This window comes from Apium graveolens, chromosome 7, assembly GCF_009905375.1.
Source record: "Apium graveolens cultivar Ventura chromosome 7, ASM990537v1, whole genome shotgun sequence".
NCBI lineage: Eukaryota > Viridiplantae > Streptophyta > Magnoliopsida > Apiales > Apiaceae > Apium > Apium graveolens.
In genome coordinates, this window is record NC_133653.1 from 15,667,557 (window position 1) to 15,739,645 (window position 72,089).

The 72,089-nt window shown below is 34.4% G+C and overlaps 4 protein-coding genes across 6 annotated transcripts; 3 read left to right on the forward strand and 1 right to left on the reverse strand.

Annotated features, from left to right (window-relative positions):
• The first annotated feature begins 31,267 nt into the window (after positions 1 to 31,267).
• Positions 31,268 to 35,565, forward strand: LOC141672239 (membrane-bound transcription factor site-2 protease homolog). Of its 2 annotated transcripts, XM_074478797.1 has the most exons (10): positions 31,269 to 31,520; positions 31,636 to 31,701; positions 31,924 to 31,990; positions 32,093 to 32,191; positions 32,315 to 32,406; positions 32,673 to 32,820; positions 32,939 to 33,019; positions 33,130 to 33,582; positions 33,729 to 34,052; positions 35,244 to 35,565. In XM_074478797.1, the coding sequence occupies exons 1-10, from the start codon at positions 31,420 to 31,422 to the stop codon at positions 35,403 to 35,405; spliced, it is 1,593 nt and encodes a 530-aa protein (XP_074334898.1). In that variant the 5' UTR covers positions 31,269 to 31,419; the 3' UTR covers positions 35,406 to 35,565. The 2 variants fall into 2 exon arrangements, with proteins under 2 accessions (XP_074334899.1, XP_074334898.1); XM_074478798.1 differs by lacking the exon at positions 31,636 to 31,701 and having other exon boundaries at positions 31,268 to 31,520.
• Positions 35,566 to 37,524: 1,959 nt separating this feature from the next.
• Positions 37,525 to 41,040, forward strand: LOC141672392 (pentatricopeptide repeat-containing protein At1g73710). The gene has a single exon (XM_074478981.1). It carries the CDS (start codon positions 37,662 to 37,664, stop codon positions 40,722 to 40,724), a length of 3,063 nt encoding a protein of 1,020 aa, XP_074335082.1. The 5' UTR covers positions 37,525 to 37,661; the 3' UTR covers positions 40,725 to 41,040.
• A 15,975-nt stretch (positions 41,041 to 57,015) lies between these two features.
• LOC141671871 (uncharacterized) lies at positions 57,016 to 60,982 on the forward strand. 2 transcript variants are annotated; one of them, XM_074478292.1, is made up of 6 exons: positions 57,016 to 57,305; positions 57,836 to 58,058; positions 58,171 to 58,651; positions 59,347 to 59,899; positions 60,061 to 60,141; positions 60,553 to 60,982. In XM_074478292.1, the coding sequence occupies exons 1-6, from the start codon at positions 57,153 to 57,155 to the stop codon at positions 60,604 to 60,606; spliced, it is 1,545 nt and encodes a 514-aa protein (XP_074334393.1). In that variant the 5' UTR covers positions 57,016 to 57,152; the 3' UTR covers positions 60,607 to 60,982. The 2 variants fall into 2 exon arrangements, with proteins under 2 accessions (XP_074334393.1, XP_074334394.1); XM_074478293.1 differs by having other exon boundaries at positions 58,198 to 58,651.
• A 1,502-nt stretch (positions 60,983 to 62,484) lies between these two features.
• Positions 62,485 to 63,197, reverse strand: LOC141671872 (dau c 1 isoallergen Dau c 1.0301-like). Its single transcript, XM_074478294.1, has 2 exons — positions 63,017 to 63,197; positions 62,485 to 62,768 (listed from the first exon to the last, which is right to left on the reverse strand). The coding sequence occupies exons 1-2, from the start codon at positions 63,195 to 63,197 to the stop codon at positions 62,485 to 62,487; spliced, it is 465 nt and encodes a 154-aa protein (XP_074334395.1).
• Positions 63,198 to 72,089: the final 8,892 nt, after the last annotated feature.

The following is a 72,089-nucleotide window of genomic DNA, read 5'->3' on the forward strand; positions in this document are numbered from 1 at the left end:
CGGGTGAAAAAAATCTTCTTATGGGACGTAGGGCAACAACACGTTCCCGAGCCAATGCTGCATCGAAAATGCCAACAATTGAGGAAGCAAGCCAGAAAGAGACATGTCCACCTGCACAAGATACAAACTTTGCAGTACTTAACATTGAGTTTCCACAATCAGATGATGGAAATGGTTCAATGGCTGCATTTTTTGCTATGCGAAAACGCCAATGGGAAAAAGTTGAACAGGAAAAAGCTATTATAGCTGCTGTAAATGCAAGTAATAACAGAGTTGTCGAGGAAAATGCCTTGCAAGATATTGAAGAAGGTGGTGAAGTAGGTCAGCACTTCATGCATAGATAAGTTTAATACAACTGCGTGTACTCTGATTTTTCCCTTAACCATATGTTTCACATATTTTCTTACTTGATTTATTTATTTTGAAATGCCAATAGATATTTCTACCTACCTACAGGAATATCATGACTTTATGTTTAGTGATATTTTATGTACTTTTTAATCAGTTGTAGCTCCTAAAAGGCTCGGAGGAAAAACAAGAATGGATAAAGTTCATACGAGAAGTTATGATAAGAGAATTGTCATTCAAGTGAACGAGTTTTTTCAGCCTATTGCAGATAGTGATGGTGTATTATCATAACTAAGTAACTCCTTAAGAACACTTGCAAAGCTGTGTGTGTCTCTTACGTATGATACTTGACGTCATGTTCCTGAAAACTTGAAAAAAACTTTATGGAATTATGTAAAGGTTTATGCCCTTTATGACCAATAATCTACTTGGATATCTGCTAAAAATATTTTTGGTGACACACTAGACTTAAACTGAATTCTGTATTAATATTGAACTCATTATTTTTTAAGGCTCGGTATATTATTCCTGATGAATGTGAAAAGTTGGTGGAGGATTCAATTCAGGCTGCTTGGAAGGGGTATAAGTGTCGAACCAAGGCAAAACATTATACAGCCTACACAAATGATGAACACAGACTACAGAATAGGCCGGATGACATTCCATTGGAGAGGTTCAAAATGCTCTTAGAGTACTGGAATGATGATTCGGTTCAGGTATACAACTTATAATTTTAAGCATTGATAATCATCTCGGTATATTTATTTTCATGCCTTTTGCAGGCGAGAGCTAAGAAAAATGCGGCGAGTCGTAAATCATATGTCGACACTCACACTGGTTGTCCGAAAAGCTTTGCACAAGTTCGAAACAAAATGGTATGTAATTTATTTATTTGATTTTCTTACTTGATTGTAGAAAATTTCCCTTAACCATATGTTTCGCATATTTTCTTACTTGATTTATTTATTTTGAAATACCAATATCATGACTTCATGCTTCACATATTAATTTCCTACTATGGTTTATTTATGACTAAGATGCTGATCATCAGGGAAAATTACAAATTAATAGAGCACATATATATGTCAATTAATCTGACCGCACTATATTCATTGTTTATTGATAAATTTGTTTGATAATTTTCACGAAATTATAATTATCATTTTGCAAGTAGAATGAAATATTATTTCAAAAGTAAAATAAGATTTTAATTGGTTTGATAAAAAGTAATGTACTAACGGTCTATTTTGTTTATTTCAGTAGCTAATCATGTTTGATTAATATTGAAAATATGATATAAATCACTTGATTTTCTTACCAATATGTTTTTCTTACTTGGATTATTTTCTTACCAATAAATAAATCATGTTTGATTTATTTATCTGATTTTGTAGATAGTACTCACTATTTTTACATGAATAATGATCCTTATAATGTGCATCTTTGTTAGTCCCTTAACAATACAACAAGAATTACAGAAGGGGGGTTGAATGGAATTCTTGAAACTTTTTCACATATAAAATTGTTTTAACTTAAATATATATGAGTAAAGTTCTATGGAGTCCACCTTTTAATTGGAGTCCTCGGAGTCCATATTTGTTCTGCAAATAAAATATCTTCTAAAACGTGTTATCTTGCAAAACATGTTTCACAAATATCATTATTTCAATAAAATCATGCAAATCTCATATATTTACAAGTGCAATATGTATGTTCTGCAACATGAAAATTTATGTTCTGCAAACTAAGCATGTTTTGTAGAATAATATATTTTGAAACGTTCTACTTGTAAAATCTACGTCATCTGCAAGATTTTCAATAAAATTGTGATATTTGTAGAATATCATTCGAAAAATAATACATTTTGCAGCAATTTAAGCTATATTTTACTTGCAGAACATATGTGGACTCCAAGGACTCCAATGAAACACGGGACTCCATAGAACCTAACCCTACCCATATAGATATATATCAGTGTGAATTGATTTACAGAGTGCGGAATAATAACTTGAAATGAAGCAAAATACAAGTAATTAAAAACACAAGTCTTTAAAAACTTTCTGGTGGATTTGAATGTATCCACCAGAGATATATAATATATCAAGAGAACTCTGTGTAGCAATTAGTATACAGCTGCTTACAAATTGTCAACAACTAAGATAGTAGAGAAATGCTAAGAATACAGCTTACAAATGTTCCTCTCTTGGTTGCTTAGTTAGTTGTTCTATTTGTTATTTCTTGGTTTATATATCACCAAGATTACAAAGCAATAAGACAAGATAATAAAGCAAAAACTATCAAGTCTAATACTATGCTACTTCATTACTCTATTCCAGCATCTTTGAATATCTTCATAATAGCATGGAAATGGCAATGCTTCTTTGTTCTCTAAAACCCAGTTGAATAGGCTTCCACATTCCATTTGCATACACTCGACCCATGTGACTGTGTTGTCACTGTCAACAGATGCTTGAATTCTTTATCTGTCGGGTTCATGATCATCCGTCGAGTTCATGATCATCCGTCGGGTTGTCTTGTTGATCATCCGTCGAATGGCATTGTTGTTTATCCGTCGGGTAGCAATCTGGCACTTGACTTCATTTCATTTGTGCAGAATTACAAGACATCATCTATGTACAATTAATCACCTATTCTGCATATCTAGTTAAAGTCAACATGACTTGAGTACTACTTACAGAATCTAAACAATGTGTATGCAGAAATGTGCTACAGACTTATTGTTACATAAGTTACTCACTCGATGGATAATACATCATCATCCGTCGGGACTATATTGAGTCATCCGTCGGGACTATAATCCTTATCCGTCGAGTACTATATTTTTCACTAAGTAAAATCTACCAAGGTGTTTTGTTCATGAAATTATCAAGTACACAACATATACACAACAATCTCCCCCAATTTATGTCTACTGGAATTGTAGCCATAAATTAAGAGAAACTTGATGATAACAAAACACCCTAAAAAATACAACTTTGAAAGTAAGTAGATAAAACTGTAAAGTGCTTCATTTAACAAAATGTACAAAGTTTAGCTCACAGTCATTTTCAAGGTGCTCCTCTAGCCTGAGCAGATTTATCTAGTTCCTTGAAGGTCTGGATCTCTTTCCAAGCTTTCTGTTGTTTTCTTCTATCTGATTTTGGAGCTGTCTGTGGAATTTCGGTTCATCAGATTCTGAGAGATTTAACTTTTCTTGCATATCCAAGAGAGTCTCATAGCTAGAAATGCTCAATTGGTCTTCTAATCTGAAAAATCTTCTAACTCCTTTGTCATCCATGAACTCCATCAGCCAGTAGGGCCTTAGATGCACGCTTCTCCCTGTATAAGGAATAATTAGAGTCTTTGGGAGTGCATCTTTAGCTCTAATACTCCTCAGTTCTTCAATCTTCTTTAGAACCAGTCTTCTTGCAGTTACATTGAACCCAAAGTTCTTCTTGAAAGATGAATACACCTTTATCAGTACAACTTGGCTTTCTTGAAGGATCCTGTGAAGTGGCCATTGGATCTCCTTTCCTCCCTTGTACTTGAAAACTAACCTTTCAGGTAGATTTCTGTATGCATCAATCCCTCTCACTTCTTCTAGTTCATCTAGATAGAGATTTAGGTCAGAGATTTCCTTGATGTCACACAAGTATATGTAATCTCCCTTGTTGACTTTAGATTGAGCTTTGACTAAAGATTTGGATTTGAGAGGTGACAACTTCACTTTCTTGACTTTTTACTCTTTGGCTTCTTAAGGATTGACAGATTAAGGTTAGGAATTGGTTGGCTCTCCCAGTCTATTATTTCATCCTTAGGCACAATAGGTTCACCATGAATGTTCCTGTAAGGATCCACCACCTTGATTTCTTCAAATGCCACAGAGGGTTTTGATGCTTGAGTTGTAGTTGGAGTGGATTTCTTGGGAAACTGATCCTCCAATTCCTTACCAACAAAGTTCAATTTCCTTCTGGTTCTTTTGGCCAATTTCTTGTATCTTTGAGATTTCTTTTATTGCGGTTTAACTTGCTTCTTTGGATCTTAAGATTCAGTGATTTCAGATGGCTGAGCAGGAATTTATTGTGTTGGTTTCACAGCTTGTAGCTTGGCCAAGATAGCAGCTTGCTTTTTCTTTTGTTTAGCCTTTTTAGCATCTAGAATAGCTTGTTTCTTTTCCTGCTTCAATCTTGCCTTTTCTTCTCTCTTTGCTTGAGCAAATTGAGGATGTCCAGCCACCACACAAATTTCTTTCCCATTCCTGAAAACTTTAGCAATTCTCCTTTTTAAAGCTGAATCAGCTGGATCCTTATAGAAGGCAATTGATCTTGACAGAAGTTTCTTCTCATCAGGCTTAGATGTCTCATATACTGTATCCAAAGGGTTATTCAATGATGATTTTGGATAGTTCACCCCTGGCTTCGGAATTATTTCAGCCTTTGGAGATTTGATGCAGGATGGTTGTCCTATTTCCAGATAGTTCATGCTCATTTCATTCACAGAGATCTGCTTGACTTGAGAGTGATGAATGGCTGATTGTACTGGCTTCTTTACTAGCCCAAACTTCTTTTATATGTCCTCATCAATTTTCTCCCAGTTGATTGGCTTCAACTGCTCCTTTTCAGCTGCTCTTAAATTTGCTGCATCTTCATTGATCAGATCAATACTGTCTATTACTGGTGGCTTGATGAAAGCAATTGTAGGCACAATTACTTTACTAACTTGAATTTGAAGCTTCTCCCCCTCACTTGGTCCTTTCTCCCCCTTTTTGTTATCATCAAGTTGAGTAGAGGAGGAGGTTTGTGCAGCCACCAGTTTCTAAGGAATCTATCTTTGTGGCAAGATCAGAATTTTTCCTGAGTTGTCTCTTGATGTCAAGCATTGTAGCTTCTGGAAGCTTAGAGTCCATCTTGTCAGAAAAAGCCTTTTTCATCTCATCAATATCACCCTTGATGGTGTTGACATCTCTAGCATGTTGGAAGCCTTGAATCTGTTGTAGTTGCAGAGAAGCAAGATGTGCTTGAAGGAGCTTCTTGGTGTTGACATTTGTAGTGGTTTGAAGAGCAGAATTTGTCTGATTTATGAGTTGGGTCAGGGTTGTCTTGAAGTAGTGTTCATCACAATGTTTTGAAAATGCCCATGATGGCATGCCTGATCTTGAACCGGAACCTACTTCTCCCCTATGTCCAATGGCTCTTCTTCACTATCTCCACCTTCATTTCTAAAGAAATCTGCTGAACCACCAGTCTCATAATCAACATCACCAGTTGTAGAGGGCAAAGCTGTGATGGCATCCTTAGCTCTTAGCATTGACTGAGTGGTATGCACCAAATTGAGCATCCTTTCTGCATTGTCATTGCCATGTTCAGCTAGAAGTTGATAAGCTGGAACAGGATGAGTAAATGCCTTAGCATCAAGGGAGGTGGAATTTATAACAACTTGAGGTTGCTGAGATAGTCCCTCCCTGTCTGCATCCTGGATATTCATTAACTCACTAGCAATGACATTCATCCTTATAGCTCCTGTACCTGCATTTCTATCTTGTTCTCTCTTTTGTTGCATCAGGGTCTCACCCTGGCTTCCCACCCTCACACCCTCACCTTCACCATCTAAGGTGGGACTCTTCTCACTCTCTTTTTCCAATCCTAAAGAAATAGATTGCATATTTTCACTATTTTTCTCTCCTTTTTCCTGGGAGCAACCCAGACTCTCACTCATAACACTCTCTTCCCTCAATCCTAAGAGTGACTGTAAAACCACTAAGTCTTCTGCACTAGAGATAATAGATAAATTTGAAGTTGTGTAGAGACACCCGCCGAATGAAGAATATCCATCGGGTTAGCGGTTTGACTATACGACGGATAACTGTTGTTAAGCTTATCCGTCAGGATACAATCACTACTCGACAGATGAGCAATATCCATCGAGAGAGTAGAAATGAATGAGCTTGGAATTGAAACTATTGTGGACTCTATGCTGATTGATGAGATTTTGGGCACAGATATTTCAACAGTTCCTGAAAGAATTGGCAAGTGAGCCAACAAATCATCCAAAAGATGATGCTCACTTGCAATAGATTTTGGCTTCCCCAACAAAGTTAAAGAAGGGGAATCAGGAATTGATGTGTTGATCATGTCCACATCCAGAGAGTTTGTGGGAGAATTTCGTGTTTGAGGTGCTTTTATAACTAATGATTTTGCTTGTGACTCCACATTTATTGGAGCCACATCAAGCTGAATTTGTGAAGGTGCAGTGACTGTGTCTTTAGCACCAATTTGCACAGTGTGTGAACCCTGTGCATCCCCAAGGGTTTTGGATTTCTTCTTTCTGGCATAAGTTTGGGGTGAGCTAGTGTCCCTTACCCTTTTGGCCTGTGCTCTTGGCTGAGAGCTTTGTTCAATAGCCACATCCTTTTGGGAGGATGCAACTAGAAATGAGTTTTATCCTTATTAATCACTGCAGTTTGTTGGGAAACTGCAGTGTGGCTAGGCTGGGAACCACTCAACTCTCCATCCTTATTCTTAGGGTTTTTTTTGTTCACCCTGTCCCTCACCTACCTTACCCACCTTCACACTCCCCTCTTTGGTTTTGGTAGATTTTACAACTGGCATCTTTTGAGAGATACTAGAGGGGGCTTTCTTTGATTTGGATTTTGAAATTTTTGATGATTTATTAGCTTGGGTAGGCAACTGTTGGTCATTGACACACTTGCCATTGCTACACTAGAATTCAAAGAAACTTGTGAGGTTGGAATAGTAGGGATAGATGAACTTACCTCACTTACCTGAGGTGCTTCCATTACAGGGAAATAGAAGAGTGGCACTTCTCTATGATGATTTGACCTGTTCAAATCTGCAATAATTCTTCTCTCTTGAACCCAACAATCTAATTTGTTGTTTGGGTTCTCAAGTACAATTTCCTCAGAGAGGTGGTTAGCTAACATCATGAAAAATCTAGTATAATAAACACTTTTACCCCTCTTATTTAACTCTTCTAATTTAAATCCCAACTCAAACAAAACAAGATCACTAAAATTAAAGTATTTATCTGTAACTATCATGTAAAGCATGTTGAGTATTGAAATATTGACAGAATCAAAATTACTGATTTTACCAGAAAAGACCTTGGTCACTACATCACACATGAAACTCCATTCCTTCCTAAGACCCAATCTTCTAATGTCACTTAACTTAGAAGTAGAGAGAGCATATTTCATGGAATTAAGCATATTAACTATATTAGTGTTTGTGTGTGGTGAGGTCACAGTATTATCAGGAATCTTGAAACATGCTTTGATAACATCACTATTAATACAGAATTCCTTACCTTTAATGGTGAGTGTGATGGTCCTATCTGTCGAGTTGTATAAAGCAGTAGACCACATCTCTTCTACAACCTCACAGAAGATGGTGGGTGATTCTAGCATTGCATAGCTGAGTTTGCAGTTCTTCACAAAATCCATCATTTTGTGGTAGTCACTTGAATGTTGAATCCCCTTGTTTACTAGAGCTGTGAAGTTGTTCTTCTCATAGATGTATCCAGATTGTGACATGATCTTGACTACTAGTGCCATTGTTAGAGAGTGGAAATTGCAGAGATAGAGATGCTAATTGCTTTTGAGAAAGAGAGAATTTAGAGCAGATAATTTGAGAATGATAAAAGAAAAGCAATGGAAATGAAATAAGCTTTTATACTATCTCAAAAATAACTGTAAAAAATAATAAAGTAAAATAAAGTAACCAATGAAAATTGCCTAAAATAGCCGTTTAAAAATAAACTGCAAGAATTCCATCAATTATCCGTCGTGATATGCTTACAAACTGTAAGTATACTCGATGGATAATGTTCAGGAAATTAACGGCTAAGATTAAGACAATTCGACGGATGAGGATAAACTGTTATCCGTCGAGTTATAAAATATTCCAGAAAAATAATTGATTTTTATTTACAAGCAATGTTCCGATGGATGATCAAACTCGATGGATAAAGATCATCCGTCGAGATGTAAATTTTGACTTAGCCAAAATTCCATCTTAGACTGAAAAATCCATTAAATTTCTAGCTACATAGCAACCTGCAAATTATCTGAAAAGATTTAAGAATAATTAAGCATACCTAACTCACTTACCAACCTTGAAAAGGTGGATTCATCCAGTGGCTTGGTAAAAATATCTGCAAGCTGCTTTTCACTTGGAACAAAATGTAGTTCCACAGTACCATTCATTACATGTTTCCTTATGAAGTGGTACTTGATGTCTATGTGCTTTGTCCTTGAATGTTGTATAGGATTTTCAGTGATGGCAATTGCACTTGTGTTATTACAGAAAATAGGAATCCTCTCAACTTACAGACCATAGTCTAGCAATTGATTTTTCATCCACAAAATTTGTGCACAGCAACTGCCAGCAACAATATATTCAGCTTCAGCTGTAGAGGTAGAAACTGAATTTTGCTTTTTACTGAACCAGGACACAAGCTTATTTCCTAGAAATTGACAGGTTCCTGTTGTACTTTTTCTATCAATTCTATAACCTGCATAATCTGCATCTGAATAACCAGTTAGATCAAAACCAGAATCTCTAGGGTACCAAATGCCAGGTTTTGGTGTTCCCTTGAGATATCTGAAAATTCTCTTAATAGCTACTAAGTGAGATTCTCTAGGATCAGCCTGAAATCTAGCACACAAACATGTAGCAAACATTATATCTGGCCTACTATCTGTTAATTACAGAAGTGAGCTAACCATGCCCCTATAACTTGAAATATCCACAGACTTTTCAATAGTGTTGAATTCAAGCTTAGTTGCAGTGGCCATGGAAGTTTTTACAGATGTGCAATCCATTAGATCAAACTTCTTTAAAAGATCATAAATGTATTTAGTTTGACTAATGAATATTCCATCACTAACTTGCTTAACTTGCAAACCAAGAAAGTAAGTTAGTTCTCCCATCATACTCATTTCATACTTACTCTGCATCAATTTGGCAAACTTTTTGCAAAGTTTTTCATCTGTAGAGCCAAAAATAATGCCATCTACATAAATTTGAACAAGTATACTAGAGTCATTAACATTTCTAAAGAATAAAGTTTTATCTACAATACCTCTTGTGAAGTGATTTTCCAAAAAGAACTTTGATAAAGTGTGTAAGGTCCCGTCTGAGGGCTATTTTAAGCTAGAAGGGGGGTTGAATAGCTTAATTACCAATTTAAAAATTGTTGTGGAATTTTAAAAATATTTTATCCCTTTTTAAAACTTTACCGAGTGGTTATGCAGTTTATATGTGCGGAAGATAAAGTGCAAGGAAAGAAAATACCACACGGTGATTTTATCCTGGTTCGCGATGGCGCAACCTCTAATAGATTCGCTCACCCCTACTCCAGTCCCCGAGCTCCTCTCCCGGACTCGGGATTTTCCCTTATAATAAAATCGCTCCTTTAATAGGCGGAGAAGCTTTTACACCCTTTACAAGTATTTATCTTGGTGCGTAACACAAGGGTCACCATCTCAAAATAAATGTATTACCTACACAACTTATCTTAGACAATAACTCCCCGCTATTTCTTCAATGTTGTTGTAGAGCCTTTGTGTGGACTTGGCTTCCTTAGCTTTTGCCGGTCTTGGATCTTAGTGATCCGGTCTTGGGTCTTTCCTCTTCTTCACGGTGCGAAGACTACTAACTCCCCGTTAGTACGTCTAGGACTTGGGTCTTAGAACAAGAATCACCTCACTTCACTTCACCTCACTATAAAACTAACAAGACAATCCACGAAACAAAACAATTAGGAAAAGATTTGTTTTGAACTAGTATGTTACTGTACTAGCCCACAAGTAGTATAATATCCAAATAAGAATATTAAAACTAATTAGTTATACTTGACTTAAAATACAACAAGATGGTCAAGTATATTTATAATTACTCCTTTATAGATTTAATAAGGTTGTGGAGTAATATGAGAAGTCCCTTTTTATATTAAGCACTTATGGCTTATGACTTCTTTAGTATTCTTCTTCTTTCGATTAAGTATTTATGGATCGAAGAATACTTTAATTACAACCTCGGAGTTGTAATTTTACCTTTAAGTATATTAACTTAAGGTTTTAAGGTATACTTGTATATTGACGATTATACGGTCAAAGTATACTCTTTTAACTTCAAGCACGTTTATAAGATTTATGAGTCTTAGCCAAGATCCAATTAAATAAGTACAAGTAATTGGCTTAAGATTGTGCTTTCGAAGTTTGGACGAGTAATTACGAGTATTTTATAGATATCGTAGTATAACCCCACGGAACACTAAAGATGTTAGAAGGGGCTTATACGATCTGACTCGTAATTGTTTATATACACGATATATGTTAGCCAAGATCCAATTAAATAGCATAAATTAATTGGCTAACTCGTGGATTTGATTAACAAGCTATAATCCCCCGGAACACTAAAGGTGATAGAAGGGATTACACTTTTACTTCGTAATATTTTATATGTACGTTATTAGTTAGAAAAGATCCAGTTAAAGAGCGTTAAGTAATTGTCTAACTCGTACGATCCATTTTAAGATTTGACAAATTACGAAGTATTTATATGAGACAAGTAATAATCCCCCGGAACACTAGAGATGATAGAAGGGATTACACTTTTACTTCGTAATTATTTTATGAGCACGAATGAATGTTAGCCAAGATCCAATTAAAGTGCAAGAAATAATTGGCTATCTCGTACTTGTGTCAAATATAATCTCCCCTTGGAGATAAAGTACTTTTCTTTTTAGATCTTCTCGTTGGAATGATTTTTTACGAAGATCAAGTACTTATTCGAATTCCGAGTTCGAATCTAAGTTCTCCCTGAGAACTTCCTTTATAAGAGAGCTTGTATTAGAGCTTAAGATGAAGTAGAGAAGTTAAGTACAAAGCTTAAATACAAAGAACTCAAATAAGAAGCTAAAACTAACCACTTTTGACAAACGGTCGGAAAAATTCGCCGGAAAAATTCGCCGGAGGTTCGGCCGGATTTTGGCTATTGGCCGAACTTGGGCAGCCCTTCGGGTGGCCGGAAAGTGGTAGTAGATGAGCTCACTTGGTGGGATAAAGCTTGGTTGGGTGAAGCTAAGCTTGGGTTTCAAAAACCTTGTATATATGTAAGTATATAGAAGAGAGAGAAAGTTTTTGAGAAGAAGTGTGTGTATAGAATTTGAAAGATATGAAGAGAGGCACTTCTTGAAAAAATCCCAGCAAGTATTTGGCTCTTTATCTTGAAGAAAAAGGGTTGGGGTGGGGGTTTATTTATAGGAGAAGTTGGGTGGAATGAATGGTGAAGATTTGAGAAGGAATGGATGGTGGATGGAGTGTATCACATGGATTGATGACATGGAAAGTATGTTGTGTTTCTTTGCAAGTGGGAAGGAAGCACAAGCTAGTACTCATTCAAATCTCAGCTGATATATATATATATATTAAATATATATTTTCCTTTTCTTTTAATCATTACTTAATTATTTTAATTAAGGATTAAGCGCCATTAATTATGACCACCCCAAAAACTCTTAAATAAATACCATAAAAATATGATAATTACTTAAATAATATAAAATGATGTCCTGCAAGTTTTGGTCAACTTTAGTCAATGGTAGCTAGGTCAAACTTGGTCAACTGTGGGACCAAGTGCCTCGATTTTTGTACCCGGACAAAAAATCTCTGAAAGCTACGAAATTTTTACCATACTTAAAAAATACCATTTAAATGATCCATGCCAAATTTCAAGTCATTATAGCATGTGGAAGTATTTTATCTAAAATTGGAACTGTTCTGTCAGCCTTTTTTTCCGAGTAAAAATACCATTGGTCTTGAATTAAAGGAGATGGATCTTTTGACCAAAGTTTTGACTTGTATAAATACTTAAAATATATTTCCTAATATATGTGATATATTTTGGTGATAGGAAATGTGTTTGACTATTTTTTGAATAATTTTCTCCGAGAAATGCAGATTTTAAGAAACGGGAGAAAAATACTGTAAGTATACATAATTGAGTTGCAGAACTGGATATTAATATTCCAATCATGAATATTAATAATCTTTGAATAAAAACTCTTTTGATTATATGTAGAGATATATTTTGGAGTGAAGAGTTTAAATATTTTTGATATAGCACGAGACTTCTAAAGAATATTTCTGATATATTCTTTATTCGAGCTTGTTGCCCATATTCCTGTTGCAACACAGATCTAAGAAATATCATATTTTGATATTTCTTCTTTGATCATATTGCCTTAGAGATATATTCCATAAAGATATAGTTTTGATAATTTATAAGAATGGAATATCTCTTTTATCTGTTTAAAAGACATGATTTTGCTAGTTTGACTTTTTGACTTTGATTTGAATCAATTAAATTTATGTCCTAATGGAGAGGATCTACGTGTTCTTAATTTTATGTTTAATCATAAATACCAAAATAAATAATATATCGAAGATATCCTTTCAATCTTCCCCTTTTTGGTATTTGCCAAACAAACATAAAATTATCAGTATGTGCTTCCCCTTAGTGTATGCATGAATTTTTGAAAAATATTTTGCAAATAAAGCATTTAATTACTTAGAGATTGAGTCTCTTTCTTGAGATCCTGCAAAATACTTTGTTAGATATATCATACAGTAATAGAACACAGATAGATCATTTGTATAAAAAAATAGCAAGTATAAAAGATTAGAATTTTAGGGGTCCAAATTTCTATTTGTTGAAATATATCACACATTCTCTTCCCCTTATGTTTGGTAGTTACCAAAAAGAGTGGATATATAGTTATGAGGAAGCATGACAATTTGATCATAAATCTAGTCAAGTGCATGTAGTTTGAGCATATAAGGAAGAATTCTATATTGCATGCATGGTATTTTTAATCTATGCATGTATGTAGGAAAACAGTTGATATAGTTTGTACAAATTAGAATAACTGTGTTTAAGCATGCATGATTTGATTTTAAAAGATATGAAGTGAATGGTAAAACCACTTTTAAATTTGATTTACCACATATATATTTTTGGAACAGTTTTTATAGAAGGTGTGAATTTAGCCATCTAATTGAACTTATATTTGAAAAGTCAGTTTAAGATTGTAGCAAATTCTTTATTCTTTCGACAACTTGTACTAAGCCGTTTTTATTTTGTTGTACTCTGAAGTATATCTGAATTAGTACAAACAACAGTCCAAAGGTTTTATATTCTGGAGAGCATAATTCAACCATAAATTACAAAGACTGTACAAACCGTGTTCTTGGTACAAAGTCTAACACTAATACAATCTATTTTGCCCTTTAGATAATTCTAAGTTTTACAAATTCTAACACTAATACAATCTATCTAATCTAGGTCTGAGTAACAGACTACATAGTGTGGAAATCTAAATACATACTAGGGAAGAATCAAATGTCTAAATTGACCAAAAACAATAATACTTAGAAATCCATATTACTAAAACTTTTACACAGCCAATTACCACAAAGGTGCAGTTGGAATGGATGGAGACTGGAACATAATATTGCAACCTAGTGTGTGTATGTGAAATAAAATGAGAGGCTGTGAAAAGTATATATCTGTTTTTACCTTATGGATTATGTCAGATTGCTTGGGAATGCAGGTGGTGTTTCTTGTGACTATTTTGAAGCTTTTGATGGATGCACAAAACTTAATTTAGCCATTCTTTTCTTCTTGAGTTCATTCTGGGACATGTGACTGTTCCTACAGGTTAATTAACCTTTAGCAACAATCTAGCTTTGTTCCTGACTACTATGTCATTTTCATCCATCTTATTTCTGAATACCCATTTGGTGTCAATTGGATTATTTCCTTTAGGCTTGGGCACCAGCTTTCATACCTTATTCCTCTCAAATTGGTTTAGCTCCTCCTACATAGCTAAAATCCAATCAGGATCCAACAAAGCTTCTTCTACCTTCTTTGGTTCTTCCTTTGACAGAAAGCTGATGTGCAGACATTCTTCTTGAGTTGCTCTCCTTGTTAGAAACTCCCCCTGAGTTAATGGATCTTTAATTTGAGAAAGGGGAGCTTTCTGTAAGTGATCTATCCTGACTCCCAGCTCTGTTTGATAACCTGTTACACTTAAGTCTCTCACTAAAGAAAATGCTAAAATCAAAGAAAACAATTTGTTTTTAAGTGAGAGGAATAATGTGCTAGAGTCTCAGTTCATTGAATTTGAAAAATTAAGAATTGAGTGCAAAATTGCTAAGGATGAATTAACTGAGTCCTTGAAGAAAAAAGAGATCTTGAAGAAGCAGCTTGAACGTGAACAAGAGGTGATTAAGGTATGGAAAACATCTAGAGATGTTCATGCTCAAATCACCAAAGTTCAAGGGATTGAGTCCTTTTGTGATGCAGCCTGGAAGAAGAACAATGAGAAGCTGGAATCCAATTTGGTGGAAGGATTGCTAACAGATACAGACTCGACGGATGATGAGGGTCATCCGTCGGATAGCAAAAAGGGTTATCCGTCGAGTGACATAAATCCTCATCCGTCGACTGTGAGCAAATGATATAATTCTGTAGACATGTCATTTATAGCATCATTACACTCAACTTTAGATAAATGTGCAAGGTTAGTGGTGATTACCTGATTACTTGAAGAACTTGTCTCTGTTTCATCAGACTTGGCCATTAGGGCTAGATTGACATTGTAAGGCATATGTCATAGCCTATTTGTATATTCGAGGATTTAACTCAACTCAAATAATAATGTAATAAGTAAATAGTGGATCTACCGTCAAAAAGATCTCGCAAAGTAACATCTGTCAAAGGATTCAGAAACAAGGTTCATCTACAGACTTGAGGAATTAATTCACTGGAAGAAGTTCAAGAAATTGATCAAGCCTCAGTGATACAAATCAAGGTTGTGGATTTAATCAAGTGACAGAGATCTCGTCAGGGTATCAATTAATTACAGGGATTTAATCTGAATAAAATCAAGTATCAAAGTCAAGACATGAAGAAACGTCACGGAAGTTAGTCACTCATGAACCAGACAGTACATCGAGTGTCAACATTGAAGTGGTGGAATTGATTCATAATTTTCAGTGATTTTCAGAAAATTTGTAGAAGAATGGTTGCTGCTCAAGATTAGTATTAATTCTCTATTAATTAATTAAGTCATATAATTTAATTAAGAAAATAAATTATATCTGCAAAGATTAATTTATTGATTAATTGAATTAATTGGTTAATTAATTCTGAATTAGTATTATGCATTTTTCAGAAATGATTTTTAATTAATATTCAAGATTAAATCAGCAAGACAAATTTTTGAACTGGTATGACAATTGGATTGTCATACCGAAAGTCTTTCCAAGCCAGTTTCTATAGTCTCACCGAAAGTTACACTGGGGGGAGGATTGTCTTGCTAGTTCATTCTGATAGTCTTGCTAGTTCATTCTGATACTCTTGCTAGTTCATTTGATTGTCATACCGAAAGTCTTGCTGAGCTAACAGGATTGTCTTGCCAGTTCATTTCAGTTCTGTTGAATGAATTAAAAAGAAGAAAAGCAGCAGAAATCAAAATACACAACACAAGTCAACAAACAAGAACTCGGCAGAAAAGAGAAGCAAAATATTTCATCCTTCATCTGCAAACTTCAAGATCATAATTTCTAGTTTGTAAAGTTAAATTCAATCAACTAGAAATCATTCTCTTGTTCTTGTGTAACTATCTAGCAGATCAAAATCCCTAGAACTTAATCTCAAATTGCGTTTAGCATTTGAATCTTTTTATTGCAAAAATAGAAAAAGTTCATGTCGAATTTATTCTAGATTTGTGATAATTAATTTGAGATTAATTCCTTGTAATCGATACAGTTGTTGTAACACCTTTTAAGTTTAATAATATTCTTATTTAACTTGAATTTTGTTTCACATTTTTATTGCGCATTTAATTCGATTATTCGGTATGGTTTGTATTCAACCCCCCTTCTACATACACATTGGGACCTAACAATTGGTATCAGAGCCTTCTGATTAACGAACAAATCGAGATCCTAGACTTTTATGATTTTTCAACTCCTTGAATTTTTATTTATTCAAAAATTCATAATGACTTCACAAAAAGTTGGAACCGTTAAAATTCCACTATTTGATAAAGAAAATTATATCATGTGGAAGAAGAAGATGCTCTTGTTTTTACAAGTTACAAATCCCAAATATCTGAACTTGTTAAAGAAGGGTCCAACAACTCCAATAGTTATTGAACCAGAGTTGATAGTAGATGATGTTGTGATTACCAAAGCTAGAACCTATCCAAAAGAGCCTGAGGATTTTTCTCCTGCTGAAAAAGAAGCCTCCTTGGATGCCAGCCTTTAATTAATATTAATTGATTCCCTTGATCCCTTAATGAACAGACATGTGATGAACTGTAAAAATTCCAAACACATGTGGGAAACTATTGAGGTGATTAATGAAGGCACGGAGGAAGTTAGGGAGAACAAGTTGGAGATCCTAACCTCTGAGTATGAACATTTTAAATCCAATCCAGGAGAAGGAATTACTGAAGTATTTGAGAGGTACAATGCGTTGATCAACAACCTGAACATAAATGGAAAATATTATTCAATCAGGGAGGTCAACAAAAAGTTCCTTTTAACACTGCCAACTCATCTTGAACATAAAATCACTGCCATTAGAGAAGCTAGAGATCTGAGTGAGATTTCTTTGGATAGACTCTATGGTGTGTTAAAAACCTATGAGTTGGAGCAGATTCATCAAAAGGAAGTCTACGAGAAAGATAGAATGGTCAGCACATCTACTGCTCTTGTAGCTAAAGGTCAACAACAACAACAATCTCAACAGTTAGAGAGAATGGTACAGTTTTCCAAGGCTGAGGAAAATGTGTTAGTAGCAGAATATGATCCTCCTACTACAAATCAATCCAGTGATCATTTTTATTCCTTGGAAGAGCTGGAGCAATTGGAAGATGAGTCAATGGCCCAAATTGTCAAGAGATTCTCCAATGTCAGATTCAAGAGAAATCCCAAGTTCAAGTACAAGTCCAACTACAACAGATTTCAGACAGGTGGATCTTCATCCTCTAACACCAGCAGTGGTGGATACAAAACAGGGATGGTTGATCGGAGCACCATTAGATGTTATAACTGCAATGAGTTGGGACACTTTGCCACAAAATGTAGGAAGCCAAAGCAAGTAAGGAAGAACTCTTATGATTCAAATCAGAAGAGTAACTCTGAAAGGGCTTATCTGGAAAAGGGAAGAAGCTGGGATGATACTGATAGTGAAGATGAAGAAGAAGGGAATCTTGATCTTATGGCTATTGATGGAAAAGCTTCATCGTCAAGAAAAGAGGTAAAATATACTGATGCTGAATTAGTTTATCATCTAAGAGGTAACTTAGATTGTGTTCGTTGTGATAATGAACTGTTAAGTTTACAGATCAAAGACCTTGAGAAAGAGGTCAATGAATTAAGACTTGTGCACATTAATCAAGACAAGTTAAAAGAACAAGTATCTTTTCTATAGAATAGAGTTGACTGTTATAGAAAACTCAAAACTATTCTCAAAGATAAGATCATCGGTCTTGAGACTAAGGTTAGAGCCTACTTCAATTCTTGTTCGAAGGCTAAAGAGTTCTACAGTAAGCAAGTTGTTAATCAAACATCTGGAATAGGTTATGATTACAATGCTGCTATTGGAGAATTAGGCATAAACTCCCCTCCTCATGTATGTGCTAAAGGGAGGGAAGTACCACATGTGCTTAAGGGTGTTGATGAACCCCTCTATAAAGCATCAATTGCTGAACCATTTGATGTGACCTCTTATATTATTCAAGAAGAAATACGTGCTGAAGATCATGCTAATGAGAAGGTTATTTTCGAGTCAAGTGTGTCGAAAGTTCCAGTCAAAGTTGTGAAAGCAACTAAGACTAACTCAGACACACATGAGTTGGATAACAAAAATGCCATGTCTATCATGCATAAATTGCCTGCTGTTAATCACTTTCATAAAGCATGTGGTGTTGCTAATTGTATATCTTGTGCTTTCAATTTGATGTATGCTTATTTTAATGGTAAGCATGTTTCTAATGATAAGACTACTCCTCGTCAGCATGTGAATAATAAGAAGAATGATAGGTCTAAGACTGTTAGTCCTTCTAAGGCTAGAAAGGAGACATTTGTGCCTAAGCCTAAACAAAAATTTGTTAAGGCTATTTATAAGGTCAAATGTTCAGTCATTGAGAAAGTTGAGACCATGAAAGTTAAAAATGTTGTTTTGCCTGACAAAGGACAATTCTACAAGTATGCCAGGCCCAACCAAGTTTGGGTTCCGAAGAAGGTCTAATCCATTTGAAGTGCAGGGCATTAAATAGGTGGAACCGGTAGTGTGGATTCTTGACAGTGGATCATCAAGACATATGACCGGAGATAGAGCCCTGCTATCAAATGTGGTTGAGAAAGCTGGCCCCCTGGTTACCTTTGGAGATAACAGTAAAGGTTTATCTGAGGGATATGGCTGTTTGTAAGCTGGTAATGTTATCATTGAAATCAAACTTCTTTCTACATTAGTGATTTCTTATTTCATGTAAAATCCTTTGAAATCACTATTTTACATCATTTCTCTCAAAAGATTAAATGTATAATTTTCATTCATTATATATCTTAAGTACATTTTATCTCTCTATTGCCATATGTTCTGTGATACAGGTTCAGTCTCCAATGACTTTCTTTCATTGACAGTCATGAGGTTAAAAACCCACAACATCTATCCCAGATTGTAAAGACAAACACAAAAACAAACCAACCAACACTCTCTTACCACTAAATGTAGTATGAATGAGCGTGAGGGAGATAGTGCCTTAGTGCACCACATAAGGAAGGTTCTGTAGTCAACCCAGTAGCTCTGTCTCCTACATAGATGAGTAGTATTTAAACCGAGACAACTGCTAGCCCCCATACATCTTCTCAAAAAGATGTAATGGCTGAAAAGGCACAAAAATAGTTACTAGATTCATTCTCTCAAAAGGGTGCGTCTATTGAAATTTGCCTGTCGGCCAGGATATCCGATGTAGTGTCACCATCTCAAATATAAACAATTCTTGATGCACAAGGAAAGGTTACACACACAAAGGATGAGTTGACAGAAACAAGAGTTTCGACCATTTTAAGGTCAGATTCGATTGTTTAAGGTTCGTTAATGGACCAATTGCCTTTACAGGTGTTAGGAGAGGATACTGATCCAAAAGCCATATGTCAGTGGTCAGTGTCTACCTCCCCAGGCTTAAATCCCTTGGTTGCATCTGCGGATAGTGGATCTGACATAGGTGCAGATCGGCAACTTGTTGACAATGATTCAGATATTACCTGATGAGTCACAAGGAAATGTCTTCACAGACATTAGAAGGGAACTTTGATCTTTATGCTAAATTCGTTGGATCATTGTTTACCTTCCCAGAATTCAAATCTGGAACCCTAAAAGGGAAACTAGAAACTTGTAGATTATGACTCAGATTCATCTGACGAGTTTAACAAGGATGGGGATTTGCGAACTCCCATTGCACCACCTATGACCTCCTTAAGGATGGCTAAGGTGATTTTCCTTACAGGTAAAGCTGAATGTTGGAGCTATGAGAGGAGTGATACACTTGTGAGAATGAGTGTAAACACGAGTGGAGAGAAGAGTGAAACATATGCGAGGTACACTAAACAGAATCACACACTCACAGTGAGGAAGAAAGAGAAACTACTTATTATTTCTTTTCCAACCAAGTGAAATATGAGAACTCCTTCAGATGACGGCATACATTCCTTCTTTAAGGGGGATATAAAAGCTTAAGTAATAGTTTGGAGGATTCCTTAACTAAGGGGGAGAAATAGCAGGGAGGAAGAAAAAGATCAAATATGTACACTATACCATATCATTGTTATTTGTAACTACGGATCCTATTGTACGGGAGAGGTGTTAAACACAAGGTGATTTTCTAGTAAGGGAAGAAGCTGTTTTCTAAAAGGGGAGTACCATTGGTTTTTATCTGCGGATCCTATTGTACGGGAGAGGTGGTAAACGAAGGTGATCTTCTTTAATCAGTTGATTCTCATAGGGGGAGAAGCAAGACAGATATGCGCTTCTCAAAAGGAAATGTGGTTGTACAAAAGAAGATGAAACTCCTTGAAGATATGTTCAGTCTAGAGGAACATCTATTTGGAATCTGGAAAAGGTTAAATGTCATCCAGAACTTTTCTGCTATTTACTTTGCATTTCTGTTTATATCTTTTTCTTATTTGTTAGTTGAGTTATCCTCTAGGTATTTGTGTATTATTGTCTAACAAATAAATAGGGGGAGATTGTAAGGCATATGACATAGCCTATTTGTATATTCGAGGATTTAACTCAACTCAAATAAGAATGTAATAAGTAAATAGTGGATCTACCGTCAAAGAGATCTCGCAAAGTAACATCTGTCAAAGGATTCAGAAACAAGGTTCATCTACAGACTTGAGGAATTAATTCACTGGAAGAAGTTCAAGAAATTGATCAAGCCTCAGTGATACAAACCAAGATTGTAGATTTAATCAAGTGACAGAGATCTCGTCAGGGTATCAATTAATTACAGGGATTTAATCTGAAGAAAATCAAGTATCAAAGTCAAGATATAAAGAAACGTCACGGAAGTTAGTCACTCATGAACCAGACAGTACATCGAGTGTCAACATTAAAGTGGTGGAATTGATTCATAATTTTCAGTGATTTTCAGAAAATTTGTAGAAGAATGGTTGCTGCTCAAGATTAGTATTAATTCTCTATTAATTAATTAAGTCATATAATTTAATTAAGAAAATAAATTATATTTGCAAAGATTAATTTATTGATTAATTGAATTAATTGGTTAATTAATTCTGAATTAGTATTATGCATTTTTCAGAAATGATTTTGAAATAATATTCAAGATTAAATCAGCAAGACAAATTTTTGAACTGGTATGGCAATTGGATTGTCATACCAAAAGTCTTTCCAAGCCAGTTTCAATAGTCTCACTGAAAGTTACACTGGGAGGAGGATTGTCTTGCTAGTTCATTCTGATAGTCTTGCTAGTTCATTCTCATAGTCTTGCTAGTTCATTTAATTGTCATACCGAAAGTCTTGCTGAGCTAACAGGATTGTCTTGCCAGTTCATTTCAGTTCTGTTGAATGAATTAAAAGAAGAAAAGCAGCAGAAATCAAAATACAGAACACAAGTCAACAAACAAGAACTCGGCAGAAAAGAGAAGCAAAATATTTCATCCTTCATCTGCAAACTTCAAGATCATAATTTCTAGTTTGTAAAGTTAAATTCAATCAACTAGAAATCATTCTCTTGTTCTTGTGTAACTATCTAGCGGATCAAAATCCCTAGAACTTAACCTCAAATTGCGTTTAGCATTTGAATCTTTTTATTGCAAAAATAGAAAAAGTTCATGTCGAATTTATTCTAGATTTGTGATAATTAATTTGAGATTAATTCCTTGTAATCGATACCATTGTTGTAACACCTTTCAAGTTTAATAATATTCTTATTTAACTTGAATTTTGTTTCACATTTTTATTCCGCATTTAATTCGATTATTCTGTACGGTTTGTATTCAACCCCCCTTCTACAAACACATTGGGACCTAACAGACATAGCTGATATCATCATCCTCATCCAGACCATCTGCACCCCAGTCATTTTCTTATGTAATGAAAGCCCTTTCCTTTTGTTTGAGCAGCTCAAAGTATTTCTGTTTATAATCCACAGGCTCAAACTTCTTTTTGTTGGAATCTGACTTTCTACATTCACTGGCAAAGTGCCCTGCCAAGCCACATTTGAAACACTTGAATTTTGATTTATCCACCATGTTTCTATTTGGCTTAGCTGCTCCAAAGTTCTTCTTGAACTTGAGCTTGGAAAATCTTCTGGAAAGAAATGCTAGATGTTCATCAATATCTTCCATATCATCTTGGCTCAAAGAATTTTCATTTTTTGCTGCCAGCCCCTTGCCCTTGTTTTCACAGACCTTTGAAGTTGATTCAACAGCTTCCATATTCATCTCCTTCTCTTTTTCTAACTCAGCAACTAGTGCAATGGATCCTCCTTTCTTCTTTCCTCTCTCCATCCTCTCATCTTGCTCTATTTCAACCTCATAGGTTTTCAGGATGCCATACAGTCTCTCCAAAGTAAACTCCTTGTAATCTTGAGAGTTTCTCAATGAGACTGTCATAGGTTTCCATTCCTTTGGAAGAGATCTAAGGAACTTCAGATTGGAGTCTTTTGTCTGATAGACCCTTCCATGCAATTTTAGAGCATTTAGTAGTTTTTGAAACCTACTAAAGATGTCAGTGAGAGACTCACTTTCTTCATTATGAAAATGCTCATATTGTTGAATTAGTAGCTGCATCTTGTTTTCTCTAACTTGCTCAGTGCCATCACAGATAATCTATATTGTATCCCAAACATCCTTGGCAGTTTTGTAATTGATAATGTTGTCAAACATATCACCATCAACTCCATTAAACAGGATATTCATGGCCTTCTTATCTTTCCTGACTTGTTCAATATCAGGATCAGACCATTCATGCCTTGGCTTGGGGATAGATGGCTCATTTCCAGTTGCAGCTCTCATTGGTACATGAGGGCCTCTTTCTATGCAATCTACATAGGCCTCATCTTGAGAAAGTAAATGAAGATGCATCTTTACCTTCCAGTGATGGTAATTATCTTTATCCAGAAAAAGAATCTTGACTCCAACATCCTTCTTGTTCATCTTGTTGTTTTGTTGTGATCTTTAAACTCTTTGTTTATCAAGAGCTTGCTCTGATACCAATTGTTAGTCCCTTAACAATGCAACAAGAATTACAGAAGGAGGGTTGAATGGAATTCTTGAAACTTTTTCTCAGATAAAATTGTTATAACTTAAATATATATATATATATATATATATATATATATATCAGTGTGAATTGATTTGCAGAGTGCGGAATAATAACTTGAAATGAATCAAAACACAAGTAATTAAAAACACAAGTCTTTAAAAACTTTCTGGTGGATTTGAATGTATCCACCAGAGATATATAATATATCAAGAGAACTCTGTGTAGCAATTAGCTCACAGCTGCTTACAAATTGTCAACAACTAAGATACTAGAGAAATGCTAAGAATACAGATTACAAATGTTTCTCTCTTGGTTGCTTAGTTAGTTGTTCTATTTGCTACTATTTGGATTATATATCACCAAGATTACAAAGCAATAAGACAAGATAATAAAACAAAAACTATCAAGTCTAATACTATGCTACTTCATTACTCTATTCCAGCATATTTGAATATCTTCATAATAGCATGGAAATGGCAATGCTTCTTTGTTCTCTAAAACCCAGTTGAATAGGCTTTCACATTCCATTTGCATACACTCGACGCATGTGACTGTGTTGTCACTGTCAATAGATGCTTGAATTCTTTATCCGCCGGGTTCATGATCATCCGTCGAGTTCATGATCATCCATCGGGTTGTCTTGTTGATCATCCGTCGAATGGCATTGTTGTTTATCCGTCAGGTAGCAATCTGGCACTTGACTTCATTTCATTTGTGTAGAATTACAAGACATCATCTATGTACAATTAATCAACCTATTCTGCATATCTAGTTAAAGTCAACATGACTTGAGTACTACTTACAGAATCTAAACAATGTGTATGCAGAAATGTGCTACAGACTTATTGTTACATAAGCTACTCACTCGATGGATAATACATCATCATCCGTCGGGACTATATTGAGTCATTTGTCGGGACTATAATCCTTATCCGTCGAGTGCTACATTTTTCACTAAGTAAAATCTACCAAGGTATTTTGTTCATGAAATTATCAAGTATACAACATATACACAACAATCTTTATTCAGAAAAATATTGTCTTTGTAACATGACATGTACGTTATTTTTTGCTAGAAAAAAAGGCACCAGATAGCTCTGCACCTTGTGATGTTGCAGTTTATTTCGAAACCCGGGAGCGAAGTGACAAACGTGAGTACAAGATTGATCCTGCAATTATGAAATCCAAACTTGTAAGTATTTTATTTAATAATCAGTTATATGTAATTGACGAAAAAATGGCTTTTTGTATTTTGTATTTAATCTCATTTGTTCATGTTGCTTTATTTTTAGGAAAAAATTAGCAAAAAACTCAGCATTGGAGATAATGTAAGTGCACTGCTTTCAGATGGAAAATCACACGGCCCGACTTGGCTCTTAGGGAGATGTGCAAAGCCTTCACAAATTACCAGCTCAACTGCTCCTACAGACACCTACGTGCAAGAGCTGACAACCAAGATAAGGCAAAGCCTTGCTGATGAAGTTCAAGAGAAGGTGAAGAAAGTACAAGCCGAAGGATGACCAGGTGGACAAGAAAGTGCAACAGAACATGGCATTGGTTCTTAAAAAACTTGTTGAAGCAAACCCAAACATCACTGTCGACATTGAGGATTTGTGTGCAGCATTTTCAAGCGATAACAATGGCACGCCTATGACTGGCGGCAGTAGCTTCTAGTATGACATTACAATGTCTATGCATGTGTCCTGACTTCATTATCTTTTGCTACTACTTTTAAGTATGATATAGAGTAATCTAAGTACTGGGGTAAGAAGTTGGTTTAAGTGTGTTTATTCGGAACTTTATTTAAGTCCAAAGATTGTTTGGTCCAGTATTGTTGATGATTGTATAATGATCTGGTGAATTGCTTTGCTGATGAATTCTGGTTATTTTGGAAACTTGTAATTTGTGTGTACCTTTGTTCCAATTTTTACCATAAAAATGTTGCCTTAGCTCATAAAAATATTGCACTAGCTACCCTAAACATTGCACTAGCTACTCTGAAATGTTGCACTAGATACTTTAAATGTTGTCGATGCTTGAAAATGTTACCAACTGAAATGGGCCGGATGTGGGACCTACATTGGGGCCCACTGTGGGGGGCCCATGTGGGTCCCACTTTTAAAAAAAATAGAACTCTAAGGTAACATAAAGATCAAGTTACAACTGATCTCTCCTTTTGTTGCAATAGCAAGCTATAGTAACATAAAATACGATGTTGCCTTAGGCACCAAAGATTTACCTTAGACCCGTAAGACAACATTGAAAAACCTGTCTCTAAGAAAATGTTACCTTAGCTTAAAAGTGGGACAAGAGCAACATATTTAGCCCCTAATGCAACATTTTTTTACTGTTACAGTAGGCATTTTATGGTGTAGTGCCCTTTGAGAAAAGTAATCTGAGAGTCTTTTGCCTTGATGTCTTTGGAATGAAGAAGGTCCTTGTTTTTGAGATTGTTTTGGAGAATGTTATTATCTCCCTACAGCCTTTCCAGGCGCGCCCTCTCCTCCAAAATTTTATCCACAACTTAAGTGGAATGAAACATGAATTGGCAAGAGGCTTTGACTGAGGCCTTGGTAGATTCTTCCAAGCTCATTGTGTTCCACTTCCTAACCTCTTCATTAGTGACATAAAAAGAACCCAGAGGTCCAAGATAGTTGAGTGCTGCTGAAGAAGAGTCAGTAGGAGCGCCCTCTGTCTGGGGCCTCTTAGGCGCACCCTGTTTCTCAGTTAGGTCTACCACTGTCCTTTTAGAAACATGGGTAGGTTGGAGGACAGAAGCAGGGGCTGGAATGGATGATTAAGTTTTTGGAGTGTCTTTCTTTGTCACTCTGGCTTTGGGCTTATCACCAGGGCGCGCCCCAAACGACTTGGGAATCTTTGGAGGAGCTATATCTGTACAAAGAAACAAGAAAATCTATTAAAGCAATAGAAAGAAAAGGACGCCTAAATAGGGCGGGCCTTCATTATGCGAATTTTAAACATAATAACAGGATGCTAGCTAAATGAAAGCATTAGAAATGTGCAAATAAAAGATTAAATGAAACCAATCAGGACGTGCCCAGAAAGGGCACGCCTTTGTAATGGTACCTGGCCTAAAATAAAGAAAAACTCTCCAAGAGTATGTCGTGAAAGATAAAGGAAGCACATAGGACGCGCCCTAAACCAAGGGCGCGCCAAAACAAGAAGGGTTTGGTACAAATAAAATGCAATTCAAAACCTAGTGGGGGTTCGTTTAGAGTAATTCTATCTTCATACTCTTCTTCATCTTCTGCTTCATCCTCACTTTCTATTTCTATGACACGAGAGAATGGAACACATTTCCTGAACTCCGTGTATTTACATTTTGTCCCCACCAAGTCGGAGAGAATTCTAACTCGCATTAGGTTGGATCTGATAACGAGAGTTTTTAAGTTCCATCTCTCTGCCGCAATCTTCAGTAAAGCATCAACGCGAGCTTTGGGCGTGCCCTCTAACTCCCGTACTGAAGGCTTATCTAATGAGTAAGAAAGGAGAAATACATATAAAAAAAGATGAAAGGAGAAAGAAAACAATGAATCAAATTTAGGGTCCGCCCTTACTTGGATCTGTGTTGAATTAAATCCTGATTCTGGGAACATCGTATAAATAGAAGAAGTTTTCTTTCCATCTTTTCTTATGGTTGACCTTCCCAGAAGAAAAACCTTTCTTGTTGTGTTGCTTGTCAACTACCAAGTAGTAGTAACCATGATCAGATTTGCGAAAGCTAAAGAAGTGGCTCACCTCCTCCATTATTAGTGGGGGAAAATTTAAGTCTATGTAAAGGATAAACAAAGCTAGCACAAGTTTATAGCTGTTTGGTGACAGTTGGAGAGGTGCCATGTCATATAATTCAAATACATCCCTAAGGTAGGAATGTAAAGGCGTGCTCACTCCCAGAGAGATAAGCTTCGGGCTTGTAACCATTCTTGGAATCCTGAAGTTTCTCCCGTAGTTGAAAATATGAGGACGCATCATGCTCAGAGGGCGCACCCATATACCTTCCATGTCGTAAAACTTCATTAGCCATTCCAATTGCTCGTTTGAACAACTAGATGAAAACCCCACACAAAACAATTTTTCCTGTTTTTTTTTAAAACACTTCTTCACAGTTTCAGTACATTTTTCGTACTTGCTCCAGTCAAAATCCAATTCACTATCAGAAACCTCCCAATGCTCAAAGGGGACTGGCGAAGGAGCAGGAGAATCGGAGAATTGAAGAGTATATTCGTCAAAAAAGTTCATCTCTTCACGAAGAGATAGGGAATTTTCTTCAGAAACGCCCTCAGAATTAGGCGCGCCCTGAGATTGTTGGGGAGACAAACTTGGAGAAATAGATTTATATGAAACTTTTGAAGGACCAGCTCCTACATTTAATCCTATCTCTACTCCTCTATATCTACCGACATTCAGTTTTCTAGCCAATCATCAAGGTCGTTGTCTGCTGGAAGTGGTGATCTATCTTTAGAAATTAGTTTCTTTTTTCCTTTTCTCTGAGCTAAAGGAACATTATCCAGGGAAGAACTGTTTGAAGAGTCTTCCATAAGTTTGCCTTCCTTGGAGTCTTGAATAAGGCGCGCCACACGATCTAAAAATTCGGGAGTGTGATGAGCGTTTGGAGGCTGTGGGTTGAAGTAAATGTCGGGAGGAAAATATATCCCAAGATTAGTGAGAAATTCCTTGAAGGGTTGGAAAGGAGAAGACGCGCCCTCGTCTTCCAGCTGTCGAAACAAAAGGAAAAAGTTGTTGAGAGCGCGTCCAAAAAAAAAAATAAGGAAAAGTGAATAACGGGGAACATGTGACAAAAAAAGGAGAAGGCCCGCCATACAGAGTATGGACGTGATGGTAAAAAATGAAGAGTAATGTGGTCAGATGTCGTGTTTAAATAGGAAGGCGTAATTTAATTAAACCAAAAAATCAAATGTACTTGACCTAGGCTAAAGGCGGTCTTATGGAAATCTATTTTGTAAGGATGATATAACAAAAGATGGCGCGCCCTAGCAAGGATGGCGCACCCTAACTGTTATAATTTACGATTTCGCAAGGATAAACTCATCCCCTATTTAAGCCCTTTTAGGGCGCGCCTTATGTTTAATCAGGCGCAAGTTACTCTATGATGATGGTTGCAATTCCATAAACACGAATTTGAATTTGAAATCCTAAAATTATGGATCTAAATTGACATATACATGATATATACGCATATACATACAACAATTTTGAAGAACACAAAGAATAAGAGAAAGAAGATGAACAGTCAATGTAGCATTCACTATAATTTACTTGACGAAATTTAAAAATGCAAAAAGTTTTGTGTACCTTTTTAACCGGTGAGAAGATTGACCGGAAAAAAGCTTGAAAATGATGAAGGACTGACTGTTTCCGAGAAAGTAAAGTTCTCAATTTCCGCCGGAGATAATTTCTAGAGAGAGAAAGTAAAGTGAAAAAGAAGAAGTAAAGTAAAAAGTACAAAAGAATGATACTTGCTGATATTTATAGCTAAAAGTGACGTGGGACAACTGTTAATCCCATCAATCACATTGATCACGATCCCCGAGAAAAAGTGAACTGTTTCAAATTTGAAGGACGGGCACTCTTGAAGGCATGCCCCGTATTAAAAAACATGACAGGTCTACACAAATTTTAAGCAGATTATAATGAAAAATGAAAATTTCAATCCCATTTTCAATAGCATATGGAATTTGGGGGTAGTTGTTATGCCCAAAATTTGGCATGAATGATATTTGGGTCAAAAGGGGGTCATTTGAATGAAATTAGGATATTTTAGCCAAGATCAAAGGAAAAATAAGGCGAGCCCACTTTCCCTAAAAACAGAGGACGCGCCCTCTTGGAGGAATAAGTCAGAAGTGCTATGAAATCGAAGGCGCGCCCTACAGATGTCGGGAGGCGCGCCCTTATGCATACAAAAAGGTTAATGTTAAAACACCATGAATAATCAAGGGGCGCCTTCATTAGTGAAGGAGGTGCGCCCTATTGCTATATGGAGAAAAGGAATTTGAGTAATTCTCTAAGCTAACTACTCACCTGTGGAAGGTATTAGGGCGCACCCTAGTATGGCTTGGATGAGACTTCAACATGGTTACTTGGATAGGCTCTTTGGATGGTTCAAGGAAGAAGGAGATTATTATTACTAACCTATTTGCTGCATGTACTCTATTGAAGAACTCCTTCCTATAATGCAACCACAGGAAGGCGGTGTCCGTGGTCAGAGACCTCCAGGGGTATGCCTGGACGGAAGGCCCCCTCCTATAGTCAATGGGTGTCCTCATTGGGGATGTGGGGTAAACTCTGGTGTGTGCTTTGGGAGCTCTGTCTCTATAGTCAACGGGTGTCCTCGTTGGGAGACTCTGAATTATCCTGCACTTTGCACCCGAAAGCTTGGGATCACTTGTCCTGTAATCTGGTAGGGGCTCCTTATCCGGAGGACAAGGATGCGTCCAACATTTGGGGTGAACCACGGCTATACCTGTGTCCATGGATTAGAGAAACAGATGGTAGCAAAGGGTTATCCTTGGCCAGGGAGATGCCTTATCCGTGAAGTCTCGAAGCCGCGGACGAGCCTTAGACCTTTGTGGTTGGGCCTCATCGACAGATATTTCTAAAGCTAGTAGAAGACGGTTTCCAGGAGGTTTCCTACTGGGCCTCAGGACAAGAGATCTAACCCCATTAAGTTTTTTGTTCCCCAAGAACTACGTTGGCTTGATTCCCTATAAATAGGGATACGTAGGCATATTGTAAGGGGTCAGAAGTTAGAGCGCAAATGAGACACCACTAACCCTAAGTAATCTCAGCCACCAATAATCACAACCACCAAACACTGTTCACGTTTTGCGATGAATAACCACTGTCACAGATCTTATTTCCGTCTACGAACCTCGAATTTTATTGTTACCAAATCCACCGTCAATACATAGCATTTAACCCATAAATCATATTCTACTAGATATCCTCATAATGTACAAAATATTTATTTAATTAACAATCTTAGAATCGAATCGAAATCTTTTCTAAATGTGTCAAAATCAATATTACACTATTTTTTTAACTAATTAGGTTTATATATCTTATAAACGATATTTTTTCTTAACAAATAGCGAGGATAAGTAATCAAATCATAACTTGGGATAAGTGTTTACCCACTACCTATTTCATTGACTTAATAATATACTATTTTAATTTCAGAAAATTATTATTTACTTTCTTTTTTTTTGACAAAGTCAAATATCTTAACTTGAACATAGTTAAATCTTGATAAATGAATATTCTTGGATGAAAATATTTTATTCATTAATCGAGATTATTTATTTATCGAGTTTAAAAATACAGTAAAAACTCTATAAATTAATAATGTCGGGACCGGAGAAATTTATTAATTTAGAGAGTTATTAATTTATCGATAAATTAATAATTATTAATTTAAAAAGTTTTTAACCTATTATAATGTACATACCTCTTAGAATCAACGAACCTTGGGATTCAACGTAATTAGTAACCTTGGAAAATTAACAATGACTTTTGAAGTTGTACTGTATAATTAATGTAAACAAGATTAATGAATGTGTTCAATATATTCTCAAACAAGTTTGACATATATAAATTACATGAACGTGTTAGAGTATTTAAAACATATCTCATAAGATGGTTTCTCATCTAAAAGGTGTTGCAAAATCAACTATGTCAGTTACGTAAGGAGTATTCAACTATATAAATTTTTTCAGTTCCTATGAATTATTAATTTATGATTTTTTTGGGACTGAAAACTATAAAGGGATTTCCCGAAAAATTATTATCTTATTATTTTATCGAATTTTTCAATTTTTTACATTGGTTCAAGTCGGGACCGGACAAATTTATTATTTTAGAGAGTTTATTAATTTAACGAGTAATAATTTAAAGAGTTTCTACTGTATACGGTCTCTATAATATTGGGACCGAAAAAATATTCATTTACTAAAATCATTCATTTATCGTGACATTTTGTTGGTCTGCTAATTTTGAGAGTACAAACTCTTGACCCAAAGTGAAGGCAGAGCCCAAATGTTTATCTATGTCTTTTAAACCAAACTGCAAAAACCTAAAGGTAGTATGTGATAAATATACTTCAAGAAATCAATACGTTTTAGTGCTGCTGCTGTGAAGATTGAGAATGGAAGGCAGACGATTCAGAAGGTTTAGCAGAAGATCACATACCAATCAAACTCTTCTTCCTCTTCGTGTCACCCACCTCTCCAATACTGTTTCTTGTTGGTAATCTCTCTCTCTCTCTCTCTCTACACTCTCTCCCTCTCCCCCCCCCCCCTCTCTCCCTCGGTGTTATGCAAGTGGGTAAATGAGTTCTTGATCAAAATTGCAACTTTAACAGGTACTGTGACTTAAAATCATCAGCTTTAAATGACCCATTATTCCATTTTGGAAGAAGATATTCCAGGTTTATACCCAATTGCATTTCCAATTTCACCATTTTTTTCTTGGTTTTTACTTTTAGTGTTAGTATTTTGATTTGAAAAGAATAAAAATTTCATCTTTTAGGTAAGTTGCTAGTGAATTTCTGTTTTTCTGTTGTGAAAAACTGAAAATTTAGATTTGCTCAATCTTTTGCTAGTGATATTGAATTTAAGTGGTTTTATTTATAGTGACCACTGTTGCTCAGGTACCTGAGGGTCTGGTTTTCGGTGGGGACTGGTTTTAGTCTCGCTACTCTTTTTGGAGTAACTTTGGTTAGCAGCAAAACCATTTCTTTCTTTTTTTCGGATTTTAGTTGAATGTTAACTTTATGGCCCTGATCGCGATCTTGTACAATTGTTTTGACTTCTGTTCAGGTGCTTCTTTGGGAATTAGCCCGATTTTTGAGTTTATTTGGTAGCAACTACGAAATTATAAGTCTTTTAAGTGACACGCTCTTCGGATATTCCCCTTCAGTGAGCATTTTAACTTAAATTCTGTTAATTTGGAACTGAGTTGTACATTTTTAACAGTCTTATACCACCTGAATCCTGTCATTATATAATTGTATATGTTTTTTTTCCTATTTGGTTATACAGGTATTCTCACTCGCTGATGCTGGATACATATGTATATCTACTGTGATATCTGTGGCTGCACATGAATTAGGGCATGCTCTTTCTGCTACAAGGTCGAAATTTGAACTCTTTGTTTTTCCCTTCAGTCTGTTGTTTGCTCTTTATTTGTAGTATCAGTCCTGGTTTCTCCTTGTATTCGTATTTTGAACATCTTATCATGTTCTATTCATACAAATCCAAATAAAGAATTTCGCCACATAATCTGAATAATGAGTAAAATATTATATATAATTGTTTATGCATTTGGATACAAATATCATATGTGAAGTGGATGGATCTCATGATTTGGTGTCATAGGGGCTGCTTTTTCGGGTAGCAGTGAGGGCATACAGATTGAGTACATTGCTGTATTTTTAGCTGTTCTCTTTCCAGGAGCTCTTGTGGCCTTCAATAATGAGGTGCTGCAGGCTCTTCCTAGAGTCGCTGCTCTACGAATATACTGTGCTGGCATTTGGCACAATGCAGTGGTGAGTATTCGCTTTTGTGCCCTTTTTTCTGTCAGAATATCATGTTTTGCAATGGAATCATTCAATTACCATGTTTTGGTTTGGAATTGATTACCTTTTACTTCAACTACCACTGCAGATTTGTGCTGCTTGTGCTTTGGCAATGTTCCTTCTTCCCTTGATCTTATATCCAATATACATACGTGCTGAAAGCCCTATGGTACTTTGTATGAACATTTACTTTTAAAAGGTTGTTTTATCATAATGTATACTTAATTTATAAAAAAAATTCCTTTCTCTCATGGACTTCTTATAATTATATTGCACCAGGTGTTGGATGTTTCCTCTGCGTCGCCTTTATTTAAGTACATATCTCCAGGTGATTTTATTGTTTCATTGGATGGAATTCGCATCCATGACGCAGAGGAGTGGATGGAGATCACCAATTTGCTTCATCAGCAAACAAATAAAAACTTAGAAGACTATGAATATCTAAAGGTTGACAATAGAAGGAAGGGTTACTGTGTTCCGAGATCTTTAATTCAAGAGAGCTATCATATCAGATCAGATGCTAGAAATTATTGCCCAGATGAGCTCTCCTCCTTTGTAACTATGCCCTGCTTGCCTTTACGTACGTCAAATGACACATCTAGTGACGATAATAATGAGAAAACGACAGATTATATCTACTGTTTGAATGCTAAGGATGTTGTAGAGCTTAAGAAATGTGGTGATGGATGGATGGAAATTGCAAGCAATGGAAGTAGCTGTTCATGTTTAGAGGTTTAATACCAACTACTACATGTGTTAGATTCAATTCAATGTTATCTCTGTATACATAATATCTTTTAGTCCATAAAGCGGATTTCTTTCTACTCGACCAAAAAGAAGATATTGGACATGACTGGCACTTTTGATGATTAATACAGGAGGCGTCTTGCCTGGCTCCTATCCAAATTCCGGGTCTCACATGGACCGAGATCAAATACGCAAGACCTCTTTCCTTAAAATGTCTACAACTCATGAGAGAATCATTATCAAGTATTAACAGTTCCAAATTTGAAGAATTGGGCTGTGGAGGGACTTTTGTTTTTATTGGTGATGTATTCTCAATGACAAATTCAGTTAGATTAACTTCATATCAACCTCGTTGGTCTATACCTTTTGGTGCTTATCTTCCGGATGTCATTGAAAAACTTCTGAAGTTCACATTTCATGTCTCTCTGATGCTAGCGCTTCTCAACAGCCTTCCGGTATATTCAAGCTTACATTACTATATGTTTGTGAAATAAGCTCATGTTTACTTTTCATTTCTATATGTTGGTGAATATGTTTGTGAAATAAGCTAATGTCATACATAACACATGTCACCTTTCTTGCATGATGGATTAAGCACACACATGACAACATCATAAATCAAAATGTAATAAAAAATAATTTTTATATTAAATTATTAGTATATATGTATTATATAATAAAACAATTATTACTCCAAAACCAACTGAAACCATACATTTTACTCTTGTTCTTATCAATATATATTTCCCTAGATAACCAAAAAATCATTAATTCTAATTCATACCTGATGGTTCAAACCTGAGAATACGACGAGTTTCAAATTCAGAGGTGAAAATCGTCAATTTTGTACCTAATTGGGTCTGTGTAGACTATATATTGAGATAATGAGTGAATTTTGGGAGACTCTTAAATAATTAGGTTATTATGTTAGTCCAATTTTTTTACCTTTTTTCCATTTTTCTGGGCTTTTTAATGTCTAATCCGAGTTTGACCTGTTTACAACATAGATGATAGATGATGAGAATATTATAAAGCAAAATGCCTTATTTGGTAAAGAAGGGCAGTATCCCTGACCTGTAAGCTAAGACTGTTTTGCATTGTTGATTTGTTTATGTGATATTGCTTTTCCAACCGTCTTTTTTGTATATATAATTCCACATAGCTAATATAATTTACGAACCACCTTCATGCTTACTTAGTTGTTACCTATCCATAATTTGTAGCTGGATATATTCATATTGTGGAGGTCTCTACAGTGAATAGTTTATAATATTAATCTACACCTATTTTGTTGCGGTAGATATCCCTCTGCTTTCAAATAATTGTCTTCTATCTCCTTTGCATGTATTTTAAAGTTCACATATTTTTTTAAATAACTGCTTAATTTAACGAATTTCATTTGAAAAGTTTGTTAATCCAAATTCATTACTTTCCTTGGGCTTTTCCCCAAGCGTCCTACCTATTTTCCACCAATTCGAGCCTTCATCTAATCTTTACAGAGGCCTATTAGTTTGATACTTTTTAAAGCTAATAACTGTCAGGTTCTTAAAGCTCTGCCACCTGATACTATGAACTTTGTTGTGTTTCTTTACGACATTTTTTTTTACTCGGGTAATGTGTTTTTAAAACCAATCCATTATCTCCAGGTATATTTTCTTGACGGTGAATCCATCCTAGAGGGATTTTTACCCATCTTCAGATTGATAGGCCCCAGGAAGAGGGAAACTCTTCTTCGATCATTTCTACTGGGAGGAACGTGTATTACATTTTTACTTTTTGTAAGGAGAATATTGCTGGTCATCTTGTAAGCTAATCCTCTAGTTTCCGCTGTATTTTGATTAACAATAGTGATGCTAATGGTCAAGTTAGATTTGGACTCAGTCAGCCACATCTCTGTATTGTTCATTTTGTACATTAAAATTAGTGTATTAGCTTATGAAGTAAATTTTGGACTTTTTGAGAAAAAAATTAGCTTTCAGGCTTTCAAGCTTCATAATGCAGTTGTATCAGCTCCTGTTACCATTGTATTTGGTTTGGACAGTTTTCGTTGCGAGTTTATGATCTTATCTGCTCTATTATGCTGCTATATCACGGTGGAGAATAGTGAACGGGCCACATTGTTATCTGTTGTAAGATATGGAGAATTATACGCTGGTTAAAAATATAGCAATAATATTGTGGCACATTCAGGTGGATAAGTGCACTGTAGACTTGACCAAAAGTCCAAAACAGAACAAACATTTGGTAGTTGCACCTAATTACAATTAAGACTGACGTGGTTTTTTTAAAATGATGGAATAAATTGTTTTTCTAGCAACCTCATTGCCCATCCAATCTCCATATACATGTTCAGTATTTCATAGAAGTTTAATACAAATACACAAAGTCTCAATAGATAATTTGCAATAATTTCCGCTGAATGAGCAAAATTAAAAAATAGATGAATAAAGTTTTTGCACAAGTGGCAACCAAAATAAAAACTAGATATGATTAAAAAAATCTTAAATAGATAACTATAATAATGTATTAATAATAAAAATAATAAAATTTCTTGATATTATATACTGCAAAAACAATCCCCGTTCGGAATCGGAGAGTAACTCAATACAAGCAACTCCTACCTAATATACTATGCATTAATATATTACACCGATAATTTTCCTTCTACAATTACGATCTCAATTAAAGAAGTTATTTCCGGGGACCGATTCGCATCAACATTTAATTCTCAAATTACAAATCTATATTGGTTATCTAGGCAAAGCAAGAAGATCAAGTTTTCTACATCTTAACTTTTTTACTTGTATTAAACGTGTTACAGGACATCCGAGAACATTATCCTTTTTCTAACTTATTCTTCTAATATTTAATGCACGTATAAATTTATTCTAAAAAATTGCATCATTTCTTTGCTTTCTTGGAAGCTGCATTAAGTTTTTAAAAGTAGCTTAAAAGACTTCTCAAAGTCTTCATCCTAGTCAATACCCTGCACATTTAAGACTTTGGACAAAAAACTCTCATCAGGTTGATAGTACCTATAAATTATCACAACTTTAGAGCTGACTTGACTTGGTTTACTCTAAGTCGTGGTCTTTATCAATACATCCAACTTAAGAGCTGATGTCCATAGTTGCCCCGGTCTTCTATCGCTTTAAATGTGACAATCATGCACATTTAAGACTTTGGATAGAAAACTCTCATCAATTTGATAATACCCTACAAATTATCACAACTTTAGAGCTGATTTGACTTGGTTTACTTCAAGTCTTGGTCTTTGTCAATAAATCCAACTTAAGAGCTGGTGTCCATAGTTGCAACAGTCTTCTATCTCTTTAAATGTGACAATCATGCTTAAAGTCTTGGTTTTTTATCTTCTATGACTCAAGAAAGAAGGTTAAAAAAAATTGAGAGAAATGCATTCCAGCTCCAAAGTGGCTTTTCAAAAACACATCAAAGTCTTGATATTCGTCTTCTATTGCACAATAAAGGTGCTCCTATTGCACCCCAAATAGACTTTAGTAATAGATTATGATCGATACCTAATATATAAACAAGCAGGGTCGGGCCTGACTATAAGCAAATGCATCGGATAAAAGAATTGTCATCCCAAGGATGTTATTACCTACTACCTGCCCTACTGATTTTGTATTTTTGTCAAGTTACCGGAGGTCAGTGTTACTATACATGTTAGTCAAGTTCATTTAAATTAGAAGATACTATCCCCGTTCGGGGATTGGGGCGGATTCGGGGAACGGTTTTGGGTTCCGGAATCGGGTCGGGTTGGCATCCTTGTATACAATTTTGACCATATTTTTGTAGATATGTTAAAAAATATGGATATTTTTAATAAAATACCTAAATTGTAAAGTGATAATATTTTAAAAAAGAGTTATATTATTCTCAGGCAGAAGACCAATATCAGAGACATCACATGACAAAACAACTCTGTTTGAAATTAGATTTTTTGTAAGCAGTGTTGATGAATGATGATTTTTCGTAGGTCCCACTGATTTGGGCAAAAAAATAAGAACATCTCAATACTCGTACCCCTTTGCAGCAAGAACATGCTTCTTCATTCTTGTAATAATTCAAGAGACCCAAAAAGATGCAATTTGTATCACAGCCCATCTCATATTTATCAATCTTCTTCATCATGTAAGCTTCAATCCCTTCATTTTTCTTGTAATTCCATGTCTTTTTTAGCTTTCAATCAATATAATTCACTAAAGGGTCTTGATTGCTGTTCTTTATTTCCTGTATCTTCTTGTTTTAAAGCTCATAAATTGTCATTTGTTAGTGTAAATTCATGTTCTTTTAAGCAAGATTTTAGGTGGGCTAGTAGGGGTTTAGTAGGGTTTAAGCTTCAATGTAATTCAAGAACTTTAAATGCACCTGGTAAAGTTATTGTTAATGGTAAGAAGAAGAAGAAGTATGGGGGTGTTTTGCCTTCGATTCTGCGGTCGTTGGAGTCGGGGGAAGATGTTGAGAAAGCGCTTAGTTTGTATTATGGGAAGTTGAATCCGAAAGAGCAGACTGTGATTCTTAAGGAACAGAGTAGTTGGGAGAAGGTGATTAGGGTTTTTGAGTGGATGAAGTTGCAGAAAGAGTATGTTCCGAATGTTATTCATTATAATGTTGTGTTGAGGAAATTGGGTCGAGCTCAGAAATGGGATGAGTTGAGGCTTTGTTGGATTGAAATGGCGAAAAAGGGGCTTTTGGCTAGTAATAATACGTATAGTATGCTTGTTGATGTGTATGGAAAGGCGGGGCTTGTGAAAGAAGCGGTTTTATGGATTAAGCATATGAGATTTAGGGGGATGTTTCCGGATGAGGTTACGATGAGTACGGTTGTGAAAGTTTTGAAGGATGCTGAAGAGTATGATGTGGCTATTAAATTTTATAAGGATTGGTGTGTTGGAAAGATTGATTTGGATTCTTTTATTGGTTCTGATGATGGTTCGAGCTTGGCACCCATGAGCTTCAAGCATTTTTTATCGACTGAACTCTTTAGGATAGGTGGGAGGAGCCTCGCTTCTAATGTGTTGCCTGCGGTAGATGCTGAAAACTCTGTGCAGAAGCCTCGACTTACAGCTACTTATAATACGTTGATTGATTTGTATGGAAAAGCTGGTCGTTTAAAGGACGCAGCTGATGTCTTTGCAGACATGTTAAAATCTGGAGTAGCAGTGGATATATTCACTTTTAATACTATGATTTTCACATGTGGAAGTCATGGACATATATCCGAGGCAGAATCTTTGCTTAGTAAGATGGAAGAAAGGGGAATTTCTCCTGATACCAAAACCTACAACATATTTTTGTCTTTGTATGCTGATGCGGGAAACATCAATGCAGCCATTAAGTGCTATAGGAAAATCAGGGACGTGGGTCTTTGTCCTGATGCTGTCACACATAGAGCTATTATCCAGGTACTATGCGAGAGGAGAATGGTTGAACTGGTAGAGGTTGTGATTAAGGATATAACAAAGTTTGGTGCACATATTGACAGGCAGTCTCTTCCAGTCATTATAAAAATGTATGTAAATGAAGGTTTAAATGACCATGCTAAAAATCTTTTAGACAAGTATCAGTTTGATGGCGGTCTAAAATCTCGTACATATGCTGCTATCATAGATGTTTATGCTGAGAAGGGGCTTTGGGCTGAAGCCGAAACTGTATTCTACTGTAAGAGAGACTTGGTTGGTCAGAAGAAAGATGTTGTGGAATATAACGTTATGTTCAAGGCTTATGGTAAAGCACAGCTGTATGATAGAGCCTTTTCACTCTTTAAGAGCATGAGAAGCAACGGGACCTGGCCAGATGAGTGCAGTTATAATACTCTTATTCAAATGCTCTCTGGAGGTGATTTAGTTGACCAAGCGAGGGACCTTTTATCTGAAATGCAAGGAGCAGGATTCAAGCCTCACTGCACAACATTTTCTTCCCTAATTGGAAGTTATTCGCGATTAGGCAGGCTTTCTGATGCAGTAAGTATCTACCAAGAAATGGTAGAAGCAGGGGTTAAGCCAAACGAAGTTGTTTTTGGGTCTATAATTGATGGGTTTGCGGAAACTGGTGAAATTGAAGAAGCCCTCCACTATTTTCATGTCATGGAAAAATCCGGTGTTTCAGCAAATCAGATAGTACTTACTTCTTTGGTCAAGGCTTATAGTAAGGTTGGTTCTGTGGAGGGAGCAAAACAAGTGTACAAGAAGATGAAGGATTTCTCTGGTGGTCCTGATATTATAGCTACTAATAGTATGCTTGATCTATATGCTGATCTGGGAATGATATCGGAAGCGAGACTGATATTTGATGATTTGATAGATAAAGGTTGGGCAGATGGGGTTTCATTTGCAACCATGATGTATCTTTACAAGAACATGGGTATGCTTGATGAAGCCATTGATGTTGCAGAGCAGATGAGACATTCAGGATTATTGACGGATTGTGTTTCATATAACAAGGTAATGGCATGCTATGCCACAAATGGGCAGCTTGTTGAGTGTGGCGAATTGCTGCATAATATGGTTAATGAGAAGCTTTTGCCAGATGCTGGGACCTTTAAAGTATTGTTTACTATATTAAAAAAGGGAGGCATTCCATCTGAAGCAGTAAGCCAGCTTCAATCATCTTACCGTGAAGGGAAACCTTACTCCAGAGAAGCTGTTTTAGCCTCTGTATATTCAGTTGTGGGTTTGCATGCTTTTGCACTAAAATCATGTGAAACCTTCCTAAAGGCAGAAGTGGTCCTAGATTCTTTCGCATATAATGTTGCAATATATGTATATGGTGCGACGGGCAGAACTAACGAGGCACTTAATATTTTCATGAAAATGCAAGATGAAGGGCTAGAGCCAGACATAGTTACTTTTTTAAATCTTGTAGGTTGTTACGGAAGAGCTGGCATGCTTGAAGGTGTGAAGCGTATTCACAGTCGATTAAAGTACGGAGAGATAGATCCTAGCGAGTCCTTGTTCAAGGCAGTAGTTGATGCCTACAGAAATGCCAATAGGCAGGATCTGGCCGAATTAGTTACCCAGGAAATGAGATTCGCCTTTGACACACAGCCAGACCCTGAATATGAAAGAGAAGAGGTTGGTGATGAAAGCCCTTTAGATTTTTAGCTGATAGATAGAATGTACATTTTGAGCAAGAAGCTTATGTTGTTATAGTGCAAACGAATATTAGTATACTTTTTTGGCGGGTCTTAATTGCCAGATTGACTGTTCTATCTGGTCATGTTCAACTTCTCATTCTGATTTTGTGACTTATCTGGGGATTCTTCATTATTTGGTAGGTCTCACTTTCTGTATCATTGATAGATTTTCTAGCAAAGGATTGAAGATGTACGCTTGTGTGTATTGACTATTGACGTATGGTTTATAGTAAATGTACATTTTAACTTTTTACCATAGATGATCACTCATCATTTGACACTTATGTCTGAAGTGACCGTAGTTTCCTATTACACTAACTGTGAATATTGTAGTGGTACTGTTGTTCCCCAAGTAGATTACTGTTATCTCTCTAGCTCTGTAAATATTGAACTGTAAGAGTCATACCTTTTACACAGATTTAACTTCAACATTTCGTATGGCTATCAGGTTTTTATATATCATCTGTGACTGGGGGGGGGGCTGTAAGTGCAAATGATTAAACAATGATCTATAAACAAACAACTTAATGTGCTTATCTTTTTTTTTTTATGTTTATTCTGCCATTTGAATTACGCTCCTGTTAATAGTTTTTGGTATGATGGTGATTTACATATTGATATAATTATAAGCTTATCAAGTCCCTTCCGAGTCAAAATCTTTTAGGGTCTCTTGACTAAAGATGATAATAATTTAGTGTAATGATCATATTGGCTGATGTGGAAGGATATGGTGCTTGGAAACCTGCAGTTGATTCTGCAATGAAATACATACAGCTTGCTGCTTGCAAATAAAGCTTTTTTCCAGGCTGAGCTCTTTTATTACTGTGCAACCATTCTGGAACTGGTAGTTCTAGTTCACAAAAGCATTAGGGCATATGGACAGCAAACCAAATGCCACACGATGCTAACCAGCGTCACATATTCGTCTAGCGATGCCACGTATGATAGATTTGGATTTAATGTTGAAATTTATTACAAGCATAAAAGGGAATGTGTTTACAGAGATGCCCTTGATGTTTGATTGGATGACATAATGGAGAACTTAGTCATACATACGAGTCGAGGATGGATGGTAGTTATACCTTGCACACACTTCTGAATTCTAGACGAGTCAAAGCAGAAGATTTGCAGCCTGGATTCCGCCACTGGTAGATAACTGCTGTGAATCCCGTCATGAATTCAGCTACTTGCAGAACAACTGTGGATACTTTCACGCAGGTATCTAGTTCTCATATTGTAACGAGTATTGAGCCAAATGATGCCTAATCTTTTTACTGTAACTACGAACTACACCTGCGTTGCATACTTACAGGTAATTAATGGTGTTCTTAGTGTTTGTGCATAGCATTCCTGAGTGAGCCTGCAACAAGGCTGCGGTAGCAAGAGCTGCAGCAATTAATTACGGCTCTCCTTAAGTTTATGGATTTTTGTAAGCGTATTATTCAAGCACACTTTAGTTTAATCTTGGTTGAAGACCAAGATTTCCAAAGACCAAGATTTCCAGACACAGTCGGTGGGTTTCAGTCGCTGACTGCACAGTTTGTCTCGTTACATCCCTGCTAATTTTTCAGTGCTATGAAATAGTATAATCAGTGACCTATTAGTGCAATGTATCCATATCATTTGTATCCTGTTTTCAGTAGCATCACGTTGTATCGCTGATCATAAGATTTATTCATTATCTGTGGACGTCTGATGTTTTCTTGAGTCATTATCCTAGGCTGATTCAGTAACAGAACTGAACTGTTTTTTTTTCAAATGAAATTTGTTGTTTCATCTTTTAATTTTGTACATAGATCTGCATAGTAAATTATAATTATCTTATTAAAAATAGAATTAATAGAGTATATAGGCAAGTTTTCATGATTGCCCACCAAATAGTTAAAAAAAATATGATATGAAATGAAATGCAAGTTTATCCCTCATTTGAAATTAAATGCAAGTTTTCAAACATCCCTCATATAAAATTTGCTAAGGGATAATATATTCCGCATATTCACTATCTTATATGTTGGAACTGAGAGTGTTGAGAAGTCGTGCAACAACCATGATCTTCTCTTCTTTTTTATTTTTTTAAAACAAAAGACTGGAATAATCTTTTTTTACACTTTCCTCTCTCGAGAATCCCGTATACATGCATACAAACTTGACAATTATATGTAATCATCGCCAACAATATCGCCAATCACCATGTTTAAACTCTTTTCTCCTCATTAACTTGCGGTTAGAATATCTCCAATACAAAACTCTTCCCTCACTATTAACTTGTAGTTAGTTATTTAAACATCTACAACAACATCGTCAACATCGACTCTTTCGTCCGCATTAACTTACGGTTATTGGAACATCGCCACCGACTGTCATATGCATAGTCTTTCCGCATTAAATTGCTCCGTCCCCTTGAATTCCTTACATACTTTTTCTTGGCACCGAGGTTATGTAAAATAGTTCTATAATTTATTTTTAAAATTTCGTTGTCAGTAGAAAAGTTTAAACATTATATTTTAATTTTAAAAAAATAAAGAATATTTAAAATTATTTAGAGAACCATACATTATAGGAGTTTTAAAATACGTGTCGATCCCTCCAATGTAAACAATCCAGGGAAAGAGTATATGCTATTATTATTTTAATAATAATAATTAATTTATAGGTTACATATAAATATATCAATTATTTTAGCTATTTATTTTATTGGGTTAAATTAAGTGATCAAATAAGAAACTCAATTAGATTTTAATTTGTTGTATGGACTTAATAAGTGAATACCCAATTAAATTATAATGAGAGATTTAGTTAGGCGGTATATAAAAAGGGTCATAGTCCCCAATATATCAAAAGAATTATAAATGACGGCTTATCTTTTACCCATTAGAAAAAGCTACTGAGAAATCCTAAAGAGTAGTTGGTCGAGGAAGACTATATTAAAGAACATTATAGAGCAGATACCGTCACAATTATCACCTTGTGAATGAATTCAGGTATGTTTCCGCCTTTGGTTAAACTCGATAATTAGATACGATGATTATGATATTTATCTCTATTTTAGAGAATCATGTATTTATAGAAGTAATTAAATTTTATAGTTGACATAATAGCCAAGTTCATATTTGATTATTAAAAATTAACTAGCTTTATACCCGCACGGGATGATTCTAACTATTTTTATAAAAACTTTGAAATCTATAATTTTTTTTACTTTACTAAATTTTAATAGAAAAATTTTATTTCTTAAATTTTTATATTTCTTAAGTATTTTATACTTATATATTTAGTTACTATTACATTTTTATACTTCATCACAACAACCTTTGTATAATATATTAATAATTTTAGAATTATATTACGGCTTTTAAAGTGTTACTAAAGTGTTACTAATATGTATAACTGTATTTCACAATTATGCATAATTATTCTTTTATTTTAATCTTAAATATTTTAACATTCTTATAAAATGTAATATATATTTGTACATATTTATTTTTAAATGATTTATTTTTCAAAAAAAAATATTTTTCAAACTTATTCATTTAGTTGTTATTACATTTTTATATTTGATTATGACACATAATTAAGGAGTTTGATCACGAATTGAAATGTTGGTTGTAGTTTGTACCTTACTACTTTTTTTTCAGTGTTTTTAATAATATTTTATAAATTCTCAGTTTTTGTAATAACATTTAATAATACTTTACAATCTATTATAGGGTATTTTTTTCATTTTATTAAAATTGTATTTTATTTTAAGTTGTATTGATTTTTATAATTATTATATTTCTTTTCAAAATTTATTATTTATAGAATTTGTAATATTCATAACAAAATATATAGTAAATGTTTTCATTATTTAATATATAAAAAATTAATTTTACACATTGTAACATGCACATGAAAATTTATAAATAATTTTTTATATAAGAACTATTTTTTGACAAAATGAGTTGACTTATTTACTTTTTGATATAAATATCTTTTACCAAAAGTACTATTTTTTTTTATTCTAATAACTTTATTTACAATATGATGATTACATAGGGTGATGTACTAGTTATAATATTATAGTGATGATGATCAAATTATAACCATTTTTTATATAAGATTGTTTTTTGACAAAATGAGCTGGTTTATTTATTTTTTAATATCAATATCTTTTATAAAAAAAATACTATTATTTTTATTATTCAAATCACTTTATTTACATGATGATCATATTATTGTATTTTTATATTAGACATTAATAACTTAAAATATAACATATGTATTATAGTTTATTTTATTTCTTTCATTGTTTGATTTTTTTTATATTATAAATTTGTAAAGAGAATATTTTAATCATATCACATAATATGGTTATGTAATCATTTTTCTTTTATATATATATATATATATATATATATATATATTTCTTAATCTTATAAAGTTTAATCATGAATTGGAAAGTTGTTTGGGATTTGTATTTTACTTAATAATATTTTATAATTTTTCGGTTCTACTAATAATTTTGAAAAAAATACTTTACACCTACTTTTCATAGTACTTTTAAATATAATTTATAACATTTGTATTTCAATTTTGAATTTTAATAGTTATTATTATTATTATCATTATTATTATTATTATTATTATTATATTTCTTCCTAGTTTTTATATTTTATAGAATTCATGTGCCCTAAATTATTAAAAGTCCGTAATTTTCCATTTTATCAAATTAAGCAAAACACATATAATATTTATCCTAAATACAATATAAATGTGTAAAATTATCTATTCAAAAATATTTTTAATCAACTTACCTATTCAAAAATTATCCGTAATTTATATTTTTAAGTTTTATAAGATTCATGTGCTCTAAATATTTTCAAAGACACACATTATTAAGTATTATAATAAAATATTACAATAAATGAAATAAATATAATATATAGTTTTTGAAAATTATAATAGTTTTTTATAATAATTATTATTATATTTCCTCATAGTTTTTGAAAATCCGTAAATTTTTCACAAATCAAACAAAACGCCTGTAATATTTATACCTAAATATAATTTTAATATTTTTCTTATTTTATATGATAAAAATTAAAATGATCTTTTTACAAAATTTTTAAATTAAACTCACTCGTTCCAATTATTTTAAAAAAATGATCGAGTTTAACCCGATTAACAAATAATTCATTATTTATTACTTAGATTTATTTTTATTAAGATAATTGTTACTTGTATTAAATATATAATATTTTTAATATTGTTTTATACTGTTCAAGAATGTATAATAATAGCTTAATTTCTTATTTAATTACCTATTGTGTTTGTTATACAGATTATTAAGTATTAAAATAGAATATTAGAATAAATAAAATAAATATAATATATAATATATTTTATTAGATTTTTAAAAACATTAAAAATCAAACTTGCACATTTCAATTTTTTGTAAAAATATGATATTATTTTAACTCGATTAACAAATAATTTCTTAGCCGTTACTTATATTTATTTTTATGAGATAATTATTACCTGTGTAACTATTTTAAAAAAAATTGAGTAGTTTTTTTGTATTTTGAACTTATGTACAACCAACTCTATGTACAACCCGGACACGCGCATGTCTGTAAAATGGATAAGCTAGCTTTAGTTTTTAAATGACATTATCACCCCTGACGACCAAACCATAAAAATATACCATTAAAACTCCCTTACTCTAATTATATATAGGATATAATTTATTCGAAATTGATTTGTAGAGTTATTGATTATTGTTTTCGGACATCGTTAATTCTTAATTGATGTATGTGCCAGTAAGGATTCAGCGCGTACGCGGGTTTAGTTTATTAATCCGCTGAGGTAACCTGTATGTACAATATGAATCTATTATCTATTATATATATAATACAACATCATAAGGGGTTTGATGAGCAATTTAATTAATATGACGATTATACCCCTACATTAATATCTATATAAGATTTATTTCACCTCATCATTCTTTTATTAAAAATTATTAATTGTTGTATAATTAATATGTGCATACATACATTAATCCATACACATATACATTCATTCATACATACATACATACACATACATATATACACACACATACATACGTACATACATACATAAATACATACATGCATATATATATACATATATGCATATACAAATTACAACATACATACATATATACATATATACATACATACATGCATACATACATACATGCATGCATACACACATACATACATATACACACACACACATAGACATACACACACATACACACATACATAGATACATACTCATATATTCTTATTTGTCATCAATTTAACAACGTCCTTCAATACAATGAAATGACCAAACATTAAATTAAATTATATGAAATACAAAACAAAATAAATTATTTATACACATATGTACGATTTATACTTAACTACTAATAATTATGTGACATATATCATATACGCCCACTGTCTTATAGGTTATTAACATCGTTAGGGGGGTTTGTTGAGCAAATTAATTCATATGACAATTACACCCCTACATTAATATTTATATAATATTTATTTCACCTCTTCATTCATTTATTAAAAATTATTAATTGTTGTATAATTAATATGTGCATACATACATCAACCCATACATGCATGCATACATACATACGATACATACATACACACACATGCATATATATATATACATACATACATACATACATACATAAATACATACATGCATACAAGTTACAACATATATACATACATACAAACATAAATACATACATACATATATACATACATATATATGCATACACATATACATATACACATATACATACACACATACACATATATTCTTATTTGTCATCAATTTAACATCGTCCTCCAACACAATGAAATGACCAAAAATTAAATTAAATTATATAAAATAAAAAATAAAATAAACTATTTATACACATATGCATGATTTATACTTCACCATTAATAATTATGTGACATATATCATATACACCCATCGTTTTATAGGTTGTTAACAATGTTAGGGAGGTTGTTGAGCAAATTAATTCATATGACAATTATACCCCTACATTAATATCTTTATAATATTTAATTCACCTCGTCATTTATTTATTAAAAATTATGAATTGTTGTATAATTAATTTGTGCACACATACATATATATGTATATATATATTAATATAGGGACACACACACATACATTATTTTATGTCATCAATCTAACCTCGTCCTCCAACATAATTAAATAACAAAATATTATATTAAATTCAATGAAATAAAAAATAAAAAATAACTATTTCTACATATATGTACGATTTATACTTTAGTATTAACCATTTTAGGACATAAATCATATACTCTCACCATCCGATAGGTTGTTAACATCGTTGTTAAACACATAGATTAAAAAAATTAATTATGTTGAAGAAAAATTAAGAAAGCGTGGGTAAACTTTGGAGTCATTATAAAGATAATATGATATTTTAGGAAATATTAACAATATATTTGAACATCCCAAAATAGAAAGTTATTGAGACGGAGAGTATCATATGTCATTCAGTGAGTAAACTTACAATACTGAGGTCAATTGCTTATATAGTCTGACTCATCAATCACATTTCTAACACATAAACACATTAAATAATTAAAAAATAACTTAATAATTATTTTATATTTAAAGTAATTGATATAAATCAAGCACACATAATCACTTGTATATATTTTAATTTCTAAGCATTTACATATTACAAATACCATATAATTATGAACTGACAAAAAATGTATATTAACATAATTTATTAATTCCCGCGAATGTACCATTGTAAACATACCTCAAACACTCATGCTCATATGAATAAATAAATAAATTATTCATACATTGAATAATAACACAAATATATCGTCAAGAATTACAGGGAAAATAATTTTAATTAGCATAATATAGAGTATGCCCGTGCATTGCACGGGCCATAAAGCTAGTTATCATCAGTTAGATAATATTTGGTTGACCTTGTTTTGGATTAAACTCGGCTTCACCATATTTCTAATGATCAGGTTGTATTAATTGATGTCATAATCATTTTTTTATAAATTGTTTCGTTTTGTGGTTGAATCTCGTATCTCTGAGTTAACGTTAACAAGGCTATGAAATATTATTAAATATTGTATTGTCTCTTGGGAAAATTAAATTATGTTAATGTGCACTCACACATTAAACATATATTTCTGTTAATGTGTTTGGGCGAGTTTAATTTTAAAGGTTATATTACTCTTTGGTTGGTCGTAACAATGCAGATGTATTATAGGACATTGCTTTTATATAATTTGGTTACTAAGCTGCATATGAAGAATATATTATATTGTGAGTTAATTTTGATTATTGGAAAATTAATATTGACCTATTTACTTAGGTGGTCGAATAGTTTTAAGTTAATGGAGTGACCTTTTTTGTATAGTTTAATTAATTTAAAAATATTATTATGACGATTGAATATTTAATTTTATGCAAATTTTATCGGCCCAACCGAAGGTAATATTTGGCCAAAATTAAAATATTCTTGTGATAATAAGTATGTAACAATATCAAGTTTTTTCATGTGAATAATAAGTCGGTCCAAAGAAAAGCATATTATTTGACAAAATTTAATTGTTAATACTTGATTTTTGCGTGAAGAGTACCAATTGTAAATTAAATTTTCTGTCCAAAGACTAAAATTTAATCTTGCGCTAGGTATCTTGTGATGGTGTTGCCACTATTTAAAATTTATCAAATTATTGTATGTATTAGTTTTGAGCATTATGTTGTATATTTGTTTTCTATTTCTATTACTGCTTCTGTTAATTCTGCTTCCACCCAATTGAGCATGATTCCAATATTGAATGGGACAAACTATATCACGTGAAAAGAGAATGTTGAAATCGTTCTTGGGTGTATGGATCTTGACCTTGCTCTAAGGAAAGAGCAACCAGTTCCCAATACGAATGATCCCAAAATGGATCAAATTGAGAAATGAGAATGCTTTAATCGCATGTGTCTAGCGATCATGAAGCGAACGATTTCAACTAGGTTTCAGGGCTCTATTGTTGAGAGCACAAATGCCAAGAAGTTCCTCTCCGATATTGAGCAATATTTTACTAAGAATGAGAAAGCGAAAACGAGTAATTTTCTGTCAAAACTCGTGACTATGAAGTATAAAGGGAAGGGGAATATAAGGGAGTACATCATTGGGATGTCAAATTTTGCTGGAAAACTCAAGGATCTCAAGTTAGAACTTTCGGATGAGTTACTTGTTCAATTGGTTCTTATTTCTCTGCCTCAGTTTGGACACTTTGTGGTGAGTTACAATAATCAAAAGAATAAATGGACTCTTAATGAGCTCATTTCACACTATGTGCAAGAGGAAGAGAGGGTTTTGCGAGAGAAAACTGAGAGTGCTCACTTGGAATCAAGCTCTGATGATAAGAAAAGGAAGAGAGGTAAGGATATTGCAAGTGGAAAATTCAAGCATCAGTTGCAAGAGAAGCATGATAAGGAAACAACCTGCTACTTTTATAAGAAGGATGGATACATGAAGAAATAATGTTCGAAATATGCTACTTGGCCTGTGAAAAAGGGTAAGGCTTCTGTCTTTGTTTGTTTTGAAGTTAATTTGGCTTCTGTACCTAAGGATACTTGGTGGGTAGATTTTGGTGCTACTACTCACATAAGTGTATCAATGCAGGGTTGCCTGTGGAGCCGACTGCCAATTGATGCTGAAAGATTCATCTATATGGGCGACGATAATAAAGTTTCAATTAAGGATGTGGGAACATTTAGATTGTTATTAAATACTAGTATTTATTTGGATTTATTTGAGATATTCGTTGCACCGTCTTTTAGACAGAGTCTTATTTGTATTTTCTGTTTGGACAAATATGGCTACATTTATTCCTTTGGAAATAATAAAGTGTGTTTCTGCTTAAATTCAAATTTGGTTTCCACCGGTTCTTTATTTGATAATCTTTATATGCTTGATACTGTTACCTTTAATAATGAAATTTTGCACTCAAGTGCAAGAGATACAAAGCTGAAGTTAACTCAGAATTCTGTCATGTTGTGGCACAAGCGATTATGTCATATCTCTAAATAGAAAATTCAAAGGCTTGTGAATGATAAAATTCTTGATCCCTTAGATTTAAGTGACTTTCAAGTCCGTGTGAAATTCATTAAAGGAAATAAACAAACTCGAGAAAGTTAGGTGTCAATAGAGCTACAAGTGTCTTGGAACTGATTCATATCGATATATGTGGACCATTTCCTACGGCCTCTTGGAACGGTCAACGATATTTTATCATGTTCATAGATGATTACTCTATGTATGGTTACCTATACATGATACATGAGAAGTCACAAGTTGTGGACGTATTTAAAGAATATAAAGCTGAAGTTGAACTTCAGCTAAATAGTATTATTAAAATTGTCAGATCTGATCGTGGTGGTGAATACTACGGTAGATATGATGGATTATGTGGGCAATGTCCAGGACCCTTTGCTAACTTCCTAAAGGAATGTGGAATTGTCTCTCAGTACACTATGCCAGGAAAACTTAATATGAATGGTGTTGCTGAGAGGCGAAACCATACTCTTAAATATATGGTCAGAAGTATGATAAGTCATCCTTTCTTGCCTGAGTCACCTTGGGAGATGCACTAAAGACGGCATTTGATATCCTTAATCGGGTTCCAACTAAAGCTGTGGTCGAAACCCCTTACAAACTTTGCACTAAGAAAATACTTAGTATTAAGCATCTACATGTTTGGGGTTTTCCAGCCGAGGCAAGGCCATATAGGACAAATGAAAAGAAACTAGACTCTAGGACGATCATTTGCTATTTTGTTGGGTATCTGGAGTGTACTCGCGGATTTAAGTTTTATGATCCTGCTACCAGATCCTTCTTTGAGACTGATAATGCAAGGTTTTTTGAGGATGTTGATTTTGGGAGGAAAGATATAGGTAAAAGTATTATCTTTGAAGAAAATTGTCATGATCCTATTTGTGAATCTGTCAAGAGCAGTGATCATATTATGGTACCTATCATTGTACAAGGCCCTCCAGTTCAAGACAATACTGAAATTCTCCATGAGGAACCAATTGAGAAAACTCAACAACCTCATGAATCACAAGAAGTGCCACTAAGAAGATCCACTAGAGAGCGAAAGAGCGCAATTCCAGATGATTATGTTATTTTTCTACAAGAACATGAAGATGGAATTGGCATTGGAGAAGATGATCCTGTATATCTCAACAATTAATGCAGGGCCCTAACTCTCAAAAGTGGATCGATGCCATGAATGAAGAGATGCAATCTATGAAAGACAATAACGTTTGGGATCTTGTCGAGTTTCCTAAAGGCTCAAACATATTGGTTGCAAATGGGTATTTAAAAAGAAAAGGGATTCGAGTGGTAACATCGAAAGATATAAGGCTCTTTTAGTCGTTAAAAGATTCACTCAAAAGAAAGGTATCGACCGCAATGAGACTTTCTCTCCTGTCTCTACGAAAGACTCATTTAGCATTTTTATGGCACTTGTGGCTCATTATGATCTAGAGCTACATTAGATGGACGTAAATAAGGTGTTTCTCAATGGAAATATTGGCGAGAAAATTATATGGTGCAACCAGAAAATTTTGTCACTGGAGATCTAAAGACTATGGTTTGCAATTTAAAGAGGTCCATCTATGGTCTCAGGCAGGCTTTTTGTGAATGGTATCACAAATTTTATCATGTTATCACATCATAGGATTTCGAAGTGAACTTGGTGGAACACTGTGTATATCACAAGTTTAGTGGGTGTACATTTATCTTTCTTTTCTTATACGGTGATGACATCTTACTTTCCACCAATGATATAGATTTATTGTACGATACCAAGAAATTGCTCACTAGTCAATTTGAGATGAAGGACCTTGGTAACGCCTATTTTTTATTAGGGATTCAGATACTTCGAGATCGCTCTCAAGGTATTCTTGGATTGTCATAAAAGAGCTATATCGAAAAGTCCTGAAAAGAAATGGCAAGAAAGATTGGGCACCAATGGATACACCCGCATTTAAAGAGACAAATTTAGTCTCAAACAGTGTCCCAAGAATGAACTTGAGCTAAGGGAAATGCAAAGGATACCATATGTATCAGCAGTGGAAAGCCTAATGTATGCTCAAATTTGTACTCTTCCTGACATAGCATCCATTGTTGGAATATTGGGAAGATATTTGAGTAATCCGAGAATGGAGCAATGAAAAGCAGTGAAACGAGTCTTATGATATTCGAAGAAAATAAAAGACTATATGCTCACAAACAGAAAATCAAATCATCTAGAAATTATTGAATATTTAGATTCTGACTTTGGAGGATGCAAAGATGAAAGAAAATCTACTTCGGGATATATTTATATACTGACTGGTGGAGCGATTTTATAGAGGTCTGCCAAACAGATGCTCATAGCTTCATCCACCATGATACAGAATATATAACATGTTTTGTTGCATCCAATCAAGCTTTATGGCTGCGAAACTTTGTTGTGCAAGATATGCATGTAAAATAACAAGACTAAGTCATATTGACAGCCCTAAGATTAAGTTATTTGATAATCTATTCTGTAATATGTAATTGTATTCCTTGAGTCTGTAAAAATGTTTAGAAGATTAGACTGAGGGATTTTTCTATGAACAATTTCAAGCTAAGGAATAAACTCTGGAAGAAGATCAAGTCCTGATCATGCCTTAGAGAAAAAATGTGGAAGCTTGGAGTTGAATAATGCTCTTCTATGAAAAATGTTCTAAGTCAAGATATCGACAAGTCACAGATCAAGGTATATCGAGAAGTCAGTCGAGAAGTCTAAAATGACTTGTAGAGAAGTCCAAAATAACTTGTAGAGAAGTCTTAGAGATATCGACAAGTCATTTTTACATATAGAGATCTCAGAGATATCGACAAGTCAAATGAAGATGTAGAGAACTAGAGATATTGACAAGTCAATTTTTCATATAGAGATCTCAAAGGGATCGATAAGTCAAAATGTGTAAGTAGAGATCTCAGAGATATCGACAAGTCATTTTTGCATGTAAAGATCTCGGAGATATCGACAAGTCATTTCACATATAGAGAACTGGAGACCTCGACAAGTCAAATATATCTATAGAGAACTCAAGATATCGATAAGTCATAATACTTATCGATATGTCACTTCTCTATAGAACAAAAGGAGATCTCGACATACTATCTCAAATTCAGAATACAGACAAGTTCAAGATTCAAGATTATCAGTCAAAAAATAATTCATTCACTGAATTGGAAAGTCTACAAAAGCAGTTTGAAGAATACAAGATCAAGGGCCAAGATTCACTGGACAAAGGATGGTCACTGACCTGTAAGATTTTGCACAGATTTGCTAACACCAGAAAATGAAATACACAAGACTGCTTAAGAAATTGGTTTAATACATTTTAGTGCAAGTTTTGTAAACCCGTGTTGCAAGACAAACTTAATTAATATAATTAAGTGAGTTTTTGAAATATTGTGTTTATGTGATTTATGTTAAACATAATATATCTACAAATTCTTAACTACTTTGTTCAACCATTTTCCAAATAGCTTTAAAGTTAAATAAAAACCAAGAAACACAGTCACCCCCTCTATGTTACATTTCTTTGCATTCAATATCTAACAAACTTTGTCATTGGTTTGCGTATTCTTTATGGTGTTGAAAGACCATTAAAAATATTTTGTGATAATAAATCAGCACTGGAGTATTCTAATAACAATATGAGCACTACTGAAGCAAAACATATAGATATTAAGTTCCTAGTTGTTAATGAAAAGATTCAGAGTTGACAGATTTTGATAGAATACATTGGGACTAAATCCATGATTGTGGATTCGCTCACTAAGGCGTTAACACCTAAGGTTTTTCACGAGCATACTCCTCATATGGGTGTTACTTTATTTGATACTTTAATTTAGCAGGAGTTTGTATTTTTGGTGTTTTATGTAATAAACATTGAGTTGTTTATGTTCTGCAGAATACAGTTGATGGAATTTTATTTTATTAAATGTCACTCTACTTTTGTTCAAATTTTCTTATTGTGGTTTAACATCGAGTCGAGAAAAATGAAACCAATCTCATTGGAGATTGACTAAGGACTAAATGGAAATAGACATTATATAAATTATATTATTTGTAATTTTCATGTCACTTATTCATGCATTGATTCATGTCGTTGAATATATTTGTGTGGTGACCACAAAGTCACGTAAAGTTTATGATGAATGCTGCCATAATCTCACGCATATATAGTAGACTGAACGAATTATTTTTGGTAAAATCTAAGGACGAAAAATAGCATAAAGTTGCGCACTAAAGATTTGTATAATTGATTATGGATTCATATGAAGCCCAGGTGGGAGATTGTTATTATTATTTTAATAATAATAATTATTATTTTATGGGCTACATATAAATATATCAATTATATTAGCTATTTATTTTATTGGGTTAAATTGAATGATCAAATATGAAACCCAATTAGATTTTAATTTTTTGCATGGACCTAATAAGTGAATACCCAATATCAGGCCCAATTAAATTATAATGGAAGATTTAATTAGGCGGTATATAAAAAGGGTTATAATCCCGATATATCAAATACGTTACACGACTTATCTTCTACCCATCAGAGAGAGCTATTAATAAACTCTAACGAGTACTTGGTTAAGTAAGATATAATCAAGAACATTATACAGATTCATATACCGTCATCATTATCGTCTTATGAATTCAGTTATGTTTCCGACTTCGGTTTCATCTCGATAATTAAATATGATGATTACGGTACTTGTCTCAATTTTAGAGAATTATGTATTTATAGAATTTATTAGATTATATCAATATAGAGATCTTCCCTCATGTTATCCTTTTTTATCTGTGTTCATGGTTGTCACGGTACTAGTCGAGTCGACGACTAGTCGTGACTAGTCGAGCATTCAAGAATGGGTAGTTGACCGGAGAAAAATTGAGATTTCGCCCGACTTTTTGACTGACTGGTAGACTGGGCGACTAGTCGGGTCCACTATTCTTTGGGATCCTCGACTAGTGCTAAATTCGAACCAAACCTGGTCAAAACCCGGTCAACACTTAGCCTAATTTAATTTTGAACTCACAAACACACTTGTATTGAGCCCTAATTACATCATAGTGACTACAAGTAACAACAAAATTAGACTTCGTCATAATCTTCTTCTTCTACGTGATAAGTATATTCTTCTTTCTTTTCTATTCTTTCACACACATATATGTATCATATATATATATTATGTATAATTGTGTATATGTATGTATTATGTGTAGTTATATACATACTTACATAGTATATATACATATACTCAAAGTATATGTATATCAATTTACTTAAGTAGTCATAAGTTGTGGCAAAAAAAAGTAATAATAAGTAAACATAAACTTGATATTACTGGAAGGCTGGTGGTGACGCTGAATACTAAAATATAAAATCTATTAGGGGTTAAAAACCTAAATTACAATATATATATATGTTTATATATTCATAATGATATATTATTTTATTAGTCGACTAGTTTTGACTAGTCGTCTCGTTTCGACTTACTGTGACAATCATGTGTTATAATAAATTTTCATATATTGAAATATTCTTCCGCGTAATCAACTTAATATCATCAAAACAATTTGTTGTCCACATGTAATTTAATAACAAATCTAATTTTACTTTTAAAACATCCTATTATTTACTATATATCAAAATTTGCCTGAGTCGTAATTTACATGCAGATTAATAATCAATTTAATTTCGCCTGCTTAATGAGATAAGTATTTCTTTTACACTAAACTTATGATTTAATTATCATAATAATCTCACATAACATTCTAATAATTTTATGCAATTATACAATAGACAAATTACACAAAATTTCGTTTCACTTGCATAATAACATAATGTGCATTAATGCATGAATTACAAAAATAACATGTCACATGTCAAAAATAATTTCATAATCTTCACCGCGGTTTGAACATAACATGTCAAAAATAATACATGAATCACAAAATTGATCAATATAAAGAAAAAAAATATTACAAAAATCACGTTAACGGGTTATTTAATTTAATATTTCAAGGTATATACTATATTTGAGATATAAATTTCATTTTCCTCGATTCGGTCATTTTGCTGTGAAGTCATTTTGCTGAGCATGTACTATTACAAATACACGCACCAATACTCTTTGAAAAACCCAAAACAAAAATCCACAAATACACAACAAAAACCATCAAGATCACTTTTTTATCAATCAAGAAAGACCTTTTAAAAAATGGAAGGTGTTGAAGACAATGAAATGAAGCAAAAACTACAAGATTTGCAAAAACAATTGGCCAAGAAACAATTGTTTAAAGAAGCTGTTTCTACCATCTCTTCTCTTCTCGCTCTTTCTTATGCATCTGCTTCCACTTCTCTCCGCAATTTGGTATGACCCTTCTTTTCGTTTCTTGAGTTTTTACATGTGTGTATATTTGTTTATCATGTATGTATTGTTTTGGTTTGTTAATGTGAAAATTGTTAGATGGGCAGCTAAAAGTTTCAAGATTTTTAATGTAGACTCAATTTGGAGTGATTAGAGAGAAGCCCTTTTGGTTTATGTGATAAAGATTTGATTTTTAAGTGGTAATAAGTAAAAACACTTTGTAATTTAGTTTGGTTTTTGGTTTATGATCTGTTGGATGATTTTTAAAGTGGGTTTGTTTAGTTGATTGATAAAGGTTTAGTCTTTGGGTGTTTTACTCTTGTTGGACATGAATTGTCATTAGTATGTTATGGATACGATACAATCTCGAGGATATGATCTAGTTGGTAGGCTAGTTTTGAGCAAAGATTGTAGGGTATGGGATTGTTGAAGTAACGTGTTTAAAGATGGGTTGATCTAAGTGGTTGATTTTACAGAAATTGTCTGTTACGAGATTTTATCTGACTATCTAGTCTATGCGATTTAATCTGCAGTTTTATACCGTTGTATGTCGGGTTGCTACGATTTTAAAAGCAAGATACACTGCACAAGGATTTTGGACTTCCGGGCTTCATCTGTTTCTTGAAGCTGAAAAGCTTGTGGCTGAACCTTCTCAAAAAGATCATTTGCGCAGTTGCATTGCTCAAGCTAAGGAGTATCTGAGTGAACTGGACAATGAATCTGAGGGTGTAGAAAGGGTGCAGAATCGAACTGGAGGTAAACGAAGACTTCTTCTTTAACTGTTTTAAATTGCAATTGCATATTTATTTCATCAATTACTACATTTAAGATAATTCACTGCCTTAATATCTTCTCTATCATCCTTTAGGATATTCATTTGGGCATTTTATTGTAGACTCAGAGCCTCCACAGCCAGAATGGTTGGTGCAGTCAAACCTCGTCGCTCCTGTTTCCAACTTGGTTCCACCTCACAATGGGGGTGGTGGTAGTGGAGATATGTTGTTACAATGGGGTCATAGAAAAAGGTCAAGAATTTCGAGGTCTGTCGAAAACCGGTCTGCTGGAGCTGCCACCGGTGGTAATGGCATGGCCGATGAGTCGTCATCATCTTCATCAACTCAGTTACAAGCCATGATGAAGGTTCCAAGAAGATCAATTACTTTGCCTACCCCTGCAGGACTATTAGAGACCAAGAATTGTAGTAATACAAATATAATGCCCCCACCATCTTCTATTTTGCCTGACAAAATTTCAATTACAGCATCAGCACCAGCAAATTCTCCCACATCTAATGGCAAAGTTGGAAGTCACAAGTCTTCTAGTAAAGATAATTCCTCTTTTGTGAATAGGTATGCAAGTTATCTTTCTCACTATTTTGAAATTCAAAATATTTTTAAACTTTTTCGTAGATATATATTTTCGGTCAATAACAAATTATTCTACTTTACAAACTACAAGCCTGTGATTTGTGTTATTAATTTATATGTTTTGTCGACTAAAAATTATTTGCGGTGGAATATTACGTGATATCAATTTATATATATTTCTTTTTTTTCCTTTTTAGTAGGGTTTTCCTTGTGCTTTATTTTTTGTTCTAGTGGTAATAGTGATTGCATTAATTTCCAAGATTATTCGCATAAAATATTCTATAGGTTTGGAAATGTTGATAATGATGATTCCTTTTTTGGCTTGGGAGAGAAATCATATTTTGTTCAATCCCTTTCCCTGGTAGATAGATCTGTTTTGAAGAAAACTTTTTCATGGGGGTGATATACCTTTTCTACCCCTATGTAAAGATAATCAAACCCTAACTCATCAGCTTCAATCTAAATAATCACAGTTGCTGCAGCTTATTCTACTTTTGTCCTATAGCATTGCTTCAAAAAATAAGTCATTATTATTCTACATTAGCAACTTTTATTTTCTTTATTTATATAAGGTCAATTTTGATGTGTATAAATTATATTATTCCATCTGAAGCAGTCACACTTTTTCCACACCCTTGTAATTTCTTGATTATAATTCTTCACATGAATATATATAGGAGGAACTTGGAAGATCGATCTGGTGGTGGAAGTGGGTCCCATCCACCTAGAAGTAGTAGTAGCAGCAAGGGAGTTATTGCTGCAGCTTCTTCATCTAGATCCAAGCTTGTGAAAAGGTCACCACAAAAGGTTGTGGAAAAAAACGATCAAAAAAAGATTGGAAGCACTTGTGCTACAACTGCAGTTTGCTCTTCTGGCTCAGCTTCATTGAAAAGTGATGAGAAACTAAATGGGTTGATGCATCAAGAACAAGTTGTAGGGTTCGGTATGAACCATCATCAGAATAATATTGGTTCAGCTTTACCTCAAGAAGCTGGTTGTAGTAACACTACTGCTACTAATAATAATCACGAGGATATTGGCAGTATGAAAATCGTTGCCGGAGGCGTAGCTGGGGTGGCTGTGAATGGTGGTGGAGAGGTACATGAGTGGCCAAGGGTTCATATTCCTTTAACAAGGAAGGAGAAAGAAGAGGATTTTCTTCTGATGAAGGGGACAAAGCTTCCTCATAGACCTAAGAAAAGGCCCAAGGCTGTTGATAGAATGCTTCAGGTATTGCTCATTTTTTAATAAATAAATTATAATATTTTACTTTTGTTGTGTTCGAATTTTTGGATTTTCTCTATTATCCTCGATTATATATTTATTTATTTTGATATTTGTGTGGATGAGTTTTTTATGTATTAGTATTGTTTGTTTTATTATATTGGCAGTATTGTTTTCCTGGGACTTGGTTGGTTGATGTGACCAAGGCTAGGTATGAAGTCAAGGAAAAGAAATGCACCACCAAAAAGGTAATCCACTAATCCAGCCAACAACCCCATACCTCTAACCGTTGTTTCTTATTATTATATTGTTTAATTAAAGTAATATTTTTTTCTAAATTAATTAAATTATTATTATCATTGATGTTATAAATTCTACACTATTAGTGAGGCTAAGTGAAGATTATGGCAGTCAATACCAATGCTTTCATATAAAAATTAAAGATATTTATTTTTCTTCCCTAGTTGTTCCCTAACAGAGAAGTGATTCCATATCTTGTCATTTTAAAGCGTAGCCCCACCATAAATTATTTGTTACAATCTCTATATAAAGTTCATATTTATAAATCATATTTTCGTCATAGAAATAAGGAAAATCATAAGTATATTTTTCCATACATATTTATGAATATATGTTAAAAAAATTTCTTTCTGATGTAGCCAAAGCGAAGGGGATTGAAAGGAATGGAGAGCATGGAAAGTGATTCTGAATAGTATTATTCTTTATTTTCTCGAAATCAATTAGCCCGAAGGAGAACAGCTCAACCCGGTCTCCCAATTGACAGCCTGGTACTGGCCAAACCGAAATTGGTTTCAAATGTACAAACACATCTCAGAAAGAGCAAACCTAATGGTGTGGCCTCGCCGCAATGGAGAAGAAGCAGGTTTCTATGTTTCCGACCACTGCAGGAGCTGGCGGAAAATGATTAGTATTTTTTTAATTGTCTCTCTGTATCCTTCTAATGTATTTTTTTTCTGCAGTTTTGGTTTGCCTTGATAATTTTGTGCATATTGTTGCACATTTCCTGTATATTCTTCTTTTTATTTATTTTGATAATGATGAAAGAAATGTTAGGTTCAAATTTTAAAATCTTGGTAGTGATTACAAAAGTTATGTCAACATCCCCATAAAGGAAAACTTTAATCATTGGAGTTTTAAGGGGCTCTCTGTTCAAGCAAAGTCAAAGTTACCCCATCTTTGTATAAAGTTAAAATAAAGAGAAAGAGACAGTTAACAGAGTCCAAAGTGAGATGAAAAAAGAATATGTTCCGAATGTAATTCATTTTAATGTGTTGTTGAGGAAATTGGGTGGAGCTCAGAACTGGGATGAACCAAGACTTTGAAAAGGGTCTGGTCTTTTGCATAGTGATAAAATTGCTTTTTTTTATTCTTAATCCTAAGGATGCTATAAACCAAACAGCAAGGGTATGATTCTCATTCCGGTTAAACAGGTGACACGAGGTATGAAATTCCAAACCCAGCTCTCTCAAACCGGATTCCTGATTCCAGACCGATACCTTTGTGTGAACCAAACTCAATAAGGCAGAAGTCATAAGGCACTCAATATTTTCATGAAAATGCATGATGAAGGGCTAGAACCAGACTTGGTCACTTTTATAGATCTTGTAGGTTGCCAAGGAAGAGATGGCATGCTTGCAGGTTTAAAGCGAATTCACAGTCGATTGCAGTATGAAGAGATTGATACGTTGGACATGCTTTCGAATTCTCGATGAATCAAAGCAGAAGAATTGCAGATCTAGATTCTGCTACTTGCAGGCAACTGCTATAGTTCTTGCCGTAGATTCTGCTACTTGCAGAATAATTGCTGCGAATCCTGTCACACAGATATCTGGTACTCAGTTTGTAACGTGTGTTTAGCCAAATGGTATCTGATTTATCAGTACCAAATGGTACCTTCTACTCATTTTTTCTAGATTTTATTGTTACATTTTTTATAGGTAATTTACGTTTCTCTGCAGGTTGTCTGCACTTCCGGTGTTCCTTTGCAAGGGGTGTGTTGCTGGATTTTAGGTCGGAAACGCGCATGGAAGGCAACACTATGATCCATGGAGTTCTTCACTAAACATTGGTTGCTGGATTAGGATGAGCACTTGGTTACCTACCTCAACCCCCGAGTGAGTAGTAGATCGAAGTGACTAGCACAGAAGTTTTAATCAATTCAAATTACTTCTTTTTAACAAAATCACACAGCTTAGGTATTTCATTTCTCTTCGAGCAAACAAATGACGCCGAATTATTGAAATGGTAAAAACTTGACCAAGTTTAGAGCTAAAAAAGCGCCACATAGAATAACTACTACTATCAGCTAGCCCAACAGAAAACAGAAGTAAAAAAGATTAATGTGATTAAAAGAACTGTATTTTACCAAACATTTGGTGAAACATCTTTTACATCAAGGTAGACTTAGATATGATACCAGAACACACATCTCATAATTGAGACCCTTTATTTGTCAGTAAACATAAGAAATCCCAGAAATATTAATCACGCGTTCAAAGACACATGCAAGTACTACGAATCACACACCAGAGGCGTAAACAAATCACACACACTCACACATTAAGGCATAATTAATTTGCAATAAGGTAGGCCTCAACAGCCCTGAATAGCAATGTGTTTCGTTCAACAGCATACTTAATGTTCTCTTCTGGGACGACAGCATCGCCTTTGGTGTGGAATATGGATGTGGTCTTGGTAGTGCTGCCCCCGTCAGCAGTTGGCACAACGACAAGATGATTTTCAATTTTATCTATAAATCCCAACAGAATATCTCCATCAATGATGCTGACCTCGTGTGTAAATGCCTTCTTGTCAAGCCCATCAGTTCTCAGGGTCATTGTCGTGATTGGGCTACCTGGATATTCATATAGGTATAAAAAAATTTAGTTCGATAATTTTAGGTTTAATATACTGATCATGTTGTTTAAAGAAACAATTAGCACAAACAGCTAAGCTGTCATACACTAAATAAAAACGTAGTTGGCAAGCGAGAACCTTGTTAATACATATGGGTTTGTCCCATTTACAAAATAGACTGTCCCATTTGTTTTATCAGTTAGAATATCGAATAAATAGATTGTGCCTTTGAATTTCAAAACTAACCGTCAGGAAGAGTGATGTGCTTGATGGTTCCAACTCCACCATCACCATTAATTTCGACATTCTTAAAAGCTCCTGGAGCAGCCTTGGGGAGAATGTTATAGATGTCAAGGACTAAGGCATTGAATATTTTCTCTGCAGAGACGGAGGTAGTAATCTCTTGTTCGTGCTTCTGGAGACCCATGATAATTCTACAAAGTGAAAGCTGAAGATGAGAGCAAAGAAATAGAAAGTTGAGAATTAAGGAACTCAGGAATTGTGCTGTGAGGTTGATACGATGATTATAAACAACTCAGAGCAGCTATTTATAGTCCTGGTACCTGATTGTTGTGATATTAAATTATATGTTACAATACTGCATGTTTATTTTAATATTCTCAAATAATCATGAAATCTTGCAAGATAATTCGAATAGCTACGGGCTACTAGTGTGGGCAAGTCATTGTGGTTCACGTTAATTTTTCTAATCCAGTTCTAGAAAGCATTGACCAGCATGGGTTTAATTTAGTCATCTACAAACACCGAATATTATAAATATTTTATACAATCTACCAGCAGCAAATTAGCAAAATAAACTTACTTTAATTTATTTTTTTTAAAAAAATATTTCAGAAATGAAAAACAAACGAAAACAATTTACTCATACTATCATACACTCTGTTACAAGATCTTTTACCTAACTTCTAATTTTGTATTTGGTCAACAAAAATATTAACCGAAATAACCGATCAAGAAGCTGACGTATGATTCTAGCTCTCGTCACGTGGTGACATGTGGGGTTGAGAAAAAAAAGTCAAACCGATTAAATGGGATCGGATCCAATCGCTTTTTCCGATTTTTTTATAGTTCGACTTGATTAAAGTTTTGGTATGATCAATAAAAACCGTTATATTACGGTTCGACCTGATTTCATTTCCAATCTGGACCGTTAGACCTTAACAGGAAGATCTTTCCTCAAGACGATTAACGTCCGTGAGTATAAGTCTTCGGGCTTCTCTAGCATATTGATTCATTACTCCATTTGTGTCTCCCGCATAATGAGGTCCTCCAAAAATAGCATGAATGCTTCCCGACTTCACAAACTTGACGTCATCGACTTTCTCCTTTTCATTCTCTTTCTCGGGCGCGCCCTACGCCTTCCCGATTGGTAGGGCATTCACCTCGATACTTCCTTACTTCTTTGACAATCCAATCTGCAAGATGTTCTTTCTTGATGAGCTCTTCTATTTCATCCTTCAGGTGTCTGCACTCATAAATATTGTGTCCGACAGATTCATGATACTCGCCATACTTCTTATTATCATTAGTTTGCCATGCGATCGGATGAGTTGGTCTTCAGAATATGCATTTTCTCTTATTAACTTCATAAATATGCTCGATAGACGCTGCCAAAGGGGTGTAAGCGGTGGATTTTTTTTCATAATAATTCAGGGGGCTGCACTCCCTTCAACTTGATGAACATCACTCTCTCTCTCTCTCTCTCTCTCTCTCTCTCTCTCTCTGTGATAGTTAGGACTATGAAATATATCTCTCCTTTTCCCATTCTTCGCCTTTGCAGTTCGACGAGATTCCTCTTTCTCGTTGTCAATAAACCATTCTTCAACAAATTTAAAGGACTCTGCTTTTTTATATAACGCTCCGAGGGTGTCGGTACTCTTTCCTTAAATGTGTTTTCAGAAATTCGTTCCTACGCGCAAACCGTAAATCAACAAATTGTTAGAATCTCATCCGTGACACCTCTTACGCCTGATGTTTCAACATTGAATCTCTTGAAATAATCTTGCAAAGTCTCTCATTCTCTTTGTCTTACATTCGCTAACACCGTTACCGGTAGGGTGTACATGACTGCACATTGTAATTGAGTTAGGAACATCACCTTCATTTATTACCATGATGAGATTACTTTCGATCCAAACTTTTGAAACCAATGTTAAGCGCTATCTCTAAAGGTTGCCTTCAATAACCTACTTCTCGCCAAATCTTGCACCTGGTAAACGTCCATCTCAATGTTAAACCTTCTCGAGAGTTCTACCGGATCAGAATTTCAATGAAAGCGCAAGTCATATGTGGCATTCTTATATTCTCCGGGTAAAGATGCCTCTTTAACCACTGAAGTGAATGACGACGTACTTTGTGCAGATGTCATGACCTTCCCACCTTCCTAGCGCGACGATAGCTTTCTCAAGTCGAATATTAGGTTGCGGCAAGATCACATGTGTTGCTGCCACCCGAGTTTGAGTTTGTACCGCAACTTGCGGCTGCGGAGGCACAACAACTTGTGTTTGAGGCACAATCCCTTGCAGTTACGGTGGTGCAACACTCTTGTATGGAATATTCCACCCAAATCTCGATCAACTGACCACGTGAGAATACCGCCAAGCGCCACCCATTGATGACACACCAGATCCAGAAGTAATAAGTATATACCCTTGACTTGAAATTCTCAAGTCATTCACAACTGTTTAGTCAAAAATATGAATTTTTTTGATCGAAATTTATATTCTAGTTTCCTTTGGTTACTGCAAGATATGTCTCCTTTCAATATTCATAGACTGAAATCCAATTTCCATTACATGTATTTCATTTTGAGTTAGTTATAGTTAGTATAACTAACTATTGTTAGTTTTTTTCCATACAATAATACCAATAATGAAAAGACAACAGGTGAATATTCCTGTACTGCCCCTTGTTGGTCCCGAGGGACGGAGGAGGCTAGGTTAGACAGCTGCTTGGCTCTTTACCGGTGGAAGCGGCTGCGGCGGTATCACTACTTGTGATTCTGGCTGTGTAGAATTTTGAGCATTGATCCTTTGCCAATTTTTGACCCTTGATATTCCTCTTGTGGCTTCCTTTCACTATTGGCTATAGGGGTGTGTATATCTCTACCCCTCTATTATTTTCGATATGAGCCGCCCTGAGTATTACCTCTACTTCCCTGGCTATTGCTCCCGCGGCCAACATCTTCAGGTTCTTTTACTTTTCTCCTATACTGAAAGCTTTTTTGGCTTTGCATCGGAGGAGGGCATTCACTTCCGTGAGGTCTTTCTTCCCTTGTGACGGGTGTAGCCGTACGCCCATGAAATCTTATTTCCTATTGATCTCCATTCTTTTGCGTCTCCAGAATTAGCGTCTCCATATCTTCATCGCTTAATTGAATGCCAAGGCGCTCCTTCAAACGAGATAGCCACTTTTGTTGCTTCTCAATATCCAGATCATCGTAACTGATCTCGCTATCAGTACGTCCTGAGTGATGTGCATGTGGGACTATCTTTCGCTCTTGATTTGGCTCCAGTTGGTACTTTTGTTCTTCATCTAGGATTTCTACAATCAGAACATCTTCCATGTATTGCAAGCGACGGGGTGTTACCCCTGAAAACGTTAGTCGCGAGTTACACAGTCTTCTTTGTTTTGTTATTCATATTTTTTCTTAGATTTTTCATGAGTAGAATCTTTCCTAGAATGATACTTGTAAGAGTGTTGTTCGCCTCTCATCTTCCCGCTTTCTTCAATAGATCTCAATATTTCTTCGAAGCGATTTAGCACATCACCCATGCGATAGAGTTGTTTCATCATATCGGGTTGCCAATGAGCACCGTAGGCGCTCCGCTGACTAATGGAGTATCGTGTTCTTCATAGTGTCCATCTTCATGTTCTTCATAGCGTCCATCTTCATGTTGCTTGTAGCGGCCATCTTCATGTTGCTTGTAGCGGCCATCTTCATCAGAGTTGTACTCGTTGTTGCGAGAGTTTTCACTATCGTTGTACATTTTTTGCTCCTAAGATTCGATTTGATCCAAGCCCCTCATTCTAGAGCCAATTTTTTAACAACGGAATTTGGTTAACAAAAATTTATGGTTCGCGGCCAGAATCAAGAATTACAGCGGTGGTCGGTGATCGGAGAAATCACTGGTATGCATTGATTTGTGCTTAAGAAATGGCTGGGACTGCTAGGGTTTATGTTTTCCTTCTCAGATCTCTCAAACATATACCCTCAAAATGTTCCATCGTAATTCTTTTTATAGAAGATCAAGCCAGACGTAGTCCTTGGGGAACAAAAAACCTAGACGGACCTTCCCATTCCATGGCCTAATAGGAGTTTCCAAACCAACTTTCTATTATAACTTGAACATTTATTTGCTTTAGGAGTGCCCGACGATGTGGTCTAGTCACAAAGGCCCAAGTCTTGGTGACAACTTCAAAACTTCATGGATAAGGAAACTCACTGGCCGGTGGATATCCTTCCGCTACTGCTATCTTCATCGATCGTAATCATAAGTATAGCCATGACATACCACAAATTCTCAAGCGCGTCCTTGCCCCCGATGAGTATAACCCACTAGACTACATGACAAGTGATTCCCAACGTACAAGTGCAAAGTTTGAGATAACCCCAAATCTCCCGACGAGGACAACTCGTCAAATACTAATACATGGCTCCCAAAGCGCACACTACGTGTTAACGACTGTTCCCCTATGAGGATAACTTGCAAGACTACAAAACGACGCCTTCAATACATTTTTTGGGAAAACGGGCTCCCAGGGACCCATTTTCTTACTCCAGTGCCATGGGAGGTTTAGAGCCCTCCAGACTCTTAATGCACACCCAATGTGTGGTGGAGCTTCTCCAGGGTTCCTCCTCTTCACTTGTATGATACCTATGTTTAATTCATTTCCTTTTTAAGTTGTGGGAGCAACCTTCTTGTTAATCTACTATAGTTATCCATTTCGCATTGTGGAGCGGCCACCCCGTGCGGCTACATAGCACGGGGCGCGCCTAAGGGGTCCAGCGACGCTTCTCCGGAGCTCAGATTATTATTCTCTTTTTGACAGTTATATTTATTCTTCCTTAGCTTTAAAACACCCTCAATGAATTTCTTTACCAATACTTACTCTTTGTCGTCATCGTAGCGACCATCGTAAAAATTTTGTCGTCGGGACCATCGTAGCCTTTCTTGTCGTGACCGTGGTAGATCTCCGTTGTGATGATCATCATGATCCTTTGTGTAAAACTTCAAGAATCATCGTCGTAATTTCTCGACGTTGATGGTCATCGTTGATGACCGTCATACAAGGCTAACCCTGTGTGTAGCGCGCTCTGGATTCCGGAGACTCGTTCTCCGGAGCTTGTCCTCCTTCTTCCTTAATGATGATCTAACCCTTTTTCTTAAAGACCCGATAGAATACTCGTGACGATTTTATACTAAAACAGCTTATGTAGCAAGAGCAACAGAAACTTGTGGCTGCTTTCCTCAATCTTGGGGTTGTTTATAAGAACTCCATCAGTGTACACTTCAGGTTAAATGGAGATGAAGCTATAGAATAAAATTTCGGAGTGAAACTCTTCACGAGTTGGAATCCTGTATTGTAACAAGAACCGGTTGAATAATAAAGTGATCACTCAACTAAAGTTCATATATAAATTTTGTCATCTAACTGAATAGGATATAATGTGAATCATTGAAGTCCAACTAAATATTAAACATATACTTCTAAATATATGCTTAGGAACTAAAACTTATTTTTATTGAGTTTTATACATATTTATTGAATGCGACTGCAACCAAATGTAAAGTTATGAATTGTAGTATTTAAGATAATATATCTAGATTTTATAAAATTTATATACTAATAATTTTTATTTAAATTAAAAATAACCACAAAAATATAAATAATTAGTATATTAATTTAAAAAAATATAACTATATTATCTAAAATACAAAAGTTCATAACTTATATTTGGTTACAGTAAGATTCAAGAAATATGTATAGAATTTCGTTAAAAATAAATTTTTGTTCTTAAACAAATATTTAGAAGTATATGTTTGAACTTTTTTGTTATCAGAGCTTAATATTTTTTTTAATTTATGTTGTGCAAGACATACCTCTACATTAGACTAAGTCATTTTGACACCCCTAAGATTTAGTTGTATGATAATTTTTGTATTTTGTAGTTATATTTCTTAAGTCTGTAAAAATGTTAAGGAGATTGGACTGGGAGATTTTTCTATGAACATCCATCAACCTAAGGAATAAACTCTAAAAGAAGATCAAGCCTGATCATGCCTCAGAGAAAAGTGAAGAAGTTTGGGTTTAAATAAAGTTGTCTGTGGAAAAATGTTCAAGTCACATATCGACAAGTCACTGATTGAGAAGTGCAATGAAGTCATATCGAGAAGTCAATTGTGCCTATAGAGAAGTCACTATACCTGTAGAGAAGTAAATTTGCTTATAGAGAAGTCTAAGGCATGTAGAGAAGTAGAGATCCCGACAAGTCATTTTACACATGTAGAGAAGTGGAAAAATTGACAAGTCATTTCCTTATGTAGAGAAGTGGAAATATCGACAAGTTTAATACATGTAGAGAATTGAAGATGTTGACAAGTCACTTATACATGTAGAGAAATGGATATCTCGATAAGCCTTTGTACATCTCAATAAGGACATCTCTACACAGTATGGAAGATCCCGATAACAGCTCAAAGTTACAGAATACAACCAACTTGAAGATTCAAGATTATCAATCAACAAACCATTTTGTCACTAAAATGGAAAGTCTACAAATTCAGCTTGAAGAGTGCAAGATCAAGGGCCAAGATGAACTGGACAAAGGAGGGTCACAAACTTGGAAGATTACATGCATATATGTTGCTCTTAAAATGAAAACAGACAAATAGACTTTAGAAAATATTTTAGTCCATTTGAGTGTAATATTTGTAAGTTGTGCATGTTAATCTATAAAACATGTCACGGGTCCTTTGTTTAGAAGTAACAAAAATAGATATAGAAATCTTGTATTTTCTCAAGAGAAGTAGCTGAGTTCTTGTTATTCAAGAACACGTATTTGTGAACAATAAATTTGATATAAATATAAATCAAGTGAGTTTTGATAATTGCTTGTGTCTTTACATTAAGTTATTTATCACTATAAATTAGGATCTGTGGACAAATCTAAGATTAGGTGCTATAACTATGATAAACTTGGTCACTTTGCCACATAATGCAGAAAGCCAAAGAAGGTGAAGAAAGATAAGGCATATCAGGAGCTTGAAGCTAAGTATGAAGCACTTTTGAAGAAGCATCAAAGAAAAGCTTATATTACTAAAGGAAAGAGTTGGGATGACACAGATGATGAAGATGATGGCGAAGAATATGGAAATTATGCTCTCATGGCCTAAGTATGGGGCTTGCAAGTACAGTGAAGCTGAAGCTGATGACCCCTACTCTTTCTCTAATAAGTTTGATTGCATTCCATACAATATAAAAATTATGACTAGCTATCATAAGTTAAGAAAAGATCTAAAAGAAGTTAACTTTAGATCTGTGATTAAAGAAGGAAATGTTAAACAAAGAAAGCTGTCTCTTTTGATTGTTCAAGTTCTACTCCTTCTAATTTTGTCAAGAAGAAGAATGTGTCCAACACTGCTTGGGTAGCTAAAAAAACTTAAACCTCAATGTCTGCAGTAGAAACAGAATAAATTCATGTGGATCATTGATAGTGGATGCTTGTTATTCCCAAACAATCTAACAATGAATTACAGAAGGGGGGGGGGTGAATGTAATTTTGGCTACTTTTTGAATTTTTAAGAACTGTTCTACCTTGAATATATAACTGTGTTTGATTTAGCTAAAGTGTGGAATGAAAGTATTGAAGAAATCAAGCACAAAGTAATCAAATACAAGTATTTAAAAATTTTCTGGTGGATCGAGCTTTTCATCAGGGATTTATATAAATTTGAAAACTCTGTGATATAAGATTTGCACACAGCTGCTTACAAGTTGAACTTACAAAGAACATAAAAAATTCTTTACATATATAGATTTATCTATTTCTCTGGTAATTGCTTACTAACTTCGATATCATTCTACTTGCTACACTTGGTTTATATATCACCAAGTTACATGATAAAAAGACAAAAAAATAAGACAAAATGTTTCTTAGTCTAATTACATGTTTCTTCATTTTTATATCCAGCATCTTTGAATATCTTCAGTTTAGCATGAAAATGGAAATGCTTTGTTATTCTCTAAAACCTGTAAATAGGCTGCCACATTCTATTTACATACAATCAACGCATGTGACTGTCAAGTCACTATCAACTGCTTTTAAATTTGATCATCCGTTAAAACTCTGTGGGATCATCCATTGAGACTTTGTTGGATGATCCGTTTAGAGCATGGTTGAACATCCGTTGAAACTCTAGTTGATCATCCGTTGAAACTCTAGTTGATCATCCGTTGAAACCTTGTGGAACATCCATTGAGAGTATCTTTATAGTAGTTAACTCTATTTCACTTATACAAGATTACAAGGCATCTAATATTTATAATTATCCAACCTATCTTGCATATCAATCTAGTAGTCAGCATGACTTAGAATATTCTACAACATCTAGTTCTCTAAGGCATTACAATATGCAGAAATGTGCTACTAAACTTATTAATACATAAGCTACCCTTTTAACGGATGTTAAAGTGATTATCCGTTGAAAACTACAAAAACACTAAGTTAAGTCTACTAAGGTGTTTTGTTTAACTTATCATCAAATACACAATATATTTCTAACAATCTTCCCCAATTTATGTCTACTGGAATTGTAGGCATAAATTAAGAGAAACTTGATAATAACAAAACACCCTATGAATACAGACTGATTTCCAGCAGATAAAATTAACAAGTGCTGCAAATTTATTAAAAATTATGTAGAGGAAGGTTTACAAAGAATCTCACAAGCCATTTTCAAGGTGCTCCTCTAGACTGAGCAGATTTAACCTATTTCCTTGACTGTATGAACTTCTTTCCCAATTTTTCATTATTTTCTTCAATCTGGTATTGAAGTTGTTTGTAAAAATTCAGCTTCATCTCCATTAGTCTGATCCAGCATCTTTTGCATCTCCAAGAGAGTTTCATTTCTTGAAATTTTTAGCTGATCTTCTAATCTGAAGAATCTTCTGATGTATTTCTATCCTTGAACTCCATCAACCAGTAAGGCCTCAAATGCATTCTATTTCCTATGTATGGAATTGTTAAGACTCTTGGGTGTGCATTTGGGTTTCTTTTGTTGTTCATTATCTCCTC

What these genes read in the sequence shown, in the direction of transcription:
- LOC141672392 (XM_074478981.1), top strand. Translation starts at nt 37,662, where the DNA reads ATGCTTCTTCATTCTTGTAATAATTCAAGAGACCCAAAAAGATGCAAT.
- LOC141671872 (XM_074478294.1), bottom strand. Translation starts at nt 63,197, where the DNA reads ATGGGTCTCCAGAAGCACGAACAAGAGATTACTACCTCCGTCTCTGCA. An exon ending in GCACATCACTCTTCCTGACG is followed by an intron (nt 62,769 to 63,016) that starts GTTAGTTTTGAA and finishes ATGAATATCCAG; the next exon opens with GTAGCCCAATCACGACAATG.
- LOC141672239 (XM_074478797.1), top strand. Translation starts at nt 31,420, where the DNA reads ATGGAAGGCAGACGATTCAGAAGGTTTAGCAGAAGATCACATACCAAT. An exon ending in CTCTTTTTGGAGTAACTTTG is followed by an intron (nt 31,991 to 32,092) that starts GTTAGCAGCAAA and finishes ACTTCTGTTCAG; the next exon opens with GTGCTTCTTTGGGAATTAGC. An exon ending in CATGCTCTTTCTGCTACAAG is followed by an intron (nt 32,407 to 32,672) that starts GTCGAAATTTGA and finishes TTCGGGTAGCAG; the next exon opens with TGAGGGCATACAGATTGAGT.
- LOC141671871 (XM_074478292.1), top strand. Translation starts at nt 57,153, where the DNA reads ATGGAAGGTGTTGAAGACAATGAAATGAAGCAAAAACTACAAGATTTG. An exon ending in CCACTTCTCTCCGCAATTTG is followed by an intron (nt 57,306 to 57,835) that starts GTATGACCCTTC and finishes TTTAATCTGCAG; the next exon opens with TTTTATACCGTTGTATGTCG. An exon ending in AATTCCTCTTTTGTGAATAG is followed by an intron (nt 58,652 to 59,346) that starts GTATGCAAGTTA and finishes GAATATATATAG; the next exon opens with GAGGAACTTGGAAGATCGAT.